This window comes from Liolophura sinensis, chromosome 9, assembly GCF_032854445.1.
Source record: "Liolophura sinensis isolate JHLJ2023 chromosome 9, CUHK_Ljap_v2, whole genome shotgun sequence".
NCBI lineage: Eukaryota > Metazoa > Mollusca > Polyplacophora > Chitonida > Chitonidae > Liolophura > Liolophura sinensis.
The window spans coordinates 1,413,767-1,485,855 of record NC_088303.1 but is presented as its reverse complement, the minus strand read 5'-3'; the positions used below and the strand labels follow the sequence as shown (position 1 = coordinate 1,485,855).

The window sequence follows — 72,089 nt, the reverse complement described above, 5'->3', positions numbered from 1 at the left end:
CAATTTTTTGTTTGTGCCAATATTACCATGTTTATCTTGATTATTACTATGTCTATGTTGTCACGTGATGTGCTTCAATCTTTAAAGATGCTATATCAGAGAGTTTTGAAAAAATACATATTCGCTAAAGAAGTCAAATTGTACGTATTTGTTCAAATTATTGTATTATACATTAAATATCAGATTGATGTATGTACTATTTATTGTGTTAAAATGATTCTAAAGCTTGGAAAAGTTAAAATGCGACCCGTTTTATAAATTTTAGGAGCTTAATTACGAATTTTTAACTAAAACACGTGTACAGATGAGGCTAATATTTTGTGATGAACAATATTCATTATGCAATTGTTCGGCAAAATTCTCCGGCGTACGTTTTTTAAGGGATTGAAAGACTGTGGATGTGTCAGAGAATACGACTGTTCATTAAAATAATTTGACTTTTTATGATTGTAATGCAACGGCTACATATGCACTCCGTGTCAGGAAAACCCAGTAACCTTGTGGAGAAATTCTAACCGGAAGTGGTGTCTATTGAAAAGATAAAGAAATCGAACTAGGACATTTCACAGATTTATTTCACAGAGACATAGCCTCGATGTAACGAAGTTATACAGTGCTTAAGGATATTGCCATTAAACGCTGTGTTACCAGTCGGCGTTGCGTCGAGACGATGACGTTCACATTCCAATTTCACACCTGATTCCAACAAAACCTGAGGGACACACACAGGAGTTCGTGGCGACACACGCTCCTCCGTTTTGACAGGGCGGGTCACAGGCCGCTGGGGAGAGGAAACGCACAACAATTTACAAGTAACTGTGACGGAATGGCGTTAATGTGAGAGGTGCCCAAACTTTCTAACCAATTTTTAGATCATTGGAATGTTTATGCTTGATTTTCAGCTCACATAATTCTGCATTTCTTATGCGATAAGCACAGTAAACCTTTGGTAATATCATTAAGAATTTGCAGTTTGAATGTATATAGGAATCACAGCTGTGATTTGTTTATTCCTAAGGTGTCAATTTCTTTGTACTGTACTTAGGTATGAAATTAACCAATGACTACTTAAGGCTCTCACATTTATTACATAAATAAAAAACCGATTGCAAAAAATTTTATCAATAATTAAACAATAATTATATTGCACCCTTACCTATCTGACGTTTAGAACAGTCTGGGGTGTTGTCATCGCCGCCCGTGGACTGTCAGAAATGAAGTTTTATTTTCATTTCAAAGCCATTTCACGCTTTGCCGATGTAAAACCTTGCAGACAATATTACCATTCACCTCTCAATATGAAATGTTGGACTCTGTCTGATTCCAGATTCCATCAAAATATACCAGTGCTGATTAGCAAAGGAGGGAAACTGTTTTAGAATTTCTTTTGAATTAAGTACTTTTCAGACATAGGTCAGGTACAAATAAGTTTCGGGAAAGTTCATTGACTTCAAGCTTCTCATACTAAATTTTTTGTTGGAAGAATTGGTATGCGAACACTGATGTTTTCCTTTTTGAACTACTGACACTGATGATTTCCGTTTGAACAAGGAACACTGATGTTTTCCTTAAATTCAACAAGAACGGAGATGTGATCAGCAAAATTAGATTCATGCATTAAATATTAAATGCGCGAATATTGTTAACCCGTGAAATGTTACAGAAAGGAATCTTACCGGCTGGCGCTTCTCAGCAGTGACACAACCTGTTAATAAACGAGGCAAAGTGAATTTTCTGGTGATTAGACCTAAATCTGTAGATAAGCTGTATACTGGTGGTTTTCTCTTCCTCTAGACTGCCATCTGTCCAACACCCCCACCCCCACACACCCCTTCCCTTCAGAAACTACTTAAGTTCGCAAGGCCTCAACTGCTCAAGTTTCTCCATCAGTCGTCTACTCTAAAAACCATTCTGTGATATATTCTCCAGACAGCCATGTTAATAGTAAGTATATTCAAAACTAGTTGTCTGACATATTTCACAGGTCACCTGGTACACTAGGACTTCCTTATCGAAAGCGATAAAATTGCTTGAACTCAGATCACAGATGGGGTCTTCAGCAAGCTTCTACCATTGCCATCTATTATTGCAGAACGGTGAGAGAGTTTTTAGCATTTTATGACACTTTAACTTTGAAATATCCACTCTGACTTGATTTATTCCCACATTTACACAGATATCAGACAGACTGTACTCAATACGTCATGACAAAGATTTAACAAAGGATAGAAAACAACTTACACGCTTGACGCTTGACAGGTTCAGCAATGTTTGAACAGTCTGCAGAAAAACACGAATTAATTAGAAAAGTACATCGTCCAATGTTCAACCCAGACTAATTGATTGCCTGACATTTAAGATCTTGCTCAAGTATAGTTCACATACATGATAGGCTTATGGGTGGCGGAAACCGGAGAGCTCGGAGTAAACCACTGACCTTCGGCATGTAGCTGACAAAGCTCATTGGTCAAGTGCCTGTTAGAGCCAGTGAGACGGAACCAAAAACTTAACACAGTGGTCAAACTAAACATGGTGTTGCGCGTAACTAACAGCTTATTGATAAAAACTGTTATGTCTAATTCTTTCAGCGAGCCGCCTATATTCAGTTGTCTGTAATATTAGTCATACTCGCTACCACAACTGTCTGTAGTCAGTGACACACAACAACACGAGTTCTACACGTAGATATGTTGGAAATTCGTATTCTTGTAAGGAAAATGAAGCCATAATACTTTCTCTAATTAATAATAAGATCGGTTTAGATGGCAAGAACCCATTGCCTCAGGTGACGTCAGAATTATTAAAAAACCAGTGGTACGCTGGATACTGCGCAAAGTTCAACATGTTTTGACGGAGGGCGACACCAGTTACCTATTTAATTAAGTGCTATTGATTTAACTGTAAACCCTGTTACTGACACTGCTGTATTTGAAACTGTGTAAACGAATTTTATTTTATCTCTTGTAGTAAGCAGAGTTCATAATGATATAGTCCATATCAGACCTGTAATAGGTTAGGTTTTTTGTGTGTGAGTTAACGTTTTGTATTTAACCGAACATAGAGTGGGTGGGGGAGAGGGGAGAGGTGTTGTGGCGAGTATAAACAAGAATTCATGTGGCTGCTGTCAGCTGACGACGAAAAGTTAATAAATTAATAAGTAACTCCTTGTAAAAGCTAAAATACGGCCAAGAAATTGTAAGTACGTAGTTGAGCTGGGTAATGCTGATGGACATAGTTAATGTTGTTTAAATGACGAATTAGGCGGAAATAGTCCTATCGTGTTAAAGTAAACAAGCATTATGCGGTGCCAGAATTCCGTTACATGATTTGAAATACAGTAAAGTGGTAAACATGATTTGAAATACAGTAAAATGGTAAACATGATTTGAAATACAGTAAAGTGGTAAACATGATTTGAAATACAGTAAAATGGTAAACATGATTTGAAATGCGGTAAAGTGGTAAACATGATTTGAAATACAGTAAAGTGGTAAACATGATTTGAAATACAGTAAAGTGGTAAACATGATTTGAAATGAAGTAAAATGGTAAACATGATTTGAAATAAAGTAAAGTGGTAAACATGATTTGAAATACAGTAAAATGGTAAACATGATTTGAAATACGGTGAAGTGGTAAACATGATTTGAAATGAAGTAAAGGGTAAAGTACATGTAAGCAACATATTCTGTTTGTATTACAGCTTGAACCGCCGTGTACAATATTGTGAATAACAATACAGGGAGAAATCGGACGGTGAGGCTGCGGCTATATCCACAAGAATAAAGACGTGTTCAGAACACATTGGGCAGTATTTGTTTCTGCTTCTATATAGTATATGATCTTACGGCAGTATACATTCACAGATGGGAGTTAGGAAATTAAAGCAATGCAGTCAATTCACACAGACTGTAGTGTAGGTTATGTTACTGGGTTGAGTTTGCTGTAGCCACTTGTGTGTGCAGTCATTGTAAAACAAAGTACTCTAAACGCCCATTGTTCGGCATGCAACTTGCTTTTCAATAATTATGACGTCACCCGAAGTAATGCGTTCATGGTGTCGAAACTAAGCTTATGGATTTTATCATTATTAATAAGAAAAAGTACTGTAACTGCATTTTCTGTGTAATAATATGTATGTTCCACATATCAGTGTATACAATTTGAGTTCTTACGTGTCACAAACTAAAGGCAATTCTGGTAGCGAGTATGACTGATTTACACAGAACTGAAAATGGGCGGCTATGGAAATAGACCATAGTAACATGCGCCGCATTTGTTTACTGGAACACTGTCTGATTCATTGATAGAGAAAACCAAATCCACTCTGTCCATCGCGTTGTCTGATGCATTTTGTTGTCAGGGTTTAAATTTCACACAATTAAGGCAGCACAGCAGAGAAAATACGGAACCAAGCTTAGGTAAACTTACGCGTCTGACGTTTGGAGCAGTCTGGGGTGTTAGGGCCGCCAGAGGGCTGAAATATATATACTTAGTGTTAGTGTTATAATTAAGTCATAGTGTTACTACGCTTAACTTGTACTGGATATAGGCTTCAGTTTTTACTCCACAAAGTTCAGGCAGGTTTATCTTTGATAGCGTAATCTAGGAGAATATTCTGTCAAAGGGAAAGACGAAAGAAGTAAAATTATCGAGAGGAAAATGACACGTACTTTCTGAAGTTTGACAAAAGCTATTATTGAAAAAACTCATTTGTGCGAAGTTTAATAAAAGATTCTGATCGTCTCTATGTTTATGGTTAATCGTGCACAATTGTTTAAGAGTACATTGATGATTAAAAGTGACCGTTACCATCTGACGTTTCTCGGCGCTCACAAAACCTGCGGACAGACGAGACAGTTAGGCTTTGCTTTTGAATTAAACACAAACAGATGCTTCAGACCATTGTATTGTGTTGGAATAAAGGAATCTTACGGGCTTATTACTTGTAATTACTTGTTACTTATCAACCGACGTCCACAAACTCTTAATTGTAAATGGCAGATAATATACATGTATATCACGAAAATCGATAATCAATTCTTAATATTATACAAATCTTTAAATCCACATCACCAGCTTACCTTACATGCATTTAAATATACTGAACTTAAATTCAAATGTAATATGGAAGGTCGTACACCCTCGATGAAAACGATTTCATGTTGGACCTTACATGTTTGACGTTCGGCAAGATCAGTTATGGCGGCGCAATCTGTACAGATATAACGAATGCATTATCAGCTATGTACAGAATGTAACTCTCAAACGGATGTAAACACCTAATTTATTTATTTATTTATTTATTTATAGTAAATAGTGTACTGTTCAACTATACGCCTGCGACAGTGTTTAAGGGTGGTGGAAGCCCGAGCGCCCAGTCTAAACTAAACTTCCAATGTGAGCATCGAGATCCGTCGCATTAAAAGTTGCTCGACGTTAAATGTTAAATATAATAATGTTGATATCGTTCTAAATCAAAGTGTTAAATATAATAATGTTGATATAGTTCTAAATCAAAGTGTTAAATATAATAATGTTGATATCGTTCTAAATCAAATGTTAAATATAATAATGTTGATATCGTTCTAAATGAAATGTTAAATATAATAATGTTGATATCGTTCTAAATCAAAGTGTTAAATATAATAATGTTGATATCGTTCTAAATCAAAGTGTTAAATATAATAATGTTGATATAGTTCTAAATCAAAGTGTTAAATATAATAATGTTGATATCGTTCTAAATGAAATGTTAAATATAATAATGTTGATATCGTTCTAAATATAATGTTAAATATAATGTTGTTGATATCTATCTAAATGAAATGTTATATATAATATTGTTGATATCGCTCCAAAAACATTGTCCTTGATAATGCAAACTGCATGATATATATAGTAATTTTATCTTAAATCTTCAGAAAAAAAAGAACGAAGAAAGAAAAACTAACCGGTCTGACGTTTGGAACAGTCTGGGGTATTCTGATGGCCAGGTGGCGGTGAAAAAATACATACATTTTGTTATCCACATTTGGTTATTTATCGAATTATAATATATTTAAAGCTGTCATACTGAAACAAACTTGTAGCATTAGGAAATCTAAACTTTGGGTCACATACTTCTACAAATAATTATTTATCTACCTATTGGTGTTTCACGCCGCAAGTAGGATAAAAACAGAAGCCACCCACAACTGCTGCATTTGGGGCATTAACTTTAACACTTCTGACAAGAACATGGAGATAGTGTTCTACAGGTACATGTAGATTGATCCAAAAATGAACTTTCAAAGTGCACTGACTATCAACGTCGTGAAACTGAAGTAAATTTTAGGTAGTTTTACCTGAGCGAAAACAGACGCTATCACCACCAGAACGAAGGCAATCCGCAAAGTGGAAGTCATGCTCATACTGGGGTCGTCGTGATCTGTTTCTGGCAGATGAACAGAGAAGATGTCACCTTCAAAACAATGCCGGTATTTAAAGATAAAGAGTCTTCATTAACATTTCCAAAATTTGCATAATATCTACAAGCTGTCCAAACAACGGATCAGAAATGTCTGCATTCCCTTCACTACCTCCGCCAATTTCTGACAGATACTGCTTGAAAAGGCACACCTGACTGTAAATTTAAAGAAGTCCCAAGAATACAATGAATGTAGTACAACTTTCTATTACCATATTTGACAAATATTCTGTCATTTTGATGTGTTCATCTGCTCGGCTGTTGTAGACGCTGTCAAATTAGACACGTACATTTGACTAAACGCTGAGGTGCGTGGTTAACAGTTTGTCATGTTGGTACATACATTTCCAAACAACAAAGCTCACATGCATACACAAGCACTCAAATTATTGAACTTCCGCCATGTTTCGAGTTACTCTTCATTTTAATGATATGAATTTTCCCTGTGCCATTGTTTGCAAAAGCTATAATACGAATAATTCAATGTTGCGGGTATTGTTTTATTATATCTAGCGTGATGTATTTATTATTAATTTGTATATTTATTTCACCCAATGAATAACGCTGTATTAAAGATTCGGTTTAACTTGCACAACTGTGACGCTCATCCATCAATGCGGTCGCTGTGAGTTCAAGTCCAGCTGATGCTGGCTTCCTCTCCGGCTGTAAGTGGGAAGGTCTGCGGATGGTCGTGGGTTTCCCCCGGGCTGTGCCCAGTTTCCACCCACGATAATGCTGGCCACCGTCGTATAAGTGAAATATTCTTGAGTATGGCGTAAAACACCAATCAAATAAATAAATAAATGTGACGCTCATCAGGATAACTAGCGATGACACTCATCAGGATAACGAGAGATGACACATATCAGGATAACTAGCGATGTCACTCATCAGAATAACTAGCGATGTCATTCATCAGGATAACTAGCAATGACACTCATCAGGATAACTAGCGATGTCACTCATCAGGATAACTAGAGATGACATATGAGGATAACTAGCGATGTCATCAGGATAACGAGAGATGACACATATCAGGATAACTAGCGATGTCACTCATCAGAATAACTAGCGATGTCATTCATCAGGATAACGAGAGATGACACATATCAGGATAACGAGAGATGACACATATCAGGATAACGAGCGATGTCATTCATCAGGATAACTAGAGATGACATATGACGATAACTAGCGATGTCATTCATCAGGATAACGAGAGATGACACATATCAGGATAACGAGCGATGTCATTCATCAGGATAACGAGAAATGACGCATATCAGGATAACTAGCGATGACACATATCAGGATAACTAGCGATGACACTCATCAGGATAACTAGCTATGACACTCATCAGGACAACTAGCGATGACACTCATCAGGATAACTAGCGATGACACTCATCAGGATAACTAGTGATATCATTCATCAGGATAACGAGAGATGACATATGAGGATAACTAGCGATGTCACTCATCAGGATAACGAGAGATGACACATATGAGGATAACTAGCTATGTCACTCATCAGGATAACGAGAGATGACACATATCAGGATAACTAGCGATGTCATTCATCAGGATAACTAGAGATGACAAATGAGGATAACTAGCGATGACACTCATCAGGATAACGAGAGATGACACATATCAGGATAACTAGCGATGTCATTCATCAGGATAACTAGAGATGACAAATGAGGATAACTAGCGATGACACTCATCAGGATAACGAGAGATGACACATATCAGGATAACGAGCGATGTCATTCATCAGGATAACGAGAGATGACATATGACGATAACTAGCGATGTCACTCATCAGGATAACGAGAGATGACACATATGAGGATAACTAGCGATGTCACTCATCAGAATAACTAGCGATGTCACTCATCCTCTTGTGTGTTTTCCTCTAACTAAAATAATTAACTAATTAACCCCCCTTTACACTTTCTAAATGTATTTATTTCTCACTTAAACATACTGCGAATGTCAGACCGTTGATCACTTAGGTCGCGTGTTCGAAACCAACTCTAGCTGCTTCGTCTCCGGTCTTAGGTCAGGAGATGTGTCAGGTAAAGGCCTACCTGAAGGAGGGCACTGCTTTATTGTAATTCGAATATAATCAGCTGAAATGTGTAAATACACCAAGATTAATTAATCACATACAACAATATTCATGAAAAAAATGCCAAATTCACTCTGTTTGTTTGATCAGAAATGTCAGTTAAGCATTGCCTGACAACCGCTGAACGGTTTCTCATGTCTATACAGCCATAATTGTGCATGCCTGACCGACAGGCCTTCCATCAATCTGCCAATAATGGAAATCAGGAAGGTAGCTGTGTAAAGCTTAGATCCTCTTAGGGAACAGAGGCCTAATATGTAGGGGCCTATTTATATACGCCTGGAGGTTTACGTCGTGCTTAACAATATTTCAGTCATATGACGACGAGGAGCTATTTGGTGTGTGTCATCGTGTGGCAAGACGAGTCCATGCCGCCAAAGCGCTGCCACTAAAGCGGCCGAGAGACGTCATACTAACTCAACTTGCAAGCAAGCAATGTGCAAGCCGAACATCTCAAATTACGATGACGTTTTCGATTGTCGTAATGCTGCTGGTTCCTGGAAATGTATAGTGGTCAACTTTCCTAGTCCGTCTTTAGCAGGTGTTTCAATTGTTGGGATAGTTGTCTGAACTTTATTGGAACATACATGTTGAGCAAAATCTGCAAACATAGTTTCAGGAAACATTACTTGCCCATTCCACTCCTAAACGCTTCATCTAGAATTACTTCTATCGCTTTTGAACAGTTTCTTCTCCTTAACGTCCAGTGACAGCTTATTTGAACCTACGTTTGACAAATTTGCTCCATAAATATTCTGCTTTGCTATGATGGCGTTTTGTTTACAAACTGAAAACTTAACAGTTCTGCATTGCGACAGATCAATGGTTGATTCAGCTTGGAATCCAGTCACCCTTGACTAGACCAATGCTTGAATCTGCCCACATACAAAAACTTAATTCTTAATATAATTTTTGCTTTAAAATTTGCATGTTGGGCAAATTAATTATAATGTTAAAATGCTGCTGTTGTAAAATACTTCTCACTTAAGTAAATTTGTATGTGACAAATAAACTCTATGGTAAAATGCAATAATTTGCCACTAATTAACCCTATGCAAGCCCGTATTACATCTTGCTTGGTTTTATTACTCTTCTATTACTACTCCTCATTATTGAACCGTTACAAACGAATATCACCAGGATATTTTCATTTCCCTGCTGACATTCTTATTTTCACTTTTGTGAGTATACTTAATACAGAAGACACTGAAATATTTCTTTGGTATATGACGATATAACAGGGAGGTCCAAATCACTGGAACACAGATATATCCAAGAAGCATTCCGACATTTATGAAATCCATGAGTTCTAGTCATTACAATATGCATATCAACGAAAAGATACGCTTGTTATTTTAGAATGCTTTACGACTTTTCATTGTCTACCGGTGGTTTTCACGCCATATTTGTATTAGAAGAAAATTTATTTGTATATTGTCAACAGTAAATGTATACCTATTTGTGTATGATTACGAATGCAAGTGCTATGTATACTTTAGCTCTCAAACTTGCATAATTTGGCGCTGACAGCTGGATGTATTTTAAGCTGAAATGAGGATACTGTTAGCTTTAACTCTGAATGAATGATTAGTGCTTAATGCCACATCGGCAATATTGCCGCAATATCTTGGCCAACCTTAACTCTCTGACGTTAGCGAATAATACGAATGTGACCTTCTAACTATTGTATGCCATGGGACGAGCACATGGAACTATTTATTGAGGCGAACAAATGCGTTTTTAAACCCATAATGAAACCATAACTGAGGTGGACCGATTGTGTCCAAGTACAACAAAAACAGAATCACGAGTTCATAAACTCTTGACTAGTGTGGAGGCCGATAGAGGACATCTCGTTACCTCGCTACCTTGACGTTTCTAATACAGGGCGCGACAGCGAAGAAACGAGGTAGAGAAGCGAGGTAACGAAGTAGTGCGGTAGCGATGTGAGGCAGCGATGCAAGAGAGCTAGGTGGAGAACGAAATTAAGATTATCTCGGTACCTCGCTGCCTCGCATTGCTACCTCGATACGTTGCTACCTCCCTGCCTCGACCTTTGCAAAGAGCGAGGCAGCGAGGTAGCGAGGTGGAGAACATTTATTATGTTCACTTCACTTGGGGCACGTCCGGCTGAGGCATACACCGCGTGTAAGCTGGCTTCTTGAGACAGCCTGGAAGAGGGAGAGTTACGCTAGGACAGAATTTTTGTTTGGGTATGTATAGTGATCGCTTTTCCTTCCATCGTTGTCGGTCCTGTTTATCTGACATTTGATTTATTATTTAAATAAAGGACCTGGTATGGTGAGGCGAGGAATCGGCCCCAGTGTTAGAAACTGTGCACCTCACGAAGCAAAACTGACTATAGCTGTAAGTGACAACTGCAGACACATTGGTAAGGCCACTTATTTTTCAGTTCTGTTTTGGTCTTCTGTTCCTGTTTTTTGAAAAACATGCGACTTATAAAGCTCCAAACATGCGCTGAAGAGATGTATGTGTCATAAAATCGAAAAAATGGTAGCCTACTCCAGTCACACTGAAATTTTTTTTAACTATGGAGTGGGGGAAATCACCCTACCCCAAATGACCTTTCTGAAAATTTCTTAAGCACGCTGTTATGTACCAATAAGTTAAATACATTAATAACAAATGTAACTTTTCAGCCTTATACTGCTGCAACGCGTCACGTGTCAATGTTAATGATAGCTAGACGACCACTTGTGCTCTCAAGTAGGATTCACGTATGATTTCGTTGTAGTTACCACACGTGACGTAATACCATCTTAACAATTATTCATTCTAATTCACAATAACACTTATACATTGCAAGACGAGGTATATCTTTATTCACACAAAAGTATGTTTCCAAACAAAAAAGGTCAACAATGATTCGAACTCTTGAGCTGCAACCTGTTCTCCAAACTGACTAGGTTAGTTCATTGTACTATGAAATATGCCTGATAGACCATGGCAGAAATACGGGTTATAAACTTGCCAAAATATAAATTTAGGTTTTACATATCACTTTATACAGTTTTACATATGAAGGCAAACGTTAAGCAAAACAAAATTTTGACATCTTTAATACGGTCTTGAAGTTTTCAACGACACGTCCAGGCGTTGTCAAGGTGTGTCGAACTGCGTTCACTTTCAAGAATTGCTGACATTCATCAGATGTATATTGGCTTCATTTGTTTCAAACGATGTGATCCGGGTATCCCCAATGTTGCGAAAAGTCGTCTTAGATGCTTGATCGTAGTTGTTGCTGTGATGTGAGTCATTGTTGTGACTTCAATCCACTTTGAGTGAGCATCTGCTACCGCGAAGAAATATTTGTTTATCAAAGGTCTCACAAGAGGCTTGGCTAACAACTCCTGAGAGTCAATGCAGCCTTTTGCAAGATTTTAAATGTCTTTGTTCATCAGTGGCTACCAGATGATTGAACATGCCACTTACTTCATCTGAAGAAGTCAGGAATACTCATTGTGTAATTCCTGAAGAACCCAACGTGTTGGAATGATAACTCCAACTTCCCCATATTAGGCAACCTTGTTCCACGCTGATCTCTTTGTGTCTGTTGAAGCAGGGTTTGATGTCTACATCAGTCACTGAATCTAGGGGATCAGGCCAGCCTTCTAAGACGTAAAGTAAGACTCATCTCAGAGTAGGGGCTTTCTTAGTTTCACCTTCAATGTCCGTAGCGGTAACAGGAAGATTTGTTTCCAGCGTTGTCACTATAACCACCAGTTCCTCGTTCTGCTCAGGTTTTTCCATTAGCATTTCTCTCAGTGGAAGACGTGACAAGCCGTCTGCGTTGCTGTTAACCTTTGATTCCCTATACCATATGGTATAGTTAAATGATGAGAGAATGATTGACCATCGCTTAATGCTTGATGCATCCATCTGGGAAGTTCTTTTTGCAGGGGAGAACAAACTGAGTAAATGGGCAGTGATCCGTTACAATTGTAAAGCTTCGTCCAAGCAAGTACTGTCGAAACTTGGTTACGCCAAAACAATAGCCAGCCCTTCATTTTCTATTTGTGTATAGCTGCACTCCCCTTTGTTGAGGCTTCTTGAAGCACCAGAATGATTGGCTTGTCAGGGCCAATGTACAAGTAGCGGATCATCACTAAGGCTCTGTTTGCTGAGGTTGAATGCTTGTTGCTGTTTAGCGATCCACTGCCAAGGATTGCCCTTCTTCAGGAGATCGTACAAAGGACCAATTCGAGTGGACACGCTTGGCATAAATTTACCATAATGTGTCAGAAGTTCTAAGCATGTTCTCAGCTCTGCGACATTCTCTGGCGCAGGAACATCTTGAATTCTTCTGCAGTAGGGTGTTGTCACTCTCTTTGCACTTACATGTAGGCGAACACCAGCGTCCCAAAGTGTTTTCAGAGCTTTGTTAAGATTGTGTTCATGATCTGTGTTATTTTAACCGGAGACCAGAATGTCGTCAAAATATGTAAACATTCTGTCCTTTCATGGTTGTTTCCATAGCCCTTTGAAAATTTGCTGGAGCTGTGTTGATACCATAAGGTAGGCGTTTGTATGTGTATACCCTTGAAGTGCTTATATTAGTTAGGATCTGGGATGGTTTATCAAACTCCAGTCGCTAGTAGGCATAACGAAGATCAAGTTTTGTAACTTTTCCCCCACCATTCAAATTTGTCAAAAGTTCTTCCATTCTGGGAATGGGGTACACGTCTAGACTGGTGAAGCGATTTACGGTAACCTTGTAATTTCTACATAGGCGTATTTCGCTGCTGGACTTTACTACTGGAACAATAGGCGTCGCCCAAGGAGAATACTTGACCCTTTTCGATGACACCATCCGCTTCTAAACGGTCAATCACAGCTTCCACCTTTACAGACAACTGATCTGGCGTCTGGCTGTAGATCTACGCTGACTTGTTGATCTTTGAGGTGTCCTAGTTATCAGTACGTCTCGGGTGTACAAGGTGATGTTTATAACCATAATTTGTATGACAAATTTCCTAGCCTTGGTCCAGGATGACTAGGTCACCTGAAAGATCAACAAGTCAGCGTAGATCTGCATTAAAAAAGGAAGTTGTAACTTCGTCGGTTGGCGTTCAGCATGAAGGGGATAGTGCAATGACTGGTTTACCCGTATCAGTATAATGGCTCGGGCGGGCGACTTACTTGCCTTTGGTAAGTCGTCTCAGTGAAGCCGTCACATTCGAAACAACGAGGCGCATCACATACACCCCTTAGTCGTCATATATGAAAAATTGTTGAGTGCGACGTTAAACCCCAAGTACTCACTCACTCGTCTACTGAAAGATGTACAGCAATAATAACCACATTCCTGTGTTACCTTATTGTGTGTTATAATTACACCTGTATTAGAACGTATCTGAAGGACGATATGACGGCGATATGATATCAATACAACTCGTGTTTACCAGGCCGACCAGAACAGTTATCATAAACAGATCTACAGCAATAATTACACCTCTAGCAGTGCGGACCTGACGGACAAAATAGCGACCATACTACGATAATAACCACGGTTACCTTTATAATGACGTGTATCCTTCCGAGACATGACACAGTTTTCCTGGGTGTCCTCAGGTCGAGGCCAAATTTTAGTCGCTGTTTAATGTGCTTGTTAATTAAATATGAGGACAACATCTTACGCATTTTGCGTAATTCTAGGCTGGTGATATCTACTATATTGCTATTCACACCACCCCATATTTTTGCTTATATACACTATAGTGCAAGGTGGCGTGTAATGTGTTAATGTTTATTTCTACTCGTTTATTTTCTACTCTTAACACTACTGTAATTATACTATTATTGGTTTTCACTATTTAAAAGATGTTACACAATTGCACTCCACTAAAAAGGGTAGGTCTAGTCTCCAATACTTTAGAAGTTAATATAACTAAGTTTAAAAACTTGTTATAAATGTGCTTCATTCAGTGTTCGGTGTGGCGTAAAACACCAATAAGTGGTCGGTGCGGCGTAAAACACCAAACAATCAGTGGTCGGTGCGGCGTAAATCACCAGTCAATCAGTGGTCGGTACGGTGTAAAACACCAATCAGTCAGCGGTTGCTCTGCGATCAGCCTGAATCAAAATCAAACTTGTATTCTTGTTCGTGAAAACACTTATATCCCCTTCTGTCTTCATTTCTGTAAACTGTTAAAATATAACACACTGCTTCCCGTTTCCCACCGAGCTCACCTGAATGTGAAGCTGTGACGAGGCCACGAATCATATATTTACGCCATCGATGTGTGGTGCATACTTAAAAGTGGGTGAGAAATACTTGATTCTAGGTTTATTTTTTTGTTTATTTGCCCTCTGTATACGTTTTCTGGACACGTAATGTACTTAGAGTCGTGTCATCCTATCCACGTAGGATCGTTAAGCAAGAGAGCAATAACTCTGGATGTTAGCAAGCCAGGGTACACCGCCACCAATGATTTAATTCTTGAACAAGCTAACCTTGACAGTGAGGTCAGCCTGAACTGTGATAAGTGCAAGGAATGTAATGGCAAATCTTTTGTACTTCATGCGTTTCGATATAGAATCGATTGGGAAAAATTTAGATGGGTGTATTAATAATGAGAATTTTTCATTTCAAAACGTGTTCCAGTGGTTTAGTTCGCTGGAACAACAGGTTACTCCTAGCCTTGGACAGGGAATTCGCCATACTAACATGTGGCCACTATTTCGGGGTTCCAAGTCAGTATGCAGTGGATACAGCTTGTACGGCCGAAAAGGCAGTCTTTAGCAATATTCAGTTGAGATCACTTGAAATAATACTTTAGGCTTGCGCGGCAGATGAAAATATCTGTGTCAAGCGTGCGAATGTTTGTCAAGCACTTCCCACAAACCAGACAGTAGTAAAATGGCTAGAGTACGATACCGTGTTAAGCACATATCAAATAAAAAAATCTGGGTTTACCTATTACTGTGTCTAAGGTCATGGATATTTCTTTTATGGCCCTGACTGACATGGAGGTGTGACATTATGGTAACTACCAAGAGACCTTCAGTAACTTGTAACTTGTAACTTCTGTAATGTCTAAATTTTAGGCCGTATCGATACACCCTACTGGTTATGTAACATGAGCTAGTCCCTCTCCATGGTAACAAGCGGAGAGTCCGTCTTTATGTAAACAAGCCTTAATACAGCCGTCAACTGTGTCATCAAACTGTTTTTAATTGTCTATTCACAAATAATTAAGACATTATATCTTGCGACGAGGTGAACAAGGCCAACGGACATTCAAGCGATGGCTCAAGCGCTGAACATACCGGCAATTCCTCCCTTCCAAGCGGATCAGTCGTCGCTCGCCACACGATGGAAGAAATGGCGTGAGAGATTTGACCTGTACGTAAGTGCAACTGGTATCAACAACGACAAACAGAAACGCGCGCTGTTGTTACACCTGGCAGGTGAGTCTGTTCAAGACGTTTTCCGAGGACTCAAAGACACTGGTGATGACTTTGCAACCGCTTCAGAAAAGCTTGATGAATATTTCTTACCGAAGAAAAATGTGCGCTTCGAACGGTACGTCTTCAAGGATGCAAATCAACAGGAAAGTGAAACAATAGCACTGTTCGTCACGCGACTCCGGTCCCTTGCAATAACTTGTGAATTCCCGGACCCGGACGACGCCATCGCAGATCAAGTGGTGGAAAAGTGCAGATCAACCCATCTCAAACGCAGACTGTTGAGAGAATCTGATATGACATAAGATAAAAGTCCTGACATTACCCGAGCCACAAATACATCTGAATTTTAAAGTCAGAAAATGGAAGTAAAGTCAGAACCAGTCCCGGTCACTCAAACAAGCCAGGCAAATTTAGACACAACAGCAAAAAGCATACACCTTTTCAAAAACCCAAGAACCACACAGAAATAATGAGTGTAGAAATTGTGGAGGTGTTTGGCCAAAAAGAAATACAAGTTGTCCAGCTACTGGTAAAACTGGTGAGGGAATTGTGGTAAACTCAACCATTTTGGTAGCGTGTGTCGTAGTTCACAAAATCGAACCAAAAAGCCCGTTAATCAAATACACACAGAAGTTACCGACACTGATTCATCCTCACGGGATGAGTATGTATTTACCATTTGTGACAAAGCAGCCGTGTAAAGTTTCCCGCTAAACAGCCCAAAATTGCAGTGAAAATAGCCGGCACAGCGGTTCCAATCTTAGTTGATAGTGGCGCGTCAGTGAACATGTTAGATAAATCATGTTGTACAGAAATAACGAAACACAAACAAGTCTCACTCGGCAAGCCAAAATCAAAAATATTTGTCTATGGTTCCAAAACCCCTCTGCCTGTTATGGGTACTTTTGAGGCAAACATAGAAATATCAGAGAAAACGTGCTCAGCTGTTTTTTATGTGGTGGGTCAAAATTCAGGTTCCTTGTTAGGTTTTGAGACATTTACACAGCTAGAACTTATCAAACTCCCAACAGTGGCAGACAGTTTATGCCTCAATCTCCATTCAGTGATACACAAGCAGGGTAAACTCCTCACAGGGAACGAAAATAGTTCCCTACCACATCAACCTCTGCCATCAGTTGATAAACTCCCGACAGTGAAGAAAAATAATCACGCATCAGAACAACCTCTGTCATCAGATGAGGAGTTCATATCTGAATTCTCAGACATATTTGATGGTGCGGGCAAATTAAAGGACTACCAATTCAAAATACATGTACATCCGTTAGTCAAACCTATTGCTCAACCACCACGGTGCATACCATTTCACATCAGAAAGCAGGTAGAATTAGAACTCTAGAATTAAAAATCTAGAAAAAGCAGACACCATAGAGAAGGTTGATGGTCCTTCACCATGGGTATCGCCAGTTGTGGTGGTCCCGAAGAAGGACAAATCAAGTGTCCGTGTCGATATGAGGTCCCCAAATACTGCTGTCTTTCGTGAACGTCATCCAACGCCAATCATGGGCGAAATCATAGGCCTACATGATCTAAACGGAGCGACAGTATTCTCCAAACTCGACATGCGACAAGGGTATCATCAGATCGAATTAAACCCAAAGTCACGGCACCTGACAACATTTGCCACACACAAAGGCTTGCGGCGATACAAGCGCCTGATGTTTGGTTTGTCGTCAGCATCAGAAAGTTTTTCGGACGTGATTCAACACATACTAAGTGTGAAAAACCTGCCAGACGACATCATCGTGCTTGGCCGAACACAAACTGAACATGACAAGTCGCTGCGAATGGTTTTCCAGGAACTTAGAGACAAAGGCCTTACCCTCAGTCTCGAAAAATGCGTTCTTAATAAACCCAGTCTGGAGTTCGGATTTGTATTTTCCAAGCAAGGAATATACACAGATCCAACAAAAAGTGGACGCAGTAAAAAACGCTCCAATTCCAAAGGATACATCGGCTGAGCGAAGCTTCCTAGGGATGTCAAACTACGTGTCGCGACTACGCGACAATAACGGAACCACTGCGTGAGCTGACGAGACAACACAACGGAAATCCACGTTGACGCCAGCCCGGTCGGTGTTGATGCGATCCTTACACAGGTGGACGGAAACGGACAACATCGCGTCATCTGCTACGCAAGTCGCACGCTCTCGGACGTGGAACGCAGATATTCCCAAACGGAACGAGAGGCTCTGGGCATAGTTTGGGCCTGCGAGAAATTTCATTTAAATGTGTTTGGACAGTCATTCACTGTGATAACTGACCACAAGCCGCTGATACCGATGTTCAACAAGCCGCGCTTCCAGAGACCAGCCCGCATCGAGAGATGGCAGCTTCGTTTACAACCATACGACATGAAAGTTGTTTACTAACCAGGGGCAAACAACCCTGCAGATTTACTGTCTCGACATCTCAAGCGGACAGTCTTTCCTCCGCCAGAAATAAGGCTGATGAATATGTCAATTTCATCGCCGAAAGTGCTGTACCGAAGTCACTTACTCTGATTGATATGCAAACTGCAACCAAACAGGACAAGGTTATGACAAAGCTCACAGCAGCTGTTTCATCTTGAAAGTGGAACAAACATGATCCAGACCTACAGCAGTTCTACAAAATGAAAATCAGACTTTCTGGTGACATTCTTCTTCGCAGATCGCCTATCATCATTCCACAATCTCTCACACATCCTTAAACTTGCCCATGAAGGACACCAGGGCATCGTGAAAACAAAGCGATTGCTGCGCGAAAAAGCCTGGTACCCAGGTATCGACAAGGACACAGAGACGTTAATTAGTCAGTGTATTCCCTGTCAAGCAAACGGACAATCTCCAAAACCAGAGCCACTGAATATGATCGAAATGCCTGACAAGCTCTGGAGTCATGTTAGTGCCGATTTTTGTGGACCTTTTCCAAACTGTGACTACCTCCTAGTTGTCATCAATGATTATTCGCGTTACCCGGAAGATGAAGTTGTGAAATCGACATCAGCCTCCCATGTAATTCCCAAATTTGACAGAATTCTCTCCACACAGGACATTGTCGCCGTACTTAAAACTGACAATGACCCCCCGTACAATGGTAATAAATTCACGAAACTTACGGAAATACAAGGCTTCAAACACAGAAAAGTAACTCCTTAGTGGCCCACAGCCAAACGGCGAGGCGGAACGCTTTATGCGGACCTTAGAAAAAGCTGTCTGATTCTCTTTCATTGAAAAGGGAAAGTGGCAGAAAGATCTCAACCAGTTTCTGCTGAATTATCGAGCAACCCCACATTCAACCACAGGTGTATCCCCGGCCGAGCTACTCTTTTCGCGGCCAATCAAGACCAAACTACCAGAACCTGTAAGCCCTTCGTAGAACGAGAAACATCAATCTGCAAAACAAAGTGATGCACAAGCGAAGCTGAAAATGAAGGCTCGTTCCGACGTGAAATCTGGTGCCTGTCTCCAACCTTAAACCAGAAAATACAGTCCTATTAGCACCCCAAACGTGAAAACAAACTGTCAACCAAATTTGACAAACCCCCATTCAAAGTGGTATCCACAAAAGGATCGATGGTAATAGTCCAAGGTTCTAATGGTGAACAGTACGCACGGAATTGTTCTCATCTGAAGAAAATCCCGAGAATCAACCTATCTGAAGTGGAAATCAACGATCCGTACGATGATCTGGACATTCCATCGGAACCGAACCAGCAGGATATTCCGAGACGCTTCTCGACGAGAAATCGCGTCCTGCCCGCGTATCTGTCTGACAATGTGTGTTGTGTTGGAATGTGAACCTTAGTGAAATTTATTTTTTCACATCCACACTGAAAGGTGAAATTTATTTGCATTGAGTGAAATAATTTGAGTGAAATGTGATCAACTCATTTGAACTTCTCAAATATTTCAATTACTGAGTTTATGCTGACAGATTCAGTGTGAACTGTTTTGATCAACTGCATTTGTTTTGACTGTTCGCGAAATTACGATAACTGTGTTCAAGTTATTTTAAAGGGCGCTATCAACGCAGTGAATTGTTTAATGTGCAGAGAATTCACTATTACGGACAACAGGTTGCCTAACACTGTAATCTCATGGTTTTTAATTTCAAAGTTCCATAAGATTTCGTAAATTTTACTATAGTTCAAAGAGTAATCTGGGTTAATCAGTTATGCCAAGAAAGGAGGGATCAAATGTGTAAGTTTTAGGCCGTATCGATACCCCCTACTGGTTATGTAACATGAGCTAGTCCGGCTCCATGGTAACAAGCGGAGAGTCCGCCCTCATGTAAACAAGCCTGAATACAGCCGTCAAGTGTGTCACCAAACAAACTATTTTATTTGCCTAGTCACAAATAATTAAAACATTATAACTTCAAACTTTGAATTAGTTTACCTAAATCATGTAGGGGATTATTATAAGACCTTAAATGAACAGACATGCGACTTACATCCGTTGAGATGATGAATGTAGCAATATGATGTCACGCGCACGTTACATTCAGTAGCAAATCTGTGTGAGCTTAAGTGCATTTTTATCTGTATGTTTTGGGTTGTTGTCATCGTTTGTCATCGTCTGTTTAGTCGTCATCTACATCATCACCAGTGGTTTCCTTTACATGGTATTCGACACTATAACTGTTTTCAGATCCAGTTCTGCATTTTTCTGTGGTCGTGTGATGGTACTGTAGTGGGCTTACAGGCCTGTGTATTTGATCACGTAAATCCCGAGCTCAAATGCATTAGGGACCGTGCACATTGCAAGAGAGATGGCGATGAATGCGGTTGGTCGGATGGCGGATCTGGCAATTTGAACACCTGCCTCAACGGAGTGCAATCACGAAATGCTTGTAGACCTAACTGACGCACCATATTGGTCCGGAAATGATTTTTGAAACAAATTGTACATTCTTTTAGTTCCCAAACTGTAAGAAACAACAAATAACAGAAACAATCATACTGATAAAATTTGTACAACGAATAAGTACAACTTCATACATTGGCAAATAATTTACATGGCGATAGATTTACACATTAAAAATGGCTGATATCCATGCTTTACTTCCATATTTATGGAGGATTTCCCACGATCAGGCATTTAGTATTTTCATCTTTTCTTGGAGCTCTTCGTTCCTTTTTTAGTTGTCTGGAAAAGATGAAAAAAAAGCAATATAACATCAAACGACACACGCCCCTAAGAATGCTCCTGATGACAAGATTAATTAAGTTGATGTGGTTCAAAATGGTGACTTTCCGGTCTTGGCTCATGGCTCATATGATCAGTAAGGTCTAATTTTTGCAGAAGTCTGCAGATATTCATCTATTTTTAAGTATAATCTTTCAATGCTGATTTGTTCTTATTTACTGCATACATAGGACCAACAAAGGGTTATAACAATGAACATTTCATGGGAGTTCACAAGTCTGTGCTAAAGAATATTCGGTTTCAGGCAATGCAAATAGATGTCCTGCAAATAGATGCTCACACCACTGACATTTCTATGCTTTTATGTGAGGAAAAATAATTATGACTTGCACAAGTCCTAGGTGCAATCTTATTGCGGATAATACTGGAGTATCTATCTAACTTCCTCATGAACAACTGAATATCTACACTTACATACGCTAACACCACTCTTATCTGAAACCCTGGAATCCCCCCCCCCCCACAACCCCCCACCCACACACACACATATCATGTTTACAAGATCAGCATTGTCAAAACTATTGAGGTGTCTAACTTATACTGATACAGTACTACAACTCAACTTATCCTTAATGTAGCCATAATCCCCCAAGATCTGCCTGGCCAAACCACTGCTGTGTCTAACCTATACTGATACAGTACTACAACTCACCTTATCCTTAATGTAGCCATAATCCCCGAAGATCTGCCTGGCCAAACCACTGCTGTGTCTAACCTATACTGATACAGTACTACAACTCACCTTATCCTTAATGTAGCCATAATCCCCCAAGATCTGCCTGGCCAAACCACTGCTGTGTCTAACCTATACTGATACAGTACTACAACTCACCTTATCCTTAATGTAGCCATAATCCCCCAAGATCTGCCTGGCCAAACCACTGCTGTGTCTAACCTATACTGATACAGTACTACAACTCACTTTATCCTTCATGTAGCCACAATCCCCCAAGATCTGCCTGGCCAAACCACTGATGTGTCTAACCTATACTGATACAGTACTACAACTCACCTTATCCTTAATGTAGCCATAATCCCCCAAGATCTGCCTGGCCAAACCACTGCTGTGTCTAACCTATACTGATACAGTACTACAACTCACCTTCTCCTTAATGTAGCCATAATCCCCCAAGATCTGCCTGGCCAAGCCACTGATGTGTCTAACCTATACTGATACAGTACTACAACTCACTTTATCCTTAATGTGGCCACAATCCCCCAAGATCTGCCTGGCCAAGCCACTGATGTGTCTAACCTATACTGATACAGTACTACAACTCACCTTATCCTTAATGTAGCCATAATCCCCCAAGATCTGCCTGGCCAAACCACTGCTGTGTCTAACCTATACTGATACAGTACTACAACTCACCTTATCCTTAATGTAGCCATAATCCCCCAAGATCTGCCTGGCCAAGCCACTGATGTGTCTAACCTATACTGATACAGTACTACAACTCACTTTATCCTTCATGTAGCCACAATCCCCCAAGATCTGCCTGGCCAAACCACTGATGTGTCTAACCTATACTGATACAGTACTACAACTCACCTTATCCTTAATGTAGCCATAATCCCCCAAGATCTGCCTGGCCAAACCACTGCTGTGTCTAACCTATACTGATACAGTACTACAACTCACCTTCTCCTTAATGTAGCCATAATCCCCCAAGATCTGCCTGGCCAAACCACTGCTGTGTCTAACCTATACTGATACAGTACTACAACTCACCTTATCCTTAATGTAGCCATAATCCCCCAAGATCTGCCTGGCCAAGCCACTGATGTGTCTAACCTATACTGATACAGTACTACAACTCACTTTATCCTTCATGTAGCCACAATCCCCCAAGATCTGCCTGGCCAAACCACTGATGTGTCTAACCTATACTGATACAGTACTACAACTCACCTTATCCTTAATGTAGCCATAATCCCCCAAGATCTGCCTGGCCAAACCACTGCTGTGTCTAACCTATACTGATACAGTACTACAACTCACCTTCTCCTTAATGTAGCCATAATCCCCCAAAATCTGCCTGGCCAAGCCACTGATGTGTCTAACCTATACTGATACAGTACTACAACTCACTTTATCCTTAATGTAGCCACAATCCCCCAAGATCTGCCTGGCCAAGCCACTGATGTGTCTAACCTATACTGATACAGTACTACAACTCACCTTATCCTTAATGTAGCCATAATCCTCCAAGATCTGCCTGGCCAAACCACTGCTGTGTCTAACCTATACTGATACAGTACTACAACTCACCTTATCCTTAATGTAGCCATAATCCCCCAAGATCTGCCTGGCCAAGCCACTGATGTGTCTAACCTATACTGATACAGTACTACAACTCACCTTATCCTTAATGTAGCCACAATCCCCCAAGATCTGCCTAGCCAAACCACTGCTGTGTCTAACCTATACTGATACAGTACTACAACTCACCTTATCCTTAATGTAGCCATAATCCCCCAAGATCTGCCTGGCCAAGCCACTGATGTGTCTAACCTATACTGATACAGTACTACAACTCACCTTATCCTTAATGTAGCCATAATCCCCCAAGATCTGCCTGGCCAAACCACTGGTGTGTCTAACCTATACTGATACAGTACTACAACTCACTTTATCCTTAATGTGGCCACAATCCCCCAAGATCTGCCTGGCCAAACCACTGCTGTGTCTAACCTATACAGATACAGTATTACAACTCACCTTATCCTTAATGTAGCCATAATCCCCCAAGATCTGCCTGGCCAAACCACTGATGTGTCTAACCTATACTGATACAGTACTACAACTCACCTTATCCTTAATGTAGCCATAATCCCCCAAGATCTGCCTGGCCAAACCACTGCTGTGTCTAACCTATACTGATACAGTACTACAACTCACCTTCTCCTTAATGTAGCCACAATCCCCCAAGATCTGCCTGGCCAAACCACTGCTGTGTCTAACTTATACTGATACAGTACTACAACTCACCTTCTCCTTAATGTAGCCACAATCCCCCAAGATCTGCCTGGCCAAACCACTGCTGTGTCTAACCTATACTGATACAGTACTACAACTCACTTTATCCTTAATGTAGCCACAATCCCCCAAGATCTGCCTGGCCAAACCACTGCTGTGTCTAACCTATACTGATACAGTACTACAACTCACCTTATCCTTAATGTAGCCACAATCCCCCAAGATCTGCCTGGCCAAACCACTGCTGTGTCTAACCTATACTGATACAGTACTACAACTCACCTTATCCTTAATGTAGCCATAATCCCCCAAGATCTGCCTGGCCAAACCACTGCTGTGTCTAACCTATACTGATACAGTACTACAACTCACCTTCTCCTTAATGTAGCCATAATCCCCCAAGATCTGCCTGGCCAAACCACTGCTGTGTCTAACCTATACTGATACAGTATTACAACTCACCTTATCCTTAATGTAGCCACAATCCCCCAAGATCTGCCTGGCCAAGCCACTGCTGTGTCTAACCTATACTGATACAGTATTACAACTCACCTTCTCCTTAATGTAGCCACAATCCCCCAAGATCTGCCTGGCCAAGCCACTGATGTGTTTGAATCTGTCAGGGCCTAGATGGATACCACCATACCAACGGGTTACCACAACAATCACATCCCGGGCATCAACTGTCTGTACAACAAAATAGCCCCCCAAATCCCCAGCATATAATTGTTTGTGTATATCAACAACTGCAATGGAAACTTAAAATATCACTCTCATAAATATTTCACCATTCCAAATCTTAATTTACTTCATGCGGAAATGTGAGAAAATGAGTGAAGAAAATGGGCAATACTAAATAGAAGTATCCATCCCTTCTCACCAGGCTCGTAGCAATTGATTATTTGAAATGATCATCAGGACAAGACAGATGAGGCAGAATTTTCGTGATAAAAGGGTTGTTGTTATAACCATGATGACCACGGCACAAGGTGGTTTAAAGTTTATTGTGGACAACTTTACAATGTACCTTCTGGGATCGTAAAATTGTGGCAGACATAATGTTTCAGATTTTGATTCTGTATGAATCAGCACTGTCGTAACTCAGAATGGAGGACCATGGTTGTTGCATTAAAATAAGAAAGCCAGTCTCACTTGTAACAGATGTAAGAGCCTGCTGCCTGCCTTTGTCTCCCCATCATCCTCACATCCCATGTGAAACCGGGAAGGGTCGTCCCCACGGCATATCCTATCAAACAGTTACGAGTTAAAACTACAGGTACACATAGGCCTGGCATGTCCTGTCAAACAGCAAGTAGTTAGAACTACAGGAAAACATAGCACTGGCATATCCTGTCAAACAGCAAGCAGTTAAAACTACAGGTACACATAGGCCTGGCATATCCTGTAAAACAGCAAGTAGTAAGAACTACAGGCAAACATAGGACTGGCATATCCTGTCAAACAGCAAGCAGTTAAAACTATAGGTACACATAGGCCTGGCATTTCCTGTAAAACAGCAAGTAGTTAGAACTACAGGCAAACATAGGACTGGCATATCCTGTTAAACAGCAAGCAGTTAAAACTACAGATACACATAGGCCTGGCATGTCCAAACAAAAAGCAAGCAGTTAAAACTACAGGTGCACATAGGAGTGGCATATCCTGTCAAACAGCAAGCAGTAAAAACTACAGGTACACATAGGCCTGGCATGTCCTGTCAAAAAGCAATCAGCTAAAACTACAGGTACACATAGGCCTGGCATATCCTGTCAAACAGCAAGCAGTTAAAACTACAGGTACACAAAGGCCTGGCATGTCCTGTCAAAAAGCAAGCAGCTAAAACTACAGGTACACATAGGCCTGGCATATGCGGTAAAACAGCATGTAGTTAGAACTACAGGCAAACATAGGACTGGCATATCCTGTCAAACAGCAAGCAGTTAAAACTACAGGTACACACAGGCCGGGCATATCCTGTAAAACAGCAAGTAGTTAGAACTTCAGGCAAACATAGGACTGGCATATCCTGTCAAACAGCAAGCAGTTAAAACTACAGGTACACATAGGCCTGACATGTCCTGTCAAACAGCAAGTAGTTAAAACTACAGGTACACATAGGCCTGGCATGTCCTGTCAAACAGTCATGAGTTAAAAGTACAGGTACACATAGGCCTGGCATATCCTGTCAAACAGTAAGCAGTTAAAACTACAGGTACACATAGGCCTGGCATATCCTGTCAAACAGTGATGAGTTAAATCTATAGGTACACATAGGCCTGGCATGTTTTGTCAAACAGTCCTGAGTTAAAACTACAGGTACACATAGGCCTGGCATGTCCTGTCAAACAGTCATGAATTAAATCTACAGGTACAAATAGGCCTGTCACGTTTTGTCAAACAATTATGAGTTAAATCTTTAGGTACACACAGGCCTGGCATGTCCTGTCAAACAGTCATGAGTTAAAACTACAGGTACACATAGGCCTGGCATGTCCTGTCAAACAGTCATGAGTTAAATCTACAGGTACACATAGGCATGGCATGTTTTGTCAAACAGTCATGAGTTAAAACATAACGTGTGCATCATAATTTTCGTTTCATGGACATCTACATGCATGCTACTTTCAATCTGTTTTGTATAGTGTACACAATTTAACTTCATTTACCTACAATGTATAATCTGACTGATATTTAATGTACTGAATAATTTTTCATTTATCTGAGGGTGATGACGATTATAACAGTAGGAATCTGGAGACGCACAAATAAACTACCTCTATTCACCAACTCCTGTCATACACCAGAACTTACACAACCCATGGATAACTTGAGCAAGCGACCTCCTTGATTCAGCCATGACTGGAGAGAGGCAAGCACTTTAGCCAAATGTCCTCTCAGAGGACGTTTACAGCTTTTAGTACTGCTTTGTGGCTGACTATACTGTCACTTTATAACAATAAAGTTATTAACTTTTGGGAATGACTGTACATGTACAGTGTACAATTATTTAACCCTTTAACTTTAAAAAACTAAATTTGGTTTGAAACCTCATCATGAGAAAGGCTTGAACTACCGGACACAACAGTTCTGATACATCAGTTTTTCCACTCCTCTTCTACTTCATTATCCATCTACCTTTTATAGAAAGGGTACCTGAACATTAAACGCTCAAATTGCCAAGATTACTACTTACCGATAAGCAAAGATGTTATGTGTCGCAGCTGCAATTTTTCTATCCTCCTTTAGTTTGTCCAACACGATCTTCACCTGAGGAAAACATCAATACAACATAACATATATCTGATGTTCATAATGCAGTATCTAGGTTTTCTTTTGGCCTTTAATACAAAGATCACGCACATAGAAGCAACATTACAAATGGTCTTCTACTCATGTTGCATGGCAAGAAAATAAAGCACATAAATTATACATATGTATGTGAGCTTAAAGTAATATTCTCCATCCAGTGTTCAAATGAAAGTCTTCTTTACACAATCTTTAGGGTGGACACATGTAAAATAGATTGACCTAAGAAGCTCAGCTTATATTAATAGCACGGAGTAATCTGATTAAAATGGACATTTTCAGTCATAAGCTTACAGGTATCTGAATAAAATAAACATGTTCAGACATAAGTTTAGAAGTATCTGATTAAAATGAACATTTTCAGTCACAAGTCTAATGTATCTGATTAAAATGAACATTTTCAGTCACAAGTCTAAAGGTATTTGATTAAAATGAACATTTTCAATCACAAGTCTAATGTATCTGATTAAAATGAACATTTTCAGTCACAAGTCTAAAGGTATCTGATTCAAATGAACATTTTCAATCACAAGTCTAATGTATCTGATTAAAATGAACATTTTTAGTCATAGGTCCAGAGGTATCTGATTAAAACGAACATTTTTAGTCACAGGTCCAGACGTATCTGATTAAAATGAACATTTTCAATCAAAAGTCTAAAGGTATCTGATTAAAATGAACATTTTCAATCACAGGCCAGAGGTATCTGATTAAAATGAACATTTTCAATCACAAGTCTAATGTATCTGATTAAAATGAACATTTTCAATCACAAGTCTAATGTATCTGATTAAAATGAACATTTTCAATCAAAAGTCTAAAGGTATCTGATTAAAATGAACATTTTCAATCACAGGTCCAGAGGTATCTGATTAAAATGAACATTTTCAATCACAAGTCTAATGTATCTGATTAAAATGAACATTTTCAATCACAAGTCTAATGTATCTGATTAAAATGAACATTTTCAATCACAAGTCTAAAGGTATTTGATTAAAATGAACATTTTCAGTCACAAGTCTAATGTATCTGATTAAAATGAACATTTTCAGTCACAAGTCTAAAGGTATTTGATTAAAATGAACATTTTCAATCACAAGTCTAATGTATCTGATTAAAATGAACATTTTCAGTCACAAGTCTAAAGGTATCTGATTAAAATGAACATTTTCAATCACAAGTCTAATGTATCTGATTAAAATGAACATTTTCAATCATAAGTCTAAAGGTATCTGATTAAAATGAACATTTTCAATCAAAAGTCTAATGTATATGATTAAAATGAACATTTTCAATCACAAGTCTAATGTATCTGATTAAAATGAACATTTTCAATCACAAGTCTAATGTATCTGATTAAATTGAACATTTTCAATCACAAGTCTAATGTATCTGATTAAAATGAACATTTTCAATCAAAAGTCTAAAGGTATCTGATTAAAATGAACATTTTCAGTCACAGGTCCAGAGGTATCTGATTAAAATGAACATTTTCAATCACAAGTCTAATGTATCTGATTAAAATAAACATTTTCAGTCACAAGTCTAATGTATCTGATTAAAATGAACATTTTCAATCACAGGCCAGAGGTATCTGATTAAAATGAACATTTTCAATCACAAGTCTAAAGGTATCTGATTAAAATGAACATTTTCAATCACAAGTCTAAAGGTATCTGATTAAAATAAACATTTTCAATCACAAGTCTAAAGGTATTTGATTAAAATGAACATTTTCAATCACAAGTCTAATGTATCTGATTAAAATGAACATTTTCAATCACAAGTCTAATGTATCTGATTAAAATGAACATTTTCAATCACAGGCCAGAGGTATCTGATTAAAATGAACATTTTCAATCACAAGTCTAATGTATCTGATTAAAATGAACATTTTCAATCACAAGTCTAAAGGTATCTGATTAAAATGAACATTTTCAATCACAAGTCTAAAGGTATCTGATTAAAATGAACATTTTCGGTCACAAGTCTAATGTATCTGATTAAAATGAACATTTTCAATCACAAGTCTAAAGGTATCTGATTAAAATGAACATTTTCAATCACAAGTCTAAAGGTATCTGATTAAAATGAACATTTTCGGTCACAAGTCTAAAGGTATTTGATTAAAATGAACATTTTCAATCACAAGTCTAATGTATCTGATTAAAATGAACATTTTCAATCATAAGTCTAAAGGTATCTGATTAAAATGAACATTTTCAATCACAAGTCTAATGTATCTGATTAAAATAAACATTTTCAATCACAAGTCTAATGTATCTGATTAAAATGAACATTTTCAATCACAAGTCTAATGTATCCAATTAAAATGAACATTTTCAGTCACAAGTCTAATGTATCTGATTAAAATGAACATTTTCATTCACAGGTCCAGAGGTATCTGATTAAAATGAACATTTTCAATCACAAGTGTAAAGGTATCTGATTCAAATGAACATTTTCAATCACAAGTCTAAAGGTATCTGATTAAAATGAACATTTTCAATCACAAGTCTAAAGGTATTTGATTAAAATGAACATTTTCAGTCATAGGTCCAGAAGTATCTGATTAAAATGAACATTTTCAATCATAAGTTTAATGTATCTGATTAAAATGAACATTTTCAGTCATAAGCTTAGTGGTATCTGATTAAAATGAACATTTTCAGTCACAAGTCTAATGTATCTGATTCAAATGAACATTTTTAGTCATAGGTCCAGAGGTATCTGATTAAAATGAACATTTTTAGTCACAGGTCCAGACGTATCTGATTAAAATGAACATTTCCAATCAAAAGTCTAAAGGTATCTGATTAAAATGAACATTTTCAATCACAGGCCAGAGGTATCTGATTAAAATGAACATTTTCAGTCATAGATCCACAGGTATCTGATTAAACTGAACATTTTCAATCACAAGTCTAATGTATCTGATTAAAATGAGTCACAGGTCCAGATGTATCTGATTAAAATGAACATTTCCAATCAAAAGTCTAAAGGTATCTGATTAAAATGAACATTTTCAATCACAGGCCAGAGGTATCTGATTAAAATGAACATTTTCAGTCATAGATCCAGAGGTATCTGATTAAACTGAACATTTTCAATCACAAGTCTAATGTATCTGATTAAAATGAACATTTTCAATCACAAGTCTAATGTATCTGATTAAAATGAACATTTTCAATCACAAGTCTAATGTATCTGATTAAAATGAACATTTTCAGTCACAGGTCCAGAGGTATCTGATTAAAATGAACATTTTCAGTCACAGGTCCAGAGGTATCTGATTAAAATAAACATTTTCAATCACAAGTCTAATGTATCTGAATAAAATGAACATTTTCAGTCACAGGTCCAGAGGTATCTGATTAAAATGAACATTTTCAATCACAGGTCCAGAGGTATCTGATTAAAATGAACATTTTCAATCACAAGTCTAAAGGTATCTGATTAAAATGAACATTTTCAGTCACAGGTCTAATGTATCTGATTCAAATGAATATTTTTAGTCATAGGTCCAGACGTATCTGATTAAAATGAACATTTTTAGTCACAGGTCCAGACGTATCTGATTAAAATGAACATTTTCAATCAAAAGTCTAAAGGTATCTGATTCAAATGAACATTTTCAATCACAGGCCAGAGGTATCTGAATAAAATCAACATTTTCAATCACAAGTCTAATGTATCTGATTAAAATGAACATTTTCAATCACAAGTCTAAAGGTATCTGATTAAAATGAACATTTTCAATCACAAGTCTAATGTATCTGATTAAAATGAACATTTTCAATCAAAAGTCTAAAGGTATCTGATTAAAATGAACATTTTCAGTCACAGGTCCAGAGGTATCTGATTAAACTGAACATTTTCAATCACAAGTCTAATGTATCTGATTAAAATGAACATTTTCAATCAAAAGTCTAAAGGTATCTGATTAAAATGAACATTTTCAATCACAGGTCCAGAGGTATCTGATTAAAATGAACATTTTCAATCACAAGTCTAATGTATCTGATTAAAATGAACATTTTCAATCACAAGTCTAATGTATCTGATTAAAATGAACATTTTCAATCACAAGTCTAAAGGTATTTGATTAAAATGAACATTTTCAGTCACAAGTCTAATGTATCTGATTAAAATGAACATTTTCAGTCACAAGTCTAAAAGTATTTGATTAAAATGAACATTTTCAATCACAAGTCTAATGTATCTGATTAAAATGAACATTTTCAGTCACAAGTCTAAAGGTATCTGATTCAAATGAACATTTTCAATCACAAGTCTAATGTATCTGATTAAAATGAACATTTTTAGTCATAGGTCCAGAGGTATCTGATTAAAACGAACATTTTTAGTCACAGGTCCAGACGTATCTGATTAAAATGAACATTTTCAATCAAAAGTCTAAAGGTATCTGATTAAAATGAACATTTTCAATCACAGGCCAGAGGTATCTGATTAAAATGAACATTTTCAATCACAAGTCTAATGTATCTGATTAAAATGAACATTTTCAATCAAAAGTCTAAAGGTATCTGATTAAAATGAACATTTTCAATCACAGGTCCAGAGGTATCTGATTAAAATGAACATTTTCAATCAAAAGTCTAAAGGTATCTGATTAAAATGAACATTTTCAATCACAGGCCTAAAGGTATTTGATTAAAATGAACATTTTCAGTCACAAGTCTAATGTATCTGATTAAAATGAACATTTTCAGTCACAAGTCTAAAGGTATTTGATTAAAATGAACATTTTCAATCACAAGTCTAATGTATCTGATTAAAATGAACATTTTCAGTCACAAGTCTAAAGGTATCTGATTCAAATGAACATTTTCAATCACAAGTCTAATGTATCTGATTAAAATGAACATTTTCAATCATAAGTCTAAAGGTATCTGATTAAAATGAACATTTTCAATCACAAGTCTAATGTATCTGATTAAAATGAACATTTTCAATCACAAGTCTAATGTATCTGATTAAAATGAACATTTTCAATCACAAGTCTAATGTATCTGATTAAAATGAACATTTTCAATCACAAGTCTAATGTATCTGATTAAAATGAACATTTTCAATCAAAAGTCTAAAGGTATCTGATTAAAATGAACATTTTCAGTCACAGGTCCAGAGGTATCTGATTAAATTGAACATTTTCAATCACAAGTCTAATGTATCTGATTAAAATGAACATTTTCAGTCACAAGTCTAATGTATCTGATTAAAATAAACATTTTCAGTCACAAGTCTAATGTATCTGATTAAAATGAACATTTTCAATCACAGGCCAGAGGTATCTGATTAAAATGAACATTTTCAATCACAAGTCTAAAGGTATCTGATTAAAATGAACATTTTCAATCACAAGTCTAAAGGTATCTGATTAAAATAAACATTTTCAATCACAAGTCTAAAGGTATTTGATTAAAATGAACATTTTCAATCACAAGTCTAATGTATCTGATTAAAATGAACATTTTCAATCACAAGTCTAATGTATCTGATTAAAATGAACATTTTCAATCACAGGCCAGAGGTATCTGATTAAAATGAACATTTTCAATCACAAGTCTAATGTATCTGATTAAAATGAACATTTTCAATCACAAGTCTAAAGGTATCTGATTAAAATGAACATTTTCGGTCACAAGTCTAATGTATCTGATTAAAATGAACATTTTCAATCACAAGTCTAAAGGTATCTGATTAAAATGAACATTTTCAATCACAAGTCTAAAGGTATCTGATTAAAATGAACATTTTCGGTCACAAGTCTAAAGGTATTTGATTAAAATGAACATTTTCAATCACAAGTCTAATGTATCTGATTAAAATGAACATTTTCAATCATAAGTCTAAAGGTATCTGATTAAAATGAACATTTTCAATCACAAGTCTAATGTATCTGATTAAAATGAACATTTTCAGTCACAAGTCTAATGTATCTGATTAAAATGAACATTTTCAGTCACAAGTCTAATGTATCTGATTAAAATGAACATTTTCAGTCACAAGTCTAATGTATCTGATTAAAATGAACATTTTCATTCACAGGTCCAGAGGTATCTGATTAAAATGAACATTTTCAATCACAAGTGTAAAGGTATCTGATTCAAATGAACATTTTCAATCACAAGTCTAAAGGTATCTGATTAAAATGAACATTTTCAATCACAAGTCTAAAGGTATTTGATTAAAATGAACATTTTCAGTCATAGGTCCAGAAGTATCTGATTAAAATGAACATTTTCAATCATAAGTTTAATGTATCTGATTAAAATGAACATTTTCAGTCATAAGCTTAGTGGTATCTGATTAAAATGAACATTTTCAGTCACAAGTCTAATGTATCTGATTCAAATGAACATTTTTAGTCATAGGTCCAGAGGTATCTGATTAAAATGAACATTTTTAGTCACAGGTCAAGACGTATCTGATTAAAATGAACATTTCCAATCAAAAGTCTAAAGGTATCTGATTAAAATGAACATTTTCAATCACAGGCCAGAGGTATCTGATTAAAATGAACATTTTCAGTCATAGATCCAGAGGTATCTGATTAAACTGAACATTTCCAATCACAAGTCTAATGTATCTGATTAAAATGAGTCACAGGTCCAGACGTATCTGATTAAAATGAACATTTCCAATCAAAAGTCTAAAGGTATCTGATTAAAATGAACATTTTCAATCACAGGCCAGAGGTATCTGATTAAAATGAACATTTTCAGTCATAGATCCAGAGGTATCTGATTAAACTGAACATTTTCAATCACAAGTCTAATGTATCTGATTAAATTGAACATTTTCAATCACAAGTCTAATGTATCTGATTAAAATGAACATTTTCAGTCACAGGTCCAGAGGTATCTGATTAAAATGAACATTTTCAGTCACAGGTCCAGAGGTATCTGATTAAAATAAACATTTTCAATCACAAGTCTAATGTATCTGATTAAAATGAACATTTTCAGTCACAGGTCCAGAGGTATCTGATTAAAATGAACATTTTCAATCACAGGTCCAGAGGTATCTGATTAAAATGAACATTTTCAGTCACAGGCCAGAGGTATCTGATTAAAATGAACATTTTCAATCACAAGTCTAAAGGTATCTGATTAAAATGAACATTTTTAGTCACAGGTCCAGAGGCATCTGATTAAAATGAACATTTTCAGTCACAGGCCAGAGGTATCTGATTAAAATGAACATTTTCAATCACAAGTCTAAAGGTATCTGATTAAAATGAACATTTTCTGCCATAAGCCTAGTGGTATCTGATTAAAATGAACATTTTCAGTCACAGGTCCAGAAGTATCTGATTAAAATCAACATTTTTAATCATAAGTCTAATGTATCTGATTAAAATGAACATTTTCAATCATAAGTCTAAAGGTATCTGATTAAAATGAACATTTTCAATCACAAGTGTAAAGGTATCTGATTAAAATGAACATTTTCAATCACAAGTCTAAAGGTATTTGATTAAAATGAACATTTTCAGTCATAGGTCCAGAAGTATCTGATTAAAATGAACATTTTCAATCATAAGTTTAATGTATCTGATTAAAATGAACATTTTCAGTCATAAGCTTAGTGGTATCTGATTAAAATGAACATTTTCAGTCACAAGTCTAATGTATCTGATTCAAATGAACATTTTTAGTCATAGGTCCAGAGGTATCTGATTAAAATGAACATTTTTAGTCACAGGTCCAGACGTATCTGATTAAAATGAACATTTCCAATCAAAAGTCTAAAGGTATCTGATTAAAATGAACATTTTCAATCACAGGCCAGAGGTATCTGATTAAAATGAACATTTTCAGTCATAGATCCAGAGGTATCTGATTAAACTGAACATTTCCAATCACAAGTCTAATGTATCTGATTAAAATGAGTCACAGGTCCAGACGTATCTGATTAAAATGAACATTTCCAATCAAAAGTCTAAAGGTATCTGATTAAAATGAACATTTTCAATCACAGGCCAGAGGTATCTGATTAAAATGAACATTTTCAGTCATAGATCCAGAGGTATCTGATTAAACTGAACATTTCCAATCACAAGTCTAATGTATCTGATTAAAATGAGTCACAGGTCCAGACGTATCTGATTAAAATGAACATTTCCAATCAAAAGTCTAAAGGTATCTGATTAAAATGAACATTTTCAATCACAGGCCAGAGGTATCTGATTAAAATGAACATTTTCAGTCATAGATCCAGAGGTATCTGATTAAACTGAACATTTTCAATCACAAGTCTAATGTATCTGATTAAAATGAACATTTTCAATCACAAGTCTAATGTATCTGATTAAAATGAACATTTTCAATCACAAGTCTAATGTATCTGATTAAAATGAACATTTTTAGTCACAGATCCAGAGGTATCTGATTAAAATGAACATTTTCAATCACAGGTCCAGAGGTATCTGATTAAAATGAACATTTTCAGTCACAGGCCAGAGGTATCTGATTAAAATGAACATTTTCAATCACAAGTCTAAAGGTATCTGATTAAAATGAACATTTTTAGTCACAGGTCGAGAGGTATCTGATTAAAATGAACATTTTCAGTCACAGGCCAGAGGTATCTGATTAAAATGAACATTTTCAATCACAAGTCTAAAGGTATCTGATTAAAATGAACATTTTCTGCCATAAGCCTAGTGGTATCTGATTAAAATGAACATTTTCAGTCACAGGTCCAGAAGTATCTGATTAAAATCAACATTTTTAATCATAAGTCTAATGTATCTGATTAAAATGAACATTTTCAATCATAAGTCTAAAGGTATCTGATTAAAATGAACATTTTCAATCACAAGTCTAATGTATCTGATTAAAATGAACATTTTCAATCACAAGTCTAATGTATCTGATTAAAATAAACATTTTCAGTCACAAGTCTAATGTATCTGATTAAAATGAACATTTTCAATCACAGGCCAGAGGTATCTGATTAAAATGAACATTTTCAATCACAAGTCTAAAGGTATCTGATTAAAATGAACATTTTCAATCACAAGTCTAAAGGTATCTGATTAAAATAAACATTTTCAATCACAAGTCTAAAGGTATTTGATTAAAATGAACATTTTCAATCACAAGTCTAATGTATCTGATTAAAATGAACATTTTCAATCACAAGTCTAATGTATCTGATTAAAATGAACATTTTCAATCACAGGCCAGAGGTATCTGATTAAAATGAACATTTTCAATCACAAGTCTAATGTATCTGATTAAAATGAACATTTTCAATCACAAGTCTAAAGGTATCTGATTAAAATGAACATTTTCGGTCACAAGTCTAATGTATCTGATTAAAATGAACATTTTCAATCACAAGTCTAAAGGTATCTGATTAAAATGAACATTTTCAATCACAAGTCTAAAGGTATCTGATTAAAACGAACATTTTCGGTCACAAGTCTAAAGGTATTTGATTAAAATGAACATTTTCAATCACAAGTCTAATGTATCTGATTAAAATGAACATTTTCAATCATAAGTCTAAAGGTATCTGATTAAAATGAACATTTTCAATCACAAGTCTAATGTATCTGATTAAAATGAACATTTTCAGTCACAAGTCTAATGTATCTGATTAAAATGAACATTTTCAGTCACAAGTCTAATGTATCTGATTAAAATGAACATTTTCAGTCACAAGTCTAATGTATCTGATTAAAATGAACATTTTCATTCACAGGTCCAGAGGTATCTGATTAAAATGAACATTTTCAATCACAAGTGTAAAGGTATCTGATTCAAATGAACATTTTCAATCACAAGTCTAAAGGTATCTGATTAAAATGAACATTTTCAATCACAAGTCTAAAGGTATTTGATTAAAATGAACATTTTCAGTCATAGGTCCAGAAGTATCTGATTAAAATGAACATTTTCAATCATAAGTTTAATGTATCTGATTAAAATGAACATTTTCAGTCATAAGCTTAGTGGTATCTGATTAAAATGAACATTTTCAGTCACAAGTCTAATGTATCTGATTCAAATGAACATTTTTAGTCATAGGTCCAGAGGTATCTGATTAAAATGAACATTTTTAGTCACAGGTCCAGACGTATCTGATTAAAATGAACATTTTTAGTCACAGGTCCAGACGTATCTGATTAAAATGAACATTTCCAATCAAAAGTCTAAAGGTATCTGATTAAAATGAACATTTTCAATCACAGGCCAGAGGTATCTGATTAAAATGAACATTTTCAGTCATAGATCCAGAGGTATCTGATTAAACTGAACATTTCCAATCACAAGTCTAATGTATCTGATTAAAATGAGTCACAGGTCCAGACGTATCTGATTAAAATGAACATTTCCAATCAAAAGTCTAAAGGTATCTGATTAAAATGAACATTTTCAATCACAGGCCAGAGGTATCTGATTAAAATGAACATTTTCAGTCATAGATCCAGAGGTATCTGATTAAACTGAACATTTTCAATCACAAGTCTAATGTATCTGATTAAAATGAACATTTTCAATCACAAGTCTAATGTATCTGATTAAAATGAACATTTTCAATCACAAGTCTAATGTATCTGATTAAAATGAACATTTTCAGTCACAGGTCCAGAGGTATCTGATTAAAATGAACATTTTCAGTCACAGGTCCAGAGGTATCTGATTAAAATAAACATTTTCAATCACAAGTCTAATGTATCTGATTAAAATGAACATTTTCAGTCACAGGTCCAGAGGTATCTGATTAAAATGAACATTTTCAATCACAGGTCCAGAGGTATCTGATTAAAATGAACATTTTCAGTCACAGGCCAGAGGTATCTGATTAAAATGAACATTTTCAATCACAAGTCTAAAGGTATCTGATTAAAATGAACATTTTTAGTCACAGGTCTAGAGGCATCTGATTAAAATGAACATTTTCAGTCACAGGCCAGAGGTATCTGATTAAAATGAACATTTTCAATCACAAGTCTAAAGGTATCTGATTAAAATGAACATTTTCAGTCACAGGTCCAGAAGTATCTGATTAAAATCAACATTTTTAATCACAAGTCTAATGTATCTGATTAAAATGAACATTTTCAGTCACAAGTCTAATGTATCTGATTAAAATGAACATTTTCAGTCACAGGTCCAGAGGTATCTAATTAAAACGAACATTTTCAGTCATAAGCTTAGTGGTATCTGATTAAAATGAACATTTTCAATCACAAGTCTAAAGGTATTTGATTAAAATGAACATTTTCAGTCACAGGCCAGAGGTATCTGATTGAAATGAACATTTTCAGTCATAATCTTAGAGGTATCTGATTAAAATGAACATTTTCAATCACAAGTCTAATGTATCTGATTAAAATGAACATTTTCAATCACAAGTCTAATGTATCTGATTAAAATGAACATTTTCAATCACAAGTGTAAAGGTATCTGATTAAAATGAACATTTTCAATCACAAGTCTAATGTATCTGATTAAAATGAACATTTTCAGTCACAAGTCTAATGTATCTGATTCAAATGAACATTTTTAGTCACAGGTCCAGACGTATCTGATTAAAATGAACATTTTTAGTCACAGGTCCAGACGTATCTGATTAAAATGAACATTTCCAATCAAAAGTCTAAAGGTATCTGATTAAAATGAACATTTTCAATCACAGGCCAGAGGTATCTGATTAAAATGAACATTTTCAGTCATAGATCCAGAGGTATCTGATTAAACTGAACATTTTCAATCACAAGTCTAATGTATCTGATTAAAATGAACATTTTCAATCACAAGTCTAAAGGTATCTGATTAAAATGAACATTTTCAATCACAAGTCTAATGTATCTGATTAAAATGAACATTTTCAATCACAAGTCTAATGTATCTGATTAAAATGAACATTTTCAGTCACAGGTCCAGAGGTATCTGATTAAAATGAACATTTTCAGTCACAGGTCCAGAGGTATCTGATTAAAATAAACATTTTCAATCACAAGTCTAATGTATCTGATTAAAATGAACATTTTCAGTCACAGGTCCAGAGGTATCTGATTAAAATGAACATTTTCAATCACAGGTCCAGAGGTATCTGATTAAAATGAAGATTTTCAGTCACAGGCCAGAGGTATCTGATTAAAATGAACATTTTCAATCACAAGTCTAAAGGTATCTGATTAAAATGAACATTTTTAGTAACAGGTCCAGAGGTATCTGATTAAAATGAACATTTTCAGTCACAGGCCAGAGGTATCTGATTAAAATGAACATTTTCAATCACAAGTCTAATGTATCTGATTAAAATGAACATTTTCAGTCACAAGTCTAATGTATCTGATTAAAATGAACATTTTCAGTCACAGGTCCAGAGGTATCTAATTAAAACGAACATTTTCAGTCATAAGCTTAGTGGTATCTGATTAAAATGAACATTTTCAATCACAAGTCTAAAGGTATTTGATTAAAATGAACATTTTCAGTCACAGGCCAGAGGTATCTGATTGAAATGAACATTTTCAGTCATAATCTTAGAGGTATCTGATTAAAATGAACATTTTCAGTCACAGGTCCAGAGGTATCTGATTAAAATGAACATTTTCAGTCACAGGTCCAGAGGTATCGGATTAAAATTAACAGAAACATGTTGAGTCACAAACTAAATTAATATGAGGAAACTAATTAATATGAAGATGTTTAGTCATAAGCTGAGAGGCATCTGATTAACATGCATATGTTGCCTCATACACCTGGATGAGTCTGCTCAACATAAACAGTTTGAGCCATACGCCTGGATGTATTTGCTCAACATGAACAGTTTGAGCCATACACCTGGATGTATCTGCTTAACATGAACAGTTTGAGTCAGTTTGAGTAATGCACCTGGATGTATATGCTCAACATAAACAGTTTGAGTCATACATCTGGATGTGTGCTCAATATGAACAGTTTAAGTCATACACCTGGATGAATCTGCTCAACATGAACAGTTTGAGCCATACACCTGGATGTATCTGCTCAACATGAACAGATTGAGTCATACACCTAGATGCCTGCTCAACAATAACAGTTTCAGCCATACACCTGGATGAATCTGCTCAACATGACCAGATTGAGCCATACACCTGAATGTATCTGCTCAACATAAACAGTTTGAGCCATAGACCTGGATGTATCTGCTCAACATGAACAGTTTGAGTCAGTTTGAGTAATGCACCTGGATGTATATGCTCAACATAAACACTTTGAGTCATACACCTGGATGTGTGCTCAACATGAACAGTTTGAGTAATGCACCTGGATGTATCTGCTCAACATGAACAGTTTGAGTCATACACCTGGATGTCTGCTCAACATGAACAGTTTGAGTAATGCACCTGGACGTATATGCTGAACATGAACAGTTTCAGCCATACAACTGGATGTATCTGCTCAACATGAAAAGTTTGAGCCATACACCTGAATGTACTTGCTCAACATTATCAGTTTGAGCCATACACCTGGATGTATCTGCTAAACATGAACAGTTTGAGTCATACACCTGGATGTATCTGCTCAACATGATCAGTTAGAGCCATACACCTTTAGACGTTTAGAGTCATACTTGAGTCATATGTCCAGAATGTTCAATATGAACAGTCTGAATCAGTAGCCTGGAAGTACTATGTTCAACACACACAATTCAAGGATTGAAGAGCTCACCTGAGAAACATGGATAACAGGAGCTAAATGGGCCATGAATTTACTCTTCCTGTCTGAAAGTGGTTCTCCATGTTTTATCTCTGGGCAGGTATACACTGTAAAATATAAACAACCAAACATACACTCTGGGCAGACACACACCATGGAAGATAAACAACCAAACATACACTCTGTGCAGATATACACTGTGAAAGATAAACAACCAAACATACACTCTGGACAGGTACACACCATGGAAGATAAACAACCAAACATACACTCTGTGCATATATACACAATGTTAAAGACAAACAACCAAACATACACTCTAGACAGGTACACACCTTGGAAGATAAACAACCGAACATACACTCTTTGCAGATATACACTATGAAAGATAAACGACCAAACATACACTCTGGGCAGGTATACACTGTGAAAGATAAACAACCAAACATACACTCTGTGCAGATATACAATGTGAAAGATAAACAACCAAACATACACTCTGGGCAGATACACACCATGGAAGATAAACAACCAAACGTACACTCTGTGCATATATACACAATGTGAAAGATAAACAACCAAACATACACTCTAGACAGGTACACACCATGGAAGATAAACAACCAAACATACACTCTGTGCAGATATACACTGTGAAAGATAAACAACCAAACATACGCTCTGGACAGGTACACACCAAGGAAGATAAACAACCAAAGATACACTCTGTGCAGATATACACTGTGAAAGATAAACAACCAAACATACACTCTGGACAGGTACACACCATGGAAGATAAACAACCAAACATACGCTCTGTGCATATATACACTGTGAAAGATAAACAACCAAACATACACTCTAGACAGGTACACACCATGGAAGATAAACAACCAATCATACACTCTAGAGAGGTACACACCATGGAAGATTAACAACCAAACATACACTCTGTGCAGATATACACTGTAAAAGATAAACAACCAAACATACGCTCTGTGCATATATACACTGTGAAAGATAAACAACCAAACATACACTCTAGACAGGTACACACCATGGAAGATAAACAACCAAACATACGCTCTGTGCATATATACACTGTGAAAGATAAACAACCAAACATACGCTCTAGACAGGTACACACCATGGAAGATAAACAACCAAACATATGCTCTGTGCAGATATACACTGTGAAAGATAAACAACCAAACATACACTCTAGACAGGTACACACCATGGAAGATAAACAACCAAACATACGCTCTGTGCATATATACACTGTGAAAGATAAACAACCAAACATACACTCTGGACAGGTACACACCATGGAAGATAAACAACCAAACATACACTCTGGACAGGTACACACCATGGAAGATAAACAACCAAAGATACACTCTGTGCAGATATACACTGTGAAAGATAAACAACCAAACATACGCTCTGGACAGGTACACACCAAGGAAGATAAACAACCAAACATACACTATGTGCAGATATACAATGTGAAAGATAAACAACCAAACATACGCTCTGGACAGGTACACACCAAGGAAGATAAACAACCAAAGATACACTCTGTGCAGATATACAATGTGAAAGATAAACAACCAAACAGACATTCTGGACAGGTATACACTGTGAAAGGCAAACAACCAAACATACACTCTGGACAGATATATACTGTGAAAGATAAACAACCAATCATACACTCAGGGCAGATAAACAATGTGAAAGATAAACAACCAATCATAAACTCAGGGCAGATAAACAATGTGAAAGATAAACAACCAAACATACATTCTGGGCAGATTTACACTGTGAAAGATCAACAACCAAATATACACTCTGGACAAATATACACTGTGAAATATAAACAACCAAACATACACTCTCGGCAGGCATACACTGTGAAAGATAACCATCCAAAACATACACTCTGGACAGATATACACTGTGAAAGATAAACATCCAAAACATACACTCTGGACAGATATACACTGTGAAAGATAAACAACCAAACATACACTTTGGGCAGATATACAGTGTGTCAGATAAACAACCAAACATACATTCTGGGCAGATTTACACCTTAAAAGATAAACAACCAAACATACACTCTGGGCGGATACACAATGTGAAAGATAAACAACCAAACATACATTCTGGGCAGATATACACTATGAAAAATAAACAAATAAACATACACTCTGGGCAAATATACAGTGTGAAAGATAAACAACCAAAACATACACTCTGGACAGATATACACTGTGAAAGATAAACAACCAAAATATACACTCTGGGCAGATATACAGTGTGAAAGATGAAAAACCAACAATACAATCTGGACAGATATACACTGTGAAAGATAAACAACAAAACATACAGTCTGGACAGGTATACAGTGTGAAAGATAAACAACCAATCATACATTCTGGGTGCATACACAATGTGAAAGATAAACAACCAAACCTACACTCTGGGCAGATGCAGATATACACTGTGAAAGATAAACAACCAAAACATACACTCTGGGCAGATTTACAATCTGAAGGATAAACAATTTAACATACACTCTGGGCAGATATACACTGTGAAAGATAAACAACCAAACATACACTTTGGGCAGATATACACTGTGAAAGATAAACTACCAAACATACACCCTGGACAGACATACACTGTGAAAGATAAACAACCAAACAGACATTCTGGACAGGTATACACTATTAAAGACAAACAACCAAATATGCACTCTGGGTTGATATACACTGTGAAAGATAAACAACCAAAACATATACTCAGGGCAGATATACACTGTGAAAGATAAACAAAACACACACTCTGAGCAGGTATACACTGTGAAAGATAAACAACCAAACATACACTCTGGACAGGTATACACTGTGAAAGATAAACAACCAAACTTACACTCTTTACAGGTATACACTGTAAAAGATAAATGACTAAACATACACTCTGGACAGGTATATTCCGTGAAAGATAAACAACCAAACATACACTCTGGACAGATATACACGGTGAAAGATAAACAACCAAACGATCACTCTGGGCAGGTATACACTGTAAAAGAGAAACAACCAAAAATACACTCGGGGCAGACATACTTTGAGAAAGATAAACAACCAAACATACACTATGGGCAGATATACACTGTGAAAGACAAACAACCAAACATGCACTCTGGGCAGATGGACAATGTGAAAGATAAACAACCAAACATACACTCTGGGCAGATATACACTGTGAAAGATAAACAACCAAACATACACTTTGGGCAGATATACAGTGTAAAAGATAAACAACCAAATATACACTCTGGTCAGGTTTACACTGTGAAAGATAAACAACCAAATATACACTCTGGACAGATATACACTGTGAAAGATAAACAACCAAACCTACACTCTGGGCAGGTATACACTGTGAAAGATAAACAACCAAACCTACACTCTGGGCAAACATACACTGTGAAAGATAAACAACCAAACATACATTCTGGACAGGTATACACTGTGAAAGATAAACAACCAAACATACACTCTGGACAGGTATACACAATGTGAAAGATAAACAACCAAAACATACACTTTGGGCAGATATACACTGTTAAAGATAAACAACCAAAACATACACTTAGGACAGGTACACAATGTGAAAAATAAACAAAGAAACATTCACTTTGGGCAGGTATACACTGTAAAAGATAAACAATCAAACATACACTCTGGGCAGGTATACACTGTGAAAGATAAACAACCAAACATACACTCTGTGCAGATATAGGCCTACACTGTGAAAGATAAACAACCAAAACATACACTCTGGGCAGATATACAATGTGAAAGATAAACAACCAAACATACACTCTGGGCAGATATACACTGTGAAAGACAAACAACGAAACATTCACTTTGGGCAGGTATACACTGTAAAAGATAAACAATCAAACATACACTCTGGGCAGGTATACACTGTGAAAGATAAACAACCAAAACATACACTCTGGACAGATATACACTGTGAAAGATAAACAACCAAACATACACTCTGGGCAGATATACACTGTGAAAGATAAACAACCAAACATACACCCTGGACAGATATACACTGTGAAAGATAAACAACCAAACAGACATTCTGGACAGGTATACACTATTAAAGACAAACAACCAAATACGCACTCTGGGTTGATATACACTGTGAAAGATAAACAACCAAAACATATACTCAGGGCAGATACACACTGTGAAAGATAACCAAAACACACACTCTGAGCAGGTATACACTGTGAAAGATAAACAACCAAACATACACTCTGGGCAGGTATACACTGTGAAAGATAAACAATGAAACATACACTCTGGGCATGTTTACACTGTGAAAGATAAACAACCAAACTTACACTCTTTACAGGTATACACTGTAAAAGATAAATGACTAAACATACACTCTGGACAGGTATATTCTGTGAAAGATAAACAACCAAACATACACTCTGGACAGATATACACGGTGAAAGATAAACAACCAAACGATCACTCTGGGCAGGTATACACTGTAAAAGAGAAACAACCAAAAATACACTCTGGGCAGACATACTTTGTGAAAGATAAACAACCAAACATACACTCTGGGCAGATATACAGTGTGAAAGATAAACAACCAAACATGCACTCTGGGCAGATGGACAATGTGAAAGATAAACAACCAAACATACACTCTGGGCAGATATACACTGTGAAAGATAAACAACCAAACATACACTTTGGGCAGATATACAGTGTAAAAGATAAACAACCAAATATACACTCTGGTCAGGTTTACACTGTGAAAGATAAACAACCAAATATACACTCTGGACAGATATACACTGTGAAAGATAAACAACCAAACCTACACTCTGGGCAGGTATACACTGTGAAAGATAAACAACCAAACCTACACTCTGGGCAAACATACACTGTGAAAGATAAAGAACCAAACATACATTCTGGACAGGTATACACTGTGAAAGATAAACAACCAAACATACACTCTGGACAGGTATACACAATGTGAAAGATAAACAACCAAAACATACACTTTGGGCAGATATACACTGTAAAAGATAAACAACCAAAACATACACTTAGGACAGGTACACAATGTGAAAAAAAAACAAAGAAACATTCACTTTAGGCAGGTATACACTGTAAAAGATAAACAATCAAACATACACTCTGGGCAGGTATACACTGTGAAAGATAAACAACCAAACATACTATCTGTGCAGATATAGGCCTACACTGTGAAAGATAAACAACCAAAACATACACTCTGGGCAGATATACAATGTGAAAGATAAACAACCAAACATACACTCTGGGCAGATATACACTGTGAAAGACAAACAACGAAACATTCACTCTGGGCAGGTATACACTGTGAAAGATAAACAACCAAAACATACACTCTGGACAGATATACACTGTGAAAGATAAACAACCAAACATACACTCTGGGCAGATATACACTGTGAAAGATAAACAACCAAACATACACCCTGGACAGATATACACTGTGAAAGATAAACAACCAAACATACATTCTGGACAGGTATACACTATTAAAAACAAACAACCAAATATGCACTCTGGGTTGATATACACTGTGAAAGATAAACAACCAAAACATATACTCAGGGCAGATATACACTGTGAAAGATAACCAAAACACACACTCTGAGCAGGTATACACTGTGAAAGATAAACAACCAAACATACACTCTGGGCAGGTATACACTGTGAAAGATAAACAATGAAACATACACTCTGGGCATGTTTACACTGTGAAAGATAAACAACCAAACTTACACTCTTTACAGGTATACACTGTAAAAGATAAATGACTAAACATACACTCTGGACAGGTATATTCTGTGAAAGATAAACAACCAAACATACACTCTGGACAGATATACACGGTGAAAGATAAACAACCAAACGATCACTCTGGGCAGGTATACACTGTAAAAGAGAAACAACCAAAAATACACTCTGGGCAGACATACTTTGTAAAAGAGAAACAACCAAACATACACTCTGGGCAGATATACAGTGTGAAAGACAAACAACCAAACATGCACTCTGGGCAGATGGACAATTTGAAAGATAAACAACCAAACATACACTCTGGGCAGATATACACTGTGAAAGATAAACAACCAAACATACACTTTGGGCAGATATACAGTGTAAAAGATAAACAACCAAATATACACTCTGGTCAGGTTTACACTGTGAAAGATAAACAACCAAATATACACTCTGGACAGATATACACTGTGAAAGATAAACAACCAAACATACACTCTAGACAGGTACACACCATGGAAGATAAACAACCGAACATACACTCTTTGCAGATATACACTATGAAGGATAAACGACCAAACATACACTCTGGGCAGGTATACACTGTGAAAGATAAACAACCAAACATACACTCTGTGCAGATATACACTGTGAAAGATAAACAACCAAACATACACTCTGGGCAGATACACACCATGGAAGATAAACAACCAAACGTACACTCTGTGCATATATACACAATGTGAAAGATAAACAACCAAACATACACTCTAGACAGGTACACACCATGGAAGATAAATAACCAAACATACACTCTGTGCAGATATACACTGTGAAAGATAAACAATCAAACATACGCTCTGGACAGGTACACACCAAGGAAGATAAACAACCAAAGATACACTCTGTGCAGATATACACTGTGAAAGATAAACAACCAAACATACACTCTGGACAGGTACACACCATGGAAGATAAACAACCAAACATAAGCTCTGTGCATATATACACTGTGAAAGATAAACAACCAAACATACACTCTAGACAGGTACACACCATGGAAGATAAACAACCAATCATACACTCTAGAGAGGTACACACCATGGAAGATTAACAACCAAACATACACTCTGTGCAGATATACACTGTGAAAGATAAACAACCAACATACACTCTGGACAGGTACACACCATGGAAGATAATCAACCAAACATACACTCTGGACAGGTACACACCATGGAAGATAAACAACCAAACATACACTATGTGCAGATATACACTGTGAAAGGTAAACAACCAAACATACACTCTGGACAGATATACACTGTGAAAGATAAACAACCAAACATACACTTTGGGCAGATATACAGTGTGTCAGATAAACAACCAAACATACATTCTGGGCAGATTTACACCTTAAAAGATAAACAACCAAACATACACTCTGGGCGGATACACAATGTGAAAGATAAACAACCAAACATACATTCTGGGCAGATATACACTATGAAAAATAAACAAATAAACATACACTCTGGGCAAATATACAGTGTGAAAGATAAACAACCAAAACATACACTCTGGACAGATATACACTGTGAAAGATAAACAACCAAAACATACACTCTGGGCAGATATACAGTGTGAAAGATGAAAAACCAACAATACAATCTGGACAGATATACACTGTGAAAGATAAACAACAAAACATACACTCTGGACAGGTATACAGTGTGAAAGATAAACAACCAATCATACATTCTGGGTGCATACACAATGTGAAAGATAAACAACCAAACGTACACTCTGGGCAGATGCAGATATACACTGTGAAAGATAAACAACCAAAACATACACTCTGGGCAGATTTACAATCTGAAGGATAAACAATTTAACATACACTCTGGGCAGATATACACTGTGAAAGATAAACAACCAAACATACACTCTGGGCAGATATACACTGTGAAAGATAAACAACCAAACATACACCCTGGACAGATATACACTGTGAAAGATAAACAACCAAACAGACATTCTGGACAGGTATACACTATTAAAGACAAACAACCAAATATGCACTCTGGGTTGATATACACAGTGAAAGATAAACAACCAAAACATATACTCAGGGCAGATATACACTGTGAAAGATAAACAAAACACACACTCTGAGCAGGTATACACTGTGAAAGATAAACAACCAAACATACACTCTGGGCAGGTATACACTGTGAAAGATAAACATCCAAAACATACACTCTGGGCATGTATACACTGTGAAAGATAAACAACCAAACTTACACTCTTTATAGGTATACACTGTAAAAGATAAATGACTAAACATACACTCTGGACAGGTATATTCCGTGAAAGATAAACAACCAAACATACACTCTGGACAGATATACACGGTGAAAGATAAACAACCAAACGATCACTCTGGGCAGGTATACACTGTAAAAGAGAAACAACCAAAAATACACTCTGGGCAGACATACTTTGTGAAAGATAAACAACCAAACATACACTCTGGGCAGATAAACAGTGTGAAAGACAAACAACCAAACATGCACTCTGGGCAGATGGACAATGTGAAAGATAAACAACCAAACATACACTCTGGGCAGATATACACTGTGAAAGATAAACAACCAAACATACACTTTGGGCAGATATACAGTGTGAAAGATAAACAACCAAATATACACTCTGGTCAGGTTTACACTGTGAAAGATAAACAACCAAATATACACTCTGGACAGATATACACTGTGAAAGATAAACAACCAAACCTACACTCTGGGCAGGTATACACTGTGAAAGATAAACAACCAAACCTACTCTCTGGGCAAACATACACTGTGAAAGATAAACAACCAAACATACACTCTGGACAGGTATACACTGTGAAAGATAAACAACCAAACATACACTCTGGACAGGTATACAATGTGAAAGATAAACAACCAAACATACACTTTGGGCAGATATACACTGTGAAAGATAAACAACCAAAACATACACTTAGGACAGGTACACAATGTGAAAAATAAACAAAGAAACATTCACTTTGGGCAGGTATATACTGTAAAAGATAAACAATCAAACATACACTCTGGGCAGGTATAGACTGTGAAAGATAAACAACCAAACATACACTCTGTGCAGATATAGGCCTACACTGTGAAAGATAAACAACCAAAACATACACTCTGGGCAGATATACAATGTGAAAGATAAACAACCAAACATACACTCTGGGCAGATATACACTGTGAAAGATAAACAACCAAACATACACTCTGGGCAGATATACACTGTGAAAGATAAACAACCAAACATACACCCTGGACAGATATACACTGTGAAAGATAAACAACCAAACAGACATTCTGGACAGGTATACACTATTAAAGACAAACAACCAAATATGCACTCTGGGTTGATATACACAGTGAAAGATAAACAACCAAAACATATACTCAGGGCAGATATACACTGTGAAAGATAAACAAAACACACACTCTGAGCAGGTATACACTGTGAAAGATAAACAACCAAACATACACTCTGGGCAGGTATACACTGTGAAAGATAAACATCCAAAACATACACTCTGGGCATGTATACACTGTGAAAGATAAACAACCAAACTTACACTCTTTATAGGTATACACTGTAAAAGATAAATGACTAAACATACACTCTGGACAGGTATATTCCGTGAAAGATAAACAACCAAACATACACTCTGGACAGATATACACGGTGAAAGATAAACAACCAAACGATCACTCTGGGCAGGTATACACTGTAAAAGAGAAACAACCAAAAATACACTCTGGGCAGACATACTTTGTGAAAGATAAACAACCAAACATACACTCTGGGCAGATAAACAGTGTGAAAGACAAACAACCAAACATGCACTCTGGGCAGATGGACAATGTGAAAGATAAACAACCAAACATACACTCTGGGCAGATATACACTGTGAAAGATAAACAACCAAACATACACTTTGGGCAGATATACAGTGTGAAAGATAAACAACCAAATATACACTCTGGTCAGGTTTACACTGTGAAAGATAAACAACCAAATATACACTCTGGACAGATATACACTGTGAAAGATAAACAACCAAACCTACACTCTGGGCAGGTATACACTGTGAAAGATAAACAACCAAACCTACTCTCTGGGCAAACATACACTGTGAAAGATAAACAACCAAACATACACTCTGGACAGGTATACACTGTGAAAGATAAACAACCAAACATACACTCTGGACAGGTATACAATGTGAAAGATAAACAACCAAACATACACTTTGGGCAGATATACACTGTGAAAGATAAACAACCAAAACATACACTTAGGACAGGTACACAATGTGAAAAATAAACAAAGAAACATTCACTTTGGGCAGGTATATACTGTAAAAGATAAACAATCAAACATACACTCTGGGCAGGTATAGACTGTGAAAGATAAACAACGAAACATACACTCTGTGCAGATATAGGCCTACACTGTGAAAGATAAACAACCAAAACATACACTCTGGGCAGATATACAATGTGAAAGATAAACAACCAAACATACACTCTGGGCAGATATACACTGTGAAAGACAAACAACGAAACATTCACTTTGGGCAGGTATACACTGTAAAAGATAAACAATCAAACATACACTCTGGGCAGGTATACACTGTGAAAGATAAACAACCAAAACATACACTCTGGACAGATATACACTGTGAAAGATAAACAACAAAACATACACTCTGGACAGGTATACAGTGTGAAAGATAAACAACCAATCATACATTCTGGGTGCATACACAATGTGAAAGATAAACAACCAAACGTACACTCTGGGCAGATGCAGATATACACTGTGAAAGATAAACAACCAAAACATACACTCTGGGCAGATTTACAATCTGAAGGATAAACAATTTAACATACACTCTGGGCAGATATACACTGTGAAAGATAAACAACCAAACATACACTCTGGGCAGATATACACTGTGAAAGATAAACAACCAAACATACACCCTGGACAGATATACACTGTGAAAGATAAACAACCAAACAGACATTCTGGACAGGTATACACTATTAAAGACAAACAACCAAATATGCACTCTGGGTTGATATACACAGTGAAAGATAAACAACCAAAACATATACTCAGGGCAGATATACACTGTGAAAGATAAACAAAACACACACTCTGAGCAGGTATACACTGTGAAAGATAAACAACCAAACATACACTCTGGGCAGGTATACACTGTGAAAGATAAACATCCAAAACATACACTCTGGGCATGTATACACTGTGAAAGATAAACAACCAAACTTACACTCTTTATAGGTATACACTGTAAAAGATAAATGACTAAACATACACTCTGGACAGGTATATTCCGTGAAAGATAAACAACCAAACATACACTCTGGACAGATATACACGGTGAAAGATAAACAACCAAACGATCACTCTGGGCAGGTATACACTGTAAAAGAGAAACAACCAAAAATACACTCTGGGCAGACATACTTTGTGAAAGATAAACAACCAAACATACACTCTGGGCAGATAAACAGTGTGAAAGACAAACAACCAAACATGCACTCTGGGCAGATGGACAATGTGAAAGATAAACAACCAAACATACACTCTGGGCAGATATACACTGTGAAAGATAAACAACCAAACATACACTTTGGGCAGATATACAGTGTGAAAGATAAACAACCAAATATACACTCTGGTCAGGTTTACACTGTGAAAGATAAACAACCAAATATACACTCTGGACAGATATACACTGTGAAAGATAAACAACCAAACCTACACTCTGGGCAGGTATACACTGTGAAAGATAAACAACCAAACCTACTCTCTGGGCAAACATACACTGTGAAAGATAAACAACCAAACATACACTCTGGACAGGTATACACTGTGAAAGATAAACAACCAAACATACACTCTGGACAGGTATACAATGTGAAAGATAAACAACCAAACATACACTTTGGGCAGATATACACTGTGAAAGATAAACAACCAAAACATACACTTAGGACAGGTACACAATGTGAAAAATAAACAAAGAAACATTCACTTTGGGCAGGTATATACTGTAAAAGATAAACAATCAAACATACACTCTGGGCAGGTATAGACTGTGAAAGATAAACAACCAAACATACACTCTGTGCAGATATAGGCCTACACTGTGAAAGATAAACAACCAAAACATACACTCTGGGCAGATATACAATGTGAAAGATAAACAACCAAACATACACTCTGGGCAGATATACACTGTGAAAGACAAACAACGAAACATTCACTTTGGGCAGGTATACACTGTAAAAGATAAACAATCAAACATACACTCTGGGCAGGTATACACTGTGAAAGATAAACAACCAAAACATACACTCTGGACAGATATACACTGTGAAAGATAAACAACCAAACATACACTCTGGGCAGATATACACTGTGAAAGATAAACAACCAAAACATGAACTCTGGGCAGGTATACACTCTGAAAGACAATGTCACACAGACATTGACAAAATTATCAGTTTCAAAAAAAAAATTAAAACAAAATAAATAAATGAAAAAAAAACTAAAAAAAATACACTGTAAATACAGGAAAATGTAAAATATTGTACTGTAAAGCCAAAATAGTTGCACATCAGAAAACTGCATTTAACATGGTTAAAGCACATAACTTATTAACCATGCTCCTGCATGGTATTCATATGGTTCATTAAAGGAAATAGAACACCAGTCTGAGAGGAAAATATCCATGACTGGTTCATGTAAAAGATGGGGTGTTGGCAAGGGGAGTCCAATTGACATGAAAACAGTAAAAAGATGTGGTGTACAAAATGTAGGCAAGGGGAGTCCAATTGACATGAAAACGGTAAAAAGATGTGTTGTACAAAATGTAGGCACGGCGAGTCCAATTGACATGAAAACAGTAAAAAGATGTGTTGTACAAAATGTAGGCACGGGGAGTCCAACTGACATGAAAACAGTAAAAGGATGAGGTGTACAAAATGTAGGCAAGGGGAGTCCAATTGACATGAAAACAGTAAAAAGGTGAGGTGTACAAAATGTAGGCAAGGAGAGTCCAACTGACAATGAGAACAATCAAAAGATGAGGTGTACAAATGTAGGCAAGGGGAGTCCAACTGACATGAAAACAGTAAAAGGATGAGGTGTACAAAATGGAGGCAAGGGGAGTCCAATTGACATGAAAACAGTAAAAAGATGAGGTGTACAAAATATAGGCAAGGGGAGTCCAGCTGATATGAGAACAGTAAAAAGATGAGGTGTTCAAAATGTAGGCAAGGGAAGTCCAACTGACATGAAAACAGTAAAAAGATGATGTGTACAAAATGTAGGAAAGGGGAGTCCAATTGACATGAAAACAGTAAGAAGATGTGGTGTACAAAATGTAGGCAAGGGGAGTCCAATTGACATGAAAACAGTAAAAAGATGAGGCGTACAAAATGTAAGCAAGGGGAGTCCAGCTGATATGAGAACAGTAAAAAGATGAGGTGTAAACAAGGAGAGTCCAGTTGACATGAACATAATATAGTACAAGATGTAGTGTAGGCAAGGGGAGTCCCGTTGACATGAATATAATATAGTAGAAGATGTAGTGTAGGCAAGGAGAGTTCAGTTGACATGAACATAATATAGTAGAAGATGTAGTGTAGGCAAGGGGAGTCCAGTTGACATAAACATAATATAGTACAAGATGTAGTGTAGGCAAGGAGAGTCCAGTTGACATGAACATTATACAGTAGAAGATGTAGTGTAGGCAAGGAGAGTCCAGTTGACATGAACATAATACAGTAGAAGATGTAGTGTAGGTAAGGAGAGTCCAGTTGACATGAACATAATATAGTAGAAGATGAAGTGTAGGCAAGGAGAGTCCAGTTGACATGAACATAATATAGTAGAAGATGAAGTGTAGGCAAGGAGAGTCCAGTTGACATGAACATAATATAGTACAAGATGTAGTGTAGGTAAGGAGAGTCCAGTTGACATGAACATAATATAGTAGAAGATGTAGTGTAGGCAAGGGGAGTCCCGTTGACATGAACATAATATAGTAGAAGATGTAGTGTAGGCAAGGAGAGTTCAGTTGACATGAACATAATATAGTAGAAGATGTAGTGTAGGTAAGGAGAGTCCAATTGACATGAACATAATATAGTAGAAGATGAAGTGTAGGCAAGGAGAGTCCAGTTGACATGAACATAATATAGTAGAAGATGTAGTGTAGGCAAGGAGAGTCCAGTTGACATGAACATAATATAGTAGAAGATGTAGTGTAGACAAGGAGAGTCCAGTTGACATGAATATAATATAGTAGAAGATGTAGTGTAGACAAGGGGAGTCCAGTTGACAAGAACATAATATAGTAGAAGATGTAGTGTAGGCAAGGAGAGTTCAGTTGACATGAACATAATATAGTAGTCCCGTTGACATGAATATAATATAGCAGAAGATGTAGTGTAGACAAGGAGAGTCCAGTTGACATGAACATAATATAGTACAAGATGTAGTGTAGGCAAGGAGAGTCCAGTTGACATGAACATAATATAGTAGAAGATGTAGTGTAGGCAAGGAGAGTCCAGTTGACATGAACATAATATAGTAGAAGATGAAGTGTAGACAAGGAGAGTCCAGTTGACATGAACATAATACAGTAGAAAATGTAGTGTAGGCAAGGAGAGTCCAGTTGACATGAATATAATACAGTGGAAGATGTAGTGTAGGCAAGGAGAGTCCAGTTGACATGAACATAATATAGTAGAAGATGTAGTGTAGGCAAGGAGAGTTCAGTTGACATGAACATAATATAGTAGAAGATGTAGTGTAGGCAAGGAGAGTCCAGTTGACATGAACATAATATAGTAGAAGATGTAGTGTAGGCAAGGGGAGTCCCGTTGACATGAACATAATATAGTAGAAGATGTAGTGTAGGTAAGGAGAGTCCAGTTGACATGAACATAATATAGTAGAAGATGAAGTGTAGGCAAGGAGAGTCCAGTTGACATGAACATAATATAGTAGAAGATGTAGTGTAGGCAAGGAGAGTCCAGTTGACATGAACATAATATAGTAGAAGATGTAGTGTAGACAAGGAGAGTCCAGTTGACATGAATATAATATAGTAGAAGATGTAGTGTAGACAAGGGGAGTCCAGTTGACATGAACATAATATAGTACAAGATGTAGTGTAGGCAAGGAGAGTCCAGTTGACATGAACATAATATAGTAGTCCCGTTGACATGAATATAATATAGTAGAAGATGTAGTGTAGACAAGGAGAGTCCAGTTGACATGAACATAATATAGTACAAGATGTAGTGTAGGCAAGGAGAGTCCAGTTGACATGAACATAATACAGTAGAAGATGTAGTGTAGGCAAGGAGAGTCCAGTTGACATGAACATAATATAGTAGAAGATGAAGTGTAGGCAAGGAGAGTCCAGTTGACATGAACATAATATAGTAGAAAATGTAGTGTAGGCAAGGAGAGTCCAGTTGACATGAATATAATACAGTGGAAGATGTAGTGTAGGCAAGGAGAGTCCAGTTGACATGAACATAATATAGTAGAAGATGTAGTGTAGGCAAGGAGAGTCCAGTTGACATGAATATTATACAGTAGAAGATGTAGTGTAGGTAAGGAGAGTCCAGTTGACATGAACATAATATAGTAGAAGATGAAGTGTAGGCAAGGAGAGTCCAGTTGACATGAACATAATACAGTAGAAGATGTAGTGTAGGCAAGGAGAGTCCAGTTGACATGAACATAATATAGTAGAAGATGAAGTGTAGGCAAGGAGAGTCCAGTTGACATGAACATAATACAGTAGAAAATGTAGTGTAGGCAAGGAGAGTCCAGTTGACATGAATATAATACAGTGGAAGATGTAGTGTAGGCAAGGAGAGTCCAGTTGACATGAACATAATATAGTACAAGATGTAGTGTAGGCAAGGAGAGTTCAGTTGACATGAACATAATATAGTAGAAGATGTAGTGTAGGCAAGGGGAGTCCCGTTGACATGAACATAATATAGTAGAAGATGTAGTGTAGGTAAGGAGAGTCCCGTTGACATGAACATAATATAGTAGAAGATGAAGTGTAGGCAAGGAGAGTCCAGTTGACATGAACATAATATAGTAGAAGATGTAGTGTAGGCAAGGAGAGTCCAGTTGACATGAACATAATATAGTAGAAGATGTAGTGTAGACAAGGAGAGTCCAGTTGACATGAACATAATATAGTAGAAGATGTAGTGTAGGCAAGGAGAGTCCAGTTGACATGAACATTATACAGTAGAAGATGTAGTGTAGGCAAGGAGAGTCCAGTTGACATGAACATAATAGAGTAGAAGATGAAGTGTAGGCAAGGAGAGTCCAGTTGAAATGAACACAATACAGTAGAAAATGTAGTGTAGGCAAGGAGAGTCCAGTTGACATGAATATAATACAGTGGAAGATGTAGTGTAGGCAAGGAGAGTCCCACTGAACATGAGCAGAATGGTAAAAGATGACGACCATCAAAACTGTGCATGCTTGTATACTTACACTGATCTTGCCCAGCATCTTCACCTCCATGACTCCCAGCCAATCCTTCTCTTCTCCACCTGTCTGTATCTCTACCACACACCTCAAGATCATCTAACTCAAGCTCTAGTTCTGTAACATCTGCTTCACCAGAGCAATCTGGCCAAACATATACGTACATGCAGACCACAAACACATATTTATACACATGAATAGAAATTTTTATAGTTATACATAGTAGGTAAAATTATTGCCATGCTAAAAAACATGTAAAACCTACTCTGATGACATCAAAATGACACTAATGAGCTGAAGTTAATATAAGTTAATACCTTAATAAAATGTGCTTAAAATTAAACTTTTCATCAATTTATTAAAATGCATCATTCATTATTCTACATTTTAGCACAGAATTTTAATGTGAAAAACAACACCTTTTATGGCCTGTGCAAGATACAAAACCTCTGTTTATAAAGTATATCAATACACAGTGTATACCTGTGCTTATAAGCATGTTTAAATGAAGTTCCCCAGAGAAAATCTGTGTAGTCAACATGGTAGTGAAATTCAGTTTTATCTATCATTATACATAACAAAAAAGGCCTTTAACTGGAATATGTCAGACGGTAAACTCAAACTGTTATGTGCATATTTGATTGAGAATTGAATTCACCTATACACACACCTGTGTGCACATGTAGCAAACATGTCTCCATACATGTATGTGAATAGTACACTAATACAGGCTTTCCCCAGAAAATTAAACAACTATTCCACATTCATTTTAATGATTAACATTTTACTGGGTGCTTGAAACAGTTAACAATTGAAAGTTTACAATTAACAGTTAACATTTAAAAGTGAACAATACATTAAGCAAATCTGAAACAGGAAAATGGACTACCTCTGAGAGCTCACCTTGACTTCTCCAACTACCACTCTTCAAAAATTCCCTGATTTCTTCCACCCATAGGTATATAATACTTTCTCCCATATTTTCACTGTAAGGAAGACATGGTACATGAGTAGCACAAGCACATGTGTACAAACACTGTGTTGTTTTCTGGTAGGTTAAATGGCATCATTCCAAAGTGAGATAAAAAACCCACTGATTTGTAGTTTAGCTGGTAATCTGACTATGGAGGAAAAGCAGGCTCTGGTTACAACATCTGATCATTTGGCTGAGAAATCTCCTTATAAACATAAAACAATAAACACAAATATCCATCACAAAGTCTCCTGACACACTAGACAAACCTCCTGATCACACCTGACAAAAACCTCCTGATCACACCTGACAAAAACCTCCTCATCACACCTGACAAACCTCCTCATCACACATGACAAAAACCTCCTGAACACACCTGACAAACCTCCTCATCACACCTGACAAACCTCCTTAACACACCTGACAAACCTCCCGAACACACCAGACAAACCTCCTCATCACCCCTGACAAACCTACTGATCACACCTGACAAACCTCCTCATCACCCCTGACAAACCTACTGATCACACCTGACAAACCTCCTCATCACACCTGACAAACCTCATCATCACACCTGACAAACCTCCTTAACACAAACCTCCTCATCATACGTGACAAACCCCCTAAACACACCAGACAAACCTCCTCATCACACCTGACAAACCTACTGATCACACCTGACAAACCTCCTGAACACACCAGACAAACCTCCTCATCACACCTGACAAACCTACTGATCACACCAGACAAACCTCCTCATCACACCTGACAAACCTACTGATCACACCTGACAAACCTCCTGAACACACCAGACAAACCTCCTCATCACCCCTGACAAACCTACTGATCACACCTGACTAACCTCCTGAACACACCTGACAAACCTCCTCATCACACCTGACAAACCTACTGATCACACCTGACAAACCTCCTCATCACACCTGACAAACCTCCTCATCACACCTGACAAACCTCCTCATCACACCTGACAAACCTCCTCATCACACCTGACTAACCTCCTGAACACACCTGACAAACCTACTGATCACACATGACAAACCTCCTCATCACACCTGACAAACCTCCTCATCACCCCTGACAAACCTACTGATCACACCTGACAAACCTCCTCATCACACCTGACAAACCTACTGATCACACCTGACAAACCTCCTGAACACACCAGACAAACCTCCTCATCATCCCTGACAAACCTACTGATCACACCTGACAAACCTCCTGAACACACCAGACAAACCTCCTCATCACACCTGACAAACCTCCTCATCACACATGACAAACCTCCTCATCACACCTGACAAACCTCCTCATCACACCTGACAAACCTACTGATCACACATGACAAACCTCCTCATCACACCTGACAAACCTCCTCATCACACCTGACAAACCTCCTCATCACACCTTGGATACCTTTTCTCCCTGTCAAAACTCTATGCTAGGGAGCATGTAGCTGGGAATACATTGGTATGATATCTGTTCACTGATACACTGTTGTGAAGTGGCAACAATGGTAGTGACAATAGAAAGGGCAGGTGCATTTCTAAAAGGGTGCAGGGAAGTTCACCTACAAAGACAAAGCTGATATGTTGAATCCTTTAATCTGCATGCAACACAACATGATACTGGCTCTCCTCTTCCTCATGTATACATGGTTTGGACAGCGTAGATAAGGTCAAAGCTGGTGAGCTGAGCTGGGGCTGACTTTGGTGCTGACAATCTTCATACTTTTAGACAAACATGTACATTGAATGATGTATTGAGAACAGAATAAATGTTTGATCCTTAACATTAGGAATTTTAGGAAAATGGAAACAGATTTCTCAGCACAGATTTTATTTTACTAGGTCATGAGGTTCCGCTTCAGATGGACAGGATTTTGGTTACATTTTCACACGCTCACACCACAACACCCCCTCTCCCCACAACCCCCCCCCCCCTCCCCCGGGTCTGTATCAAGCTTGACAATGCTAGCACAAACTGTAGACTTGAATTGCGCTCTGGCAATTATAAAAATTGTTAACAAACGTTGACTTGTTAATTTTAGTGTAAAGATCTAAGAACATTCATTTTTAGAATTTCGAAATATTTGGTGACATAATTTAGTACTTCATTTTGATCAATGTTAAGCAAGTTTAATTGTGATCAATCATTTGATCAATATTCTACGATCGTTCTTTCCTTCTGCAAAAAAACACAAAAAAACCCCCGACCTACCTACCCTTTTTTGTTATAAAGGGCTTGTAACATCAAACACATGGCCTTACACCATATTTTATTATAACATTTTTACAAGTAGGCCTAGATATCTGGCTATAAGCAATCAAGAGTGATAATATCAACATTTAATATTTTGTATCATAAAATAGCGAAAAAGCAATGACAAAGTGTAGACATATATACCTGTGTATAACACTATACCCACAATCCTTTGTACGTGACCTCAAATCCCCAAAGGATACATTGCCATGAAATACTTACACGTAGATTTCTTGCAAACTGGCCTCCAAATCGGCTCTATTGTCCCCTCTTAGCCATGGAGCACTACAAACAGTTATTAAATCAAATCAATTATGGGAATATAGTTCAAAGTTTTTCAGCAATTTATGTAACCACAAGCAGGAGTGTCCAGCCACATTTATGTACTTCTCTATTTTGATAGGATCAGCAAACAAGATAACTAACATTTTGGATTAAAGTTTTCTCGTGTACAAATTACAAAAATTGCTAAAAATATTTCTGCTAGCAATCCCTGTACAATGGCTGAGGGGAGACAGCTCCCAACCACTTAAATTTTGAAGCCAGACCTGCTCTCACCGACTTACATACTGAAAATCATTTGATTATTTATCTATTTGATTGCTGTTCTACACTATACTCAAAATTACCTCACTTACATGATGGCAGTAAAGCTTTATGGCTGATGGAAACCAGAGTGTCCCATAGAAGTCTTCTAAGGAGCAGTAAAATTTATAGATGAAGAAAACCAGAGTGACCCAGGTAGTCCACCAGCCTTTGACAGCTTAGGCATATGGCAGTAAAATTTATAGGTGAAGAAAACCAGAGTGACCCAGGTAGTCCACCACCCTTTGACAGTTTAGGCATATGGCAGTAAAATTTATAGGTGAAGAAAACCAGAGTGACCCAGGTAGTCCACCACCCTTTGACAACTTAGGCATATGGCAGTAAAATTTATAGGTGAAGAAAACCCGCGTGACCCAGGTAGTCCACCAGTCTTTGACAACTTAGGCCTATGGCAGTAAAACGTATAGATGAAGAAAACCCGAGTGACCCAGGTAGTCCACCAGCCTTTGACAGTTTAGGCATATGGCAGTAAAATTTATAGGTGAAGAAAACCCGAGTGACCCAGGTAGTCCACCAGCCTTTGACAGTTTAGGCATATGGCAGTAAAATTTATAGGTGAAGAAAACCAGAGTGACCCAGGTAGTCCACCAGCCTTTGACAACTTAGGCATATGGCAGTAAAATTTATAGGTGAAGAAAACCCGCGTGACCCAGGTAGTCCACCAGCCTTTGACAACTTAGGCCTATGGCAGTAAAACGTATAGATGAAGAAAACCCGAGTGACCCAGGTAGTCCACCAGCCTTTGACAGTTTAGGCATATGGCAGTAAAATTTATAGGTGAAGAAAACCAGAGTGACCCAGGTAACCCACCAGCCTTTGACAGCTTAGGCATATGGCAGTGAAATTTATAGATGAAGAAAACCAGATTGCCTCACGTAATCCACCAGCCTTTGACAGCTTAGGCCTATGGCAGTAAAATTTATAGGTGAAGAAAACCTGAGTGACCCAGGTAACCCACCAGCCTGTGACAGCTTAGGCCTATGGCAGTAAAATTTATAGATGAAGAAAACCAGATTGCCTCACGTAATCCACCAGCCTTTGACAGCTTAGGCCTATGGCTGTAAAATTTATAGGTGAAGAAAACCTGAGTGACCCAGGTAACCCACCAGCCTGTGACAGCTTAGGCCTATGGCAGTAAAATTTATAGATGAAGAAAACCAGATTGCCTCACGTAATCCACCAGCCTTTGACAGCTTAGGCCTATGGCTGTAAAATTTATAGATGAAGAAAACCAGATTGCCTCACGTAATCCACCAGCCTTTGACAGTTTAGGCATATGGGAGTAAAATGTATAGGTGAAGAAAACCAGATTGCCTCACGTAATCCACCAGCCTTTGACAGCTTAGGCCTATGGCTGTAAAATTTATAGATGAAGAAAACCAGATTGCCTCACGTAATCCACCAGCCTTTGACAGCTTAGGCATATGGGAGTAAAATGTATAGGTGAAGAAAACCAGAGTGACCCAGGTAACCCACCAGCCTTTGACAGCTTAGGCCTATGGGAGTAAAATGTATAGATGAAGAAAACCAGAGTGACCCAGGTAGTCCACCAGCCTTTGACAGCTTAGGCCTACAGACAAACTTTCCCATGGCTGACATACTGGTATAAAGACTTGCCACATTGATTAAACATTAAGATCAGATAACATGAAAAGGTGGGTTTTCAGTTTCAATCCCAGAACATTTTGAGACTTTTTTGTGTTGGTACACTTGTAAAACATAAAACTGTTGTCCCCTAATTGTACAAGATGAGATTTTCAAAGCACTCCATTTTTTTTTTAAGTATCACTAACCACCCAAAGTCATCACAGCCCCAGGAACAGTAAAAATCTGTTTTCCACCCTGGAACTGAACCCATAGCTTGTCTGTCCTAGTGACAGAAAGACAAGCATGTCAACCACATGATAATGATCCGCATGTCCCCTACCGTTATAAGATTACCACGTGACCATGCCCGGCTCCTGCATGTCACCATCTGTTACTAGATAACCATGTGACCAAAGCCGGCTCCTACATGTCCCTTACTGTTATAAGATTACCATGTGACAATGACCCGCTCCTACATGTCCCCAACCGTTATAGGGTTACCATGTGACCATGACCCGCTCCTACATGTCCCCAACCGTTATAAGATTACCATGTGACCATGACCCGCTCCTACATGTCCCCAACTGTTATAAAGATTACAAGGTGACCATGACCCGCTCCTACATGACCCTAACAGTTATAATATTACCATGTGACCATGACCTGCTCCTACATGTCCCCAACCGTTATAAGATTACCATGTGACCATGACCCGCTCCTACATGTCCCTAACCGTTATAGGGTTACCATGTGACCATGACCCGCTCCTACATGTCCCCAACCGTTATAAGATTACCATGTCACCATGACTTGCTCCTACATGTCCCCAACCATTATAAGATTACCATGTGACCATGACCCACTCCTACATGTCCCCAACCGTTATAAGATTACCATGTGACCATGACTTGCTCCTACATGTCCCCAACCATTATTGGGTTACCATTTGACCATGACCTGCTCCTACATGTCCCCAACCATTATAAGATTACCATGTGACCATGACCCGCTCCTACATATCCCCAACCGTTATAAAGATTACCATGTGACCCTGACCTGCTCCTACATGTCCCTGGCCATTGTAAGATTACCATGTGACCATGACTCACTCCTACATGTTCCAAACCGTTATAGAGTGTACCATGTGACCACGACCCGCTCCTACATGTCCCTAATGGTTATAGGATTACCATGTGACCACAACCTGCTCCTACATGTCCCAAACTGTTATAAGATTACCATGTGACCATGACCTGCTCCTACATGTCCCTAACCCTTATAAGATTACCGTGTGACTATGACCCACACCTACATGTCCCTAACGGTCACAGGATTACCATGTGATCATGACCCGCTCCTACAAGTCCCTAGCCCTTATAAGATTACCATGTGACCACAACCCGCTCCGACATGTCCCTATGACTACAGTGATGCATACAAGTTGGAAACGTTGATAGAAAATGAGCAAATTACAAACTGTTTTGTGTAAGGATGGTAAAATCTTGTTCAAAGTCATGTCATGTTTAATTGTGGATAACTGTCACTACTGTATATACCAGCTGGCCCGTGTTTACATCCAGCGAGTGATTTTGAGTTGAAAAATAGTTAAAAACTGACAAATTTCATTGAGAGTGAAGCATATGTACATACTTGAGTTGGTACACAGGTGGTGCACTGCTAGGGTAATCCGGAGGCATCTGGATCTGAAACACATCATAGGGCCACACACTAACATGCCAAGCAGACTGTAAAATGACAAGAGTTATCCCCCTTCCACTGTTATGAACAGTTCTGCTCAAGCAGTTAGCCTTAACGAAAAAAACTAAAACATAAATATTTATAGAGCTCTTACACATCAATTTGAAGACCAAAATTTTCTATATAGATCAGGTCTACATTTCCCAGGTCAAGTTTTACGGTGTTTAAAGTTTCTGTTACTCTATGTATTTGATTTTGTCGATAAACTACACATGCAAATGTGTGAGTTTACAGAGAAACGGCTATCATCACAAAGTGGGAGGTAACTTTGTACGATTTGGTCAAGACTGTGTTAACCCACAGAATATGGCACCCATCCAAATGCTGGACTAACAAAAGCATATGGCCATTTCTGCCCATGCAACAACACTGACGACTTTTGTGAGGACAAGGCATTGAAATCAGCTATAGATTATTTGTGTGTATTTTTCAAAATGCTCAAGTACATCTAAATTTCTAGGTGCCCACAAAGTTTCATTTAGCATGGATGGAATTTGATAAATACTGTGTGACTCCCAAGGGTGAGAATCTTTCAAAATGGGAAGACTTGTGTATCTATCTTAACACTCCTATGTGTGACCCCCAATCAATATCATTATGAAGATCTTGGGCTACATGACTGCTCAAATGTGCAATGAAAGACAAGTCATTCCTAACAGCCAATACAGAACATTTGAGACGTCTCAATCTCTCTCTTGACCTTATTTCGTTTGGGAATTAAGCTGTGCTGGTACTTGAGGGTATTGCCCTTTATACCTCTGTGCAGTCAGGTTTATGGGCATGATGGGTTGACTGGTGGAAGAAACTGGAGGGCAGAGACCAGTAGAACACCCCACCATGTTCCCTGTACTGGACAGACCTAATTCTGACATGAAAGCCATGGATAGCTGAACCAGCAATAGATGGACTCACTCCATACACACTTAATCAGCCTCACTGGATTTACACAAACACTAGTAGGCCAGACACAATTTATTTACCTTATGTTTCCTGTTGTCAGTTTAAGGCATACCCAAGAATGACTCACTTATACAATGCCAATCAGTCTGATGGGTGAGGGGAACTGGAGTGCCCAGGATAAACTACCAAACTTTGGCAAGTTACTAACAAACTTTCCGATGTGTGGCGTGCAGATTTGCTATTGTCATGATAGTTGATAACATTTAACTATGATTCAAGTTGCAGAACCGTAAGAGTTAGAATGCGAAGCAAGATGTGTCAGTCCTCACAAAATATTTTGCATGCTATTTAAAGAAAAGTGATGTCCTCATCCACAATTATCTTCGATTACTTTATATACTTTATACTTTATATACTTTATACTTTATATACTTTATACTTTATATACTTTATACTTTATATACTTGCAGCTAATGAAATACAGACTGAAAACATTACATTTTCCCCTTACTTCTGTCAGTTAACATATTGGGTGGGTGCATGTAAGCAACGTCTTATTGGCACCAATTTCCAGTGTCCCCACCCACCCCACTTGTCCACCCCATTAACACATTACCTGTAGCATGACTGGCATTGTTTCCTTGTCCACCCCATTAACACATTACCTGTAGCATGACTGGCATTGTTTCCTGGTCCACCCCATTAACACATTACCTGTAGCATGACTGGCATTGTTTCCTTGTCCACCCCATTAACACATTACCTGTAGCATGACTGGCATTGTTTCCTGGTCCACCCCATTAACACATTACCTGTAGCATGACTGGCACTGTTTCCTGGTCCACCCCATTAACACATTACCTGTAGCACGACTGGCATTGTTTCCTTGTCCACCCCATTAACACATTACCTGTAGCATGACTGGCATTGTTTCCTGGTCCACCCCATCCTCTGTTGCAGTCACCTGTATGCTGTAAGTCCTCGTTGCTTCATCCACGACATGAAATGACCCCTCAAAGATACTCGACAAAGCCTCCACTTCATCTGCCTGCATCACCACAATAATTGATGAGCACACCCTGTTGTTTGAGTGTCAGTATAGAGTTGCACCCCCAGGCCCTTCAAGTCAGCCCCCCTCCCCAAAGTCATCGCCACGGCCTTGCCCCCAGGGATGCCTTCAGGTGAATTCTCAAGAAATTTTACCACAAAAATCTAAGTCAAAATTAAAATATACTAATTAAACTGTGGACTAACAGTAAGTCAAAATTAAAATATACTAATTAAACTGTGGACTAACAGTAATCATTATAAAGTTTGATCAGTTTCCAGACGGCATTTTACTTACATGTTTCCCCAAATCTTTATCACACTTTTCTTGAGATCAATATGTTTCTCTACCTTTTTGATTCTCTTATTCTGGCTCTATGTGCATTTAGTCTTGCACAATATGGCTCTGTGCTTTTTTGTAGTCCTTACTTACATGTAATTCAAGCCTAGTCATATTGCCTTAGTTCTGTTAACCTGGCAAAGAACTAGAAGGGAAGTGCCCATAGCAGGATGTAATGTTCCATCTGTAGAAAATCGAAGAAATGGCCATTCAGCCTGGAACAGCCGCTTTTCACTGTAATGTTAGAACTGGTTTGATAGGATCCTTATATACTTCTCTTTACTCCTGCATCATGTAAATTTACATACCGTTATGTGTGGCACACAGCTTAAGTGGCATGATCCTGCATAGGCACATTCAACAGGGCTGCACCGAATTACATGTACCTCCTTGAGGTCACTCTCCTGTTTAAAAGGTGCATTTTTAGGAGTAATCTGTGGTTAAGTGGGACCTCAGAAAATGGCTCACAGCAAATCAGCAAACTGAGGGCTGACAAATATTCAGGGCAAGCAGCGTTATCAAATACATATATTCTACCTGAGCTGAAAAATCTATTAACGTTTCTCAACATTTATGAGGCTCTCCCAGGCTGACATCATGATTTTTACATTCTGTTGTCTGGAAAATATATGTCACTGTCGAGTCATAACCTAAATACCAAAAGCTTTAAGAGATGAGGTCCCACTTCTCATAGTTTCACGCCTCATAAACTAATCTTGTGTTGTGTCATAATCACTCCCATGTGACAATTAAGGGATAATACTGTTGTTATGATTCGTTTATTTATTTGGCCCAATGGTACTTGATGTTGACGAAAAGTATTTCACTCATACAATGGCAGCCAGCATTATGGTGGGAGGAAATCAGGGGAAAACCTAGTCCTACATTGCTCCATACCTTTACTAACACTACGGTTCTATTTGATTTTTTGTCTCCTGCGAAAGTACATGCAATACAAATATGCGAGCTATAACTTTGGCGACCCTTGCCTTCATTCCCTAGAAGCTTGCAGGCCTTGAAGGTCATCGATGCTAGAACCCTAGAACTACTGGTACCTGAAGAAAATCAACAGAATCTTGCATGGCTCTACCATACTGTTAGCAAAGGTACGAGAGCAATGTACACCTAGGGGAAACCCATGCATGGCCATCTGCAGATGACATTGTGTCACTGACATTCTCACATACAACTGTTGTTTAAGAGGGCCTGTAGGTAGCTTTCAAAGAGTTACCAATTTTACTGTGTGTTAAATCTGCACTACTAACACCCACTCATACACTGAGTAGAGCCATAAGCTTGAGTGCCTTCACAAATTTAGTAGCTGAATTTTGTTTAATCAAGATTGACCCCAAACCAACGTCAGAGCATGCTCCATTTTAAAGCTGATGCAGTTGCTCCTATGTTACGTATGTGGTACGCATATGTCATGTATGTGGTACATATATGTCATGTATGTGATACACATACATCCTGTGCTAGTATGTGGTACGAATACGCCATGTATGTGGTACGTATATATGTCAAGTATGTGGTACGTATATGTCATGTATGTGGTATGTATATGTCATGTATGTGGTACGTATATGTCCATGTATGTGATACACATACATCATGTGCTAGTATGTGGTACGAATATGCCATGTATGTGGTAAGTATATATGTCAAGTATGTGGTACGAATATGCCATGTATGTGGTATGTATATATGTCAAGTATGTGGTACGTATATGTCATGTATGTGGTATGTATATGTCATGTATGTGGTACGTATATGTCATGTATGTGATACACATACATCATGTGCTAGTATGTGGTACGAATATGCCATGTATGTGGTAAGTATATATGTCAAGTATGTGGGTACGTATATGTCACGTATGTGGTATGTATATGTCATGTATGTGGTACGTATATGTCATGTATGTGATACACATACATCATGTGCTAGTATGTGGTACGAATATGCCATGTATGTGGTAAGTATATATGTCAAGTATGTGGTACGTATATGTCACGTATGTGGTATGTATATGTCATGTATGTGATACACATACATCACGTACTAGTATGTGGTACGAATATGTCATCTATATGGTATGCATATAATGTCATGTATGTTTTATGATATGTGACGTATGTGGTGCCTATATCTCATGAACGTGGTACGTTTATGTCATGTATGTGGTACGTATATATGTTATGTATGTGGTACGTATATATGTCATGTATGTGGTATGTATATGTCATGTACGTGGTACGTTTATGCCATATGTGTGGTGCGTATATATGTCATGTATGTGGTGTGTATATCTCATTTATGTGGTACGTATATATGTCATGTATGTGGTATGTATGTGTCATGTATGTGGTACATATGTATGTGGCAGGTATACATTGTATATGTGGTACGTATTCTTCATGTATGTGGTACGTATATATGTCATGTATGTGGTACGTATATGTCATGTATGTTGTAGGTATATATCATGTATGTGGTACGTATATATGTCATGTATATGGTACATATATGCTTCGAGTAATTTATTAATAGGGTGTAAACAGAATTTCTAAACAATGAGGTACCGTTACGACTGTCCAACTCACTAACACAAACGCACACGCTACACGCCGGGTACTGACGCAGTCGACAACAACTCTGTTGATGCGTTTGCCTTAATCATACATGCGTAACATCGAATATTGCCACCTAGATTTACCTGTTTGGCAATATTGTCATCGTTATCTGCCATGTGAAAATCTTGCATACACCACCATAACAGACAAAACTCAGCATCAGAAGCTTATTTTGTCCCTAAACTGACTTGCAAGTGGAAAACGAAAGTACACATAACACCTATGATGTTTCCCGTCGGCCATATTGGGGAAATCCTCACGTCACGTGACTCGGCTATTTTTAGTAACACAGCCGCCTCTTTATCGCACTGTTGCAAGGTCCCTTTAGCTCTTAGTCTTAACTAGTATAAATCGGTCATATTCTGCCCACGTTGTGGCACAAGGACAATTAAAACTGACTCCTATTGTAAAAATATTTCATGTGTTCCTTGGCTTTTCATATGAGTGACTAGGCGTTGATCAAATTGCAGGTTGAAAACACCTCCAAAATTCATGAAGTCCGTCTCGAATTATTAACCAATTTTGGACCCCTAGTTGAAATCATTAAGTCCTGTGTTTAATATGTGAAAGTCCATGAAACCTACATGTGACTTTTAGTTAGATGGATGCTGTTTGAAAATAATAATAATGTTGCTCGGTTACTATTTTCTTTGACGTCCACTCAATAAAGCAAGCTCTACAAATGTTGTCACTGCGCAACTCCGCTTGCGCGTAACGTCGGCCTTTTATGACGTCACTATGCACGGCGGTATAGTGTGACCTGTAAAGGCCAAGTGGATAGACAAGATGGCAAATATGAGGCCTTTGGGTGCAAAAAATTATCGTTTTAAGCTGTAGTTACGATGGCATGTAAGTTATGCGATCAGCGTTATGTTTTGTAATATCTTCTATGCAATTTAATTATTTATTTAATTTGTTTGGTGTTTTACGCCGTACTCAAGAATATTTCACTTATTCTATGCAATTTCAAAACAAAACCCTAATGCCATACCGTATGCTTATGACAAGAGCTTTTTCTTTGTTGGTAATAGGTTGGTTATCCAAATACTAGCGTCATCATGAATGTTTTATTTTTCAGCCTCACTCGACTTCGAATCCCTTCTAAGGGCGAGTTTGACCACACTGTTACAAGATTACGCTTTCTCAGACTACTTTAATGTGTTCCTCAACCAGCCGGTGAGTAGGAAAAAAAGGACATTTTGCTACTTTTACCTTTCTGTCGTTTGAGATTCAAGTAGGCTTAGATCGTAATGTACTCACTGAAAGTATTAAGCGTATAAGCACAAAGGATTTATATTGCGTGATGTTTCGTTATATGCTGAAATCAACTTATTAACCCATATGGGTTATGATATCGTTAATTTATAGGCCTGTAAATTTGACTTTATTGTGTATATACGACATTATGATCAACCTATATGATGTTCGACAATAAGCTAACATGAAAAGATCCGAAACGAGCCATTATTGTCACTTATTTTAGTTAAATTGTACGCCGACCTATAATATCAAATCAATTTTAAACGCATTATTTAAGCTAAAAAAAAAATTGGACACAATGTTAAAATACACATGGATTGTTAATTTATAACTAGGTATTTGGACAGAGGGTTGTGTATCGTCATCGCTTCAAAGACTTTGTCGTGGACCCGCCGGTCCATAAGGACAGACATGTAAGTGCCATCTATATATATCACCTGACAAACCATATATACATATATATACTATACATATAGCAGTATCCCTGATGCGAACGAAAGTTCGAAACTGCAGTTGGAGTACAACGGTGTAGAAATGTGAAAAGGTTTAGCTTATACCATATAGGATTATAACTTATACATGCTCAAAGCTCACGACCACAGGCCTCAGTTATACGTACAGGGGCTTGAAACGGTTGTTTAGGCCCATGCGGATTTACAGCTTATTTCTTATAATAGCACATAAATAAACCCTGCAGGTAATTTGAAGTCATATTCCACTTCATTTGAAGGAATTACCGCTGCAAATGAAATATATGTAGATAGAACAAAAGTGAGACATCCTGGAAATAAATCCATAAACAACAGGTTTTAATTCTCCTGTGTCAAAATTTTACAATATACGTAGAGAAGTTCCAGAATTTGTTTCTTATCTCAAATGACTGGTTATACCAGCCTCGTGTCATGGACATACATTACACGTTTAATGTTCAAATCTTTATTCGGCA

At 37.6% G+C, this 72,089-nt stretch overlaps 2 protein-coding genes across 3 annotated transcripts; both read right to left on the bottom strand.

Moving 5' to 3' along the window:
* Nucleotides 1–571: 571 nt before the first annotated feature.
* On the bottom strand, nt 572–5,981 carry LOC135474984 (uncharacterized). The gene is made up of 6 exons (XM_064754701.1): nt 5,955–5,981; nt 4,813–5,215; nt 4,432–4,477; nt 2,242–2,280; nt 1,677–1,705; nt 572–781 (listed from the first exon to the last, which is right to left on the bottom strand). Exons 2-6 carry the CDS (start codon nt 4,813–4,815, stop codon nt 572–574), a joined length of 327 nt encoding a protein of 108 aa, XP_064610771.1. The 5' UTR covers nt 4,816–5,215; nt 5,955–5,981.
* A 14,368-nt stretch (nt 5,982–20,349) lies between these two features.
* On the bottom strand, nt 20,350–70,124 carry LOC135475246 (protein IMPACT-like). 2 transcript variants are annotated; one of them, XM_064755070.1, is made up of 11 exons: nt 69,967–70,124; nt 66,774–66,911; nt 64,856–64,908; nt 61,235–61,297; nt 58,663–58,745; nt 57,766–57,903; nt 41,234–41,328; nt 27,418–27,491; nt 25,377–25,470; nt 24,777–24,911; nt 20,350–21,184 (listed from the first exon to the last, which is right to left on the bottom strand). In XM_064755070.1, the coding sequence occupies exons 1-11, from the start codon at nt 70,012–70,014 to the stop codon at nt 21,146–21,148; spliced, it is 960 nt and encodes a 319-aa protein (XP_064611140.1). In that variant the 5' UTR covers nt 70,015–70,124; the 3' UTR covers nt 20,350–21,145. The 2 variants fall into 2 exon arrangements, with proteins under 2 accessions (XP_064611140.1, XP_064611142.1); XM_064755072.1 differs by lacking the exons at nt 66,774–66,911; nt 69,967–70,124 and adding an exon at nt 66,529–66,560.
* Nucleotides 70,125–72,089: the final 1,965 nt, after the last annotated feature.

Coding starts and splice junctions, on each gene's coding strand:
- LOC135474984 (XM_064754701.1), bottom strand. Junction 2,281..4,431: donor CTGCTCCAAACGTCAGACGC/GTAAGTTTACCT, acceptor GTTTTTCTGCAG/ACTGTTCAAACATTGCTGAA. Junction 782..1,676: donor CTGCTGAGAAGCGCCAGCCG/GTAAGATTCCTT, acceptor TCCTCTCCCCAG/CGGCCTGTGACCCGCCCTGT.
- LOC135475246 (XM_064755070.1), bottom strand. CDS start 70,014: ATGCAAGATTTTCACATGGCAGATAACGATGACAATATTGCCAAACAG. Junction 61,298..64,855: donor CCACCTGTGTACCAACTCAA/GTATGTACATAT, acceptor AACTGTTTGTAG/TGCTCCATGGCTAAGAGGGG. Junction 58,746..61,234: donor AGTTTGCAAGAAATCTACGT/GTAAGTATTTCA, acceptor TCTTCCTTACAG/TGAAAATATGGGAGAAAGTA.